At 31.8% G+C, this 70,818-nt stretch overlaps 3 long non-coding RNA genes across 5 annotated transcripts; 2 read left to right on the top strand and 1 right to left on the bottom strand.

Moving 5' to 3' along the window:
* Nucleotides 1-1,448: 1,448 nt before the first annotated feature.
* LOC146918179 (uncharacterized) lies at nt 1,449-3,677 on the top strand. The gene is made up of 3 exons (XR_015014265.1): nt 1,449-2,142; nt 2,642-3,229; nt 3,385-3,677. It is a non-coding gene; the product is annotated as an uncharacterized LOC146918179 (long non-coding RNA).
* A 15,547-nt stretch (nt 3,678-19,224) lies between these two features.
* Nucleotides 19,225-29,848, top strand: LOC146918180 (uncharacterized). The gene is made up of 2 exons (XR_015016047.1): nt 19,225-19,709; nt 28,048-29,848. It is a non-coding gene; the product is annotated as an uncharacterized LOC146918180 (long non-coding RNA).
* Nucleotides 20,953-27,442, bottom strand: LOC146918181 (uncharacterized). 3 transcript variants are annotated; one of them, XR_015016045.1, is made up of 5 exons: nt 26,889-27,442; nt 26,035-26,190; nt 23,553-24,719; nt 22,699-22,854; nt 20,953-21,332 (listed from the first exon to the last, which is right to left on the bottom strand). It is a non-coding gene; the product is annotated as an uncharacterized LOC146918181 (long non-coding RNA). The 3 variants fall into 3 exon arrangements; XR_015016046.1 differs by having other exon boundaries at nt 22,699-22,894; XR_015016044.1 differs by having other exon boundaries at nt 22,699-24,719.
* Nucleotides 29,849-70,818: the final 40,970 nt, after the last annotated feature.

Here is a 70,818-nt window from a genome sequence, read left to right on the forward strand (position 1 = left end):
ATTCTTATTATTTTTTACCTGATATTATGTGAGAAGCTAAAAAAAGCGATAGAGTTTTTGTCAAAAAAAGAAAAGCGATAGAGTTGTTGGATTTTTTTATGATTTTTTTCTTCAGACATGTTTAGGACGTTAAAATATGGACTAACATAAAAAAATTAGAATTTTTCGATTATGGACAAATTAATTATGAATTTTTAAAGCGTTAAAAACTCAAAAAACAAAACAATATAAATCTCGACCTAGAGATTGAATTATGAACCGATTGTTTGCAAAGACATCCATAAAAAACAATACAAATGATATGGAGAGTTTCATAACCTTTAGAATACGTTTCGATTTATATTTATTTTTCAACCAAAACCACTATTGGCCGAATTCTCTAACAACAATATCTTGACGTCAATTTGCCATTGTCATTGTTATCATTGTTTTTGTTTAATCGTATAAAATTGTGAGTCAATATATTAAATATTTCAATCATGTCTTGAATTTTTTTTGTTACAAAAAAAAAAAAAGCTCGCAAGATCATGGTTCAACTTTCAATAGGATGTGTGATGGTCTTTTGCAAAGATTAGTTTTAAATGTCAAATGTGGACTAAATTGATAAAGAATTTACTAAATCGTAAGATCATGGTTCAACTTTCATTGCTATCGTTAAACCTTGAGTTCTCTCTTGAATTTAATGAAATAGTATCTTATACTCCACCGATAATCATCATGTAAGTGGATTTAATGTAAAAACTAAAATAAATTTTAAATGTGTTTTATTAGTTTTTTTTTTGGAAAGAAAATGTGTTTTATTAGTTTTGTTGATTTGATCTTTCTCATAGTGGCCTCTACAATTTTCCATGACACCGTTTTAGAGAGATTTTCAAATGGATATATATTTCATGTGAACATATTACAATTCATAGAAAGAACTCTTTTTGATAATCAAATTAGTGCAACAGAACCTCCAAAAAGCAATTATCTCCTAATCAGCTAGAAACCAATTAAGAATGGGTTTTGCTAACAAGTGCCCTAAGGGCATTGTTTAAGGAACACATAAAAGGAAATTATGTCTTGAAAATACAAGTTGAACACTTGTTAAAGTCATAACCGTACAATTTCCAATGCAAAAATTGCTATTTTTAGATGCTTAAACAATACCCTTAGGGCACTTGTTAGCATTTTCCATTAAGAAGGGTCTTGCTAACAAGTGCCCTAAGGGCATTGTTTAAGGAACACATAAAAGGAAATTATGTCTTGAAAATACAAGTTGAAAGCACCAAAGTATCCACCAACATCAATCAATGTTAGGAAGTTAGTTGACTTGTTCTATTCAATTGTCTCAATCGTAACTCCTATGTGATGTCAAGTTTATTTAATGCCATTTTTTGTAAAGTCACTCTCATTATATTGACTCCATACTCAAAGAGGAAACTTTAGAATGGTCCCATTTTATCTTTTATTATAAAAGCCAGACTTGATGTGCTGGCAGTGTTGCCCTAATCACTCCCATTTTTCCCTCTCAAATCACGTAATTAATGCTAATCTAACTTGCCAACCGCACACTTAATCTCAGCCGTTCCTTTCATGACCTTTCATGTACTTAGATAAACTTGGCTTTTACACTTCCCCATCCCTTATTCTGTTTGACGTGCAGCATTTACTGTTTGATACTTTCAATTCAAACAAAAAGAAAACATTCTCTCAATCGCTTCTCCTAATTCAATTTTTTTGGTTTGCTGAAATCAGAATTGTTGCTCTTTCTCTCTCATTCTCCCTTCTCCTATCTCAGTATCTGATTATATTCTCTCCATTCTCTCAATCGCTGTTGCTCTCCTCTCTCAATTGTTGTTATTCTATTCTTCATCTCCCTCACAGAACAACAATATATTGATCCTCATCGTCTCCGGTTCCGGCCACCTGCCCGTAAACCACTGCAAGATTAAGAGTGAACGGATGTGTTTGTTTCTGTTTCATTTTTTTATCGTGAATTCTATACTATTTGATCGTGTGTTTCTGTTTCATTTGAGTTAAGGTTAAATTACTTAAATGAATTCAATTTCTGGACCAAATTCATGGAAGAACAGTTTGTAGAGGAAACAAACAGCAACTGTCAGACAAGAACACATTCAAAGATTTTCTTCCTTTGGTCTGGTAATCCACATCTCTGTCTCTCTCTCGCATTCTCTCTAATATAAATTTTGATAAAGAAAATCAGAATGTATTTTGATGTTTATAATGATTTGTGTCACTAATACTTTCTATTTAGTGTTTTAACATAACGAAAATCAGAATGTATTTTAATGTTTATATACTATAGTTTATCTATTTTTTTCTTCTGACATGTTTTCTACATGGATTCATATTGATGTAAATATGTACTTATTGCATTAGATGCAGATCTATTTTGTTCTTGCATTCAATATGTGGTTTTAAGGTTCCCTCATTCCATTTTAATTTGAATTTTTATGCAGATCAACAACTTTTATAATCTATGGTTTTGATATCTTGCTTTTTAAAATGACATCTCTGACTTTGATAATTTTCTGTTGTCTATTAATTTCATAAAGTGTGTGTTTGCTGATTGATAAAAATTAATCTGTAAAACAATGTAAGGGGACAAAAGCTAATCCTACATATAACTCTTTAATAGGGTGTCAATTTTCCATCCAAGAGTAATTTCAGAGGGAAAAAATGGCAGCCTCATGTATTGAAAATGCATTCTGGTAAGTTGTTTAAGAGATGGAATGAGATGTGGAAGCATATGTTGAGGCCAATCTCCTAAGCTACAGTTACACAAAGCCATGACACAAAATATATATATTCATCATGAGGTCAAAAAAGAAAATGAGGTGATTGGAGATAGCTGTTGTGCTGTAACATCTTTGCTAAATATAGATTTCCTATCCTGTTCAAGATCTCGATAGCTGCTCGGATGTTTTATGGTTAGTGATTAAGTTTGATTGTAGTATGTTTTTCTTTGCTTACCCTAGAAGAGTGTTTCGGCTTTGGTTTTTTAAGGTGTGTTATGGCTGCAATTTTCGTTGCAGCTTTGGTTCTGTCTTGAGGTGTGTTAAGGTTGTTATTCTATAAATCAAACAAGGTTTTCTGTCAAAACCTTGCTCTTCTTCTTCTTTTCTTCAAAGGTTATAGATCCTAATAATGAATAATAAGTAATCCAAATGCTTCGGAGCTGTAGCTGGTCATCGCAGTTGGGTATTCTCTGTTTGAAAACATCAAGGTATGATGCTTATCACTTATATTATCTGTTTGCTTTGCTTTGATGTGATCAAAGGCAATTAACATATATGTATTTGGTCTCCCCGTTTTGAATTCGATAATATGTACTTAGTTGATAAAAACCACTAATAACAATATCCTTCACTATCTTTTCAGGAAGATATATAATGGTTGATGCAGCAGGATACTTATAAGTGAATTTGAACATCGAAATGTACTCAAAAATGGAAGTTGCGTTGAGCTTGAAAAACTAAGAGACTAATACAAATCTCTTTGTTAATTGTTGTGATTTTGATTTTCCCTTTTCACATGTTCAGTGCCAATGAATATTCAAGATTTTACTATGAAGTATCTTTATATAAAATTACGGTGAAACTGTCTACATTTCATATACAATTTGATATCTCAAATGTAAGCGAGCATTTTATATACGTGTATGATTTTGTTAATGGTATTTATTTTGGTGTATACATTGAATTGGATGTGAGAAGTGGTTGTATAGCATTCACAAAATGATTTTGATATGATGCAATTTTATGCTCATTGCAGAGAATTGTTTGATCTTTGGATGAGAATGTCTCATGATATTTTTGAAGTTGTTATCATATGTTTTGCTTTTAAACATGCCTTATGTCATTCATGTCTCAACAGAGAGAGAAAATACATGATATTATGACAAATAATTTTCTATTAGGCACGTATATGGACTGCATCAGAATTGTAGACCATTTAAAGCACATGGTTGCTGCCATGTTGACACCATATTTTGAGGTAACTTGAGGGCTTATGAAGTTAAATTTTCTAGAAGTTGCCCTTTTCAATTGGGACTCATCAAGCTATATAGGCATATAGTTTGATTAAGCCAAGAACAACAACCTGTTAAAAAAAGCCAAGAACAACAATGAACACATAAAGGTGCACTGCTTCATTGAAATCACTCCTTTTGGTTCTGAACTTAACAAGATTGCTTCAAGTTGTGTTCCAATGCTTATAGTTAATACAACTTTTATTTATCTTTTATGTAAAAATGGATCAGCTTTCATTGCAAACAAGCATTTTCTTTTTTGTATTCATTATAATAATTAGCATTTGTCACGTTGATTGTACCAAGATTGAATCATATTAAGATGGACGAAAAAAGTGAAAAGATATCTTCAAGAAATGGGGTTTCAATTCAAGAAAATTCACAATGATATTAAATTTATATGTTGTAATTCAAATTCATTCGAAGAAGCCAAGATTTCTTCAAGGAAATACTTTAGTGAATTATTTCGAGCTAGCATTTGAAACAGAAGTATTTATATGGCTTAAAATTATGAGTAATGATATTTGGACAATCATTTGAACTGCACAAATTTGAAACTTTTGAAGGCTTTTTTAGCTGTTCATCAAGAATTTTGATCTGATGTTTGTATATGACTATTGTCTATTAAGTTTGATGGAGACTTGATATTTTTTTTTTGGTGCTTCAATTTCCATTTTCAGATTGAATTATGTATGGGGTATTTTGAATTAAGACATTGGTTATCAACCATTATGTGATCATTTTTTATTCATGATACCACTCTAATGATATAAGTGTGTTCGAATGAGATTCTTATGTTATTCATTTTGATTTTAAACTTCTTAAACAAAACAGTTGCATATTCTAATCAACTTTCTATATAATCACATTTCTTTTAAGTTTATTATTATAATGATGTATACGATTGGTTTTGAAAAGAAAAAAAAACAAATTTGAGCTGAATGGACTATAATATATAATATATAGAACATCAATGCAGTAGCTCCATTCATCATTAACTTCCTATATACTACATTGCATACTTAATTATGAGTCAAGATCCTCCCTATTTTGTTCCATTATCAAAGTTTTGATATATAAATGTTCCAGGTGATCATTATCAAGCTTTTTTTTTATCGTTTTACATCCTGTTGATCATCAGTTTAGTGATAGTTGCACCTATATAAACTCTTGCGTGCCTGATATGTGGTTGCAAATTTAGTTCAATTGGGAGGTTCATTGATGTGGAATTCGAATAGGCGTATTTAATAGTATAAGCATACATTTAATGATTAAATTGTGTTTGGCAATGTCACATTCTTATCAAAAACATACACTTGGCAGATGAAAAATGAATCGGTTCCCATCTTATAGGTATCATGCCTATCTCTTATTGGAAAAGTGTGCTCTTTTCTAATTGCATTCTAATAATTGTGCTTTGCTTGATACCTGTATCAACATTAACTAGAGCCAAGCTATTTAAAATCAATTGTGGATTTTTATTGGAAGTATAAGATGCAGGCTTAACTCTTAATTGCAGTTACATAGGTAACTACATCCTTTTTTACAGTCATGAGACAAGCTATTAAATTTTTTCACGTAGTTTAAGCAATGGTCATAATTATAACTATTGGCATGTTTGATAATTGCTTGGTATTAGAAAAAATTGAATAGTATCGATAATGCTTGATATTAAAAATTATCAAGCAAAACGGAACCATAGATAATTGTTTGGTTTGATTTTTTTATGGTCCAAAAGCTACTTTAATACAAAGTTAAAATTAAGTACTTTAAGAAATATGTTAAAGTTGTTTGGCTACTTTAATTTTTTTTAAAGTGAACATGTTTAAATTTTATCATATGACTTCTATTTGGTACCATATGTTTATAATGTTGCGACTTCATCGTTTAACTCTTGCTCGGTAGGACCCGTGCGATAGCACGGGTCAAGAGTCTAGTTATGAATATTGTGAGTCTCTTTTGTAATGGTACACATAGGATTCCCTCAACTATTCTAACTGATCAAGAGCTTAATGTCTTGTACGTTGCATGGAAATGGTTAGATTTAAAGTTCTTATATATTTGAGGAGATTCACTAAAATTATCCTAATTTGATCAACTTAAAAAATAAATTAAAATAAAGTTTGAGAGTAATTGCATGCCACTTTATATCATCACCTCCCTTCCCTAAGACAATATATACTACTATGATTTAAATAATTTCACTTAACAGTTATTCAACATTTAGACTTAAATATTTTCCATAAAAAAAATTAAGCTATTTTAAAAACTTTCACTTTCCTATCTTAAGTTTTTTCTCGTATAATTTTGAGCACTTAAATTACAAACGTTAGACACCATTATTTTACATTTTTCTGGAATGCAATAATTTCTTATAAAAATATAATTGACGAAATAAAAAATGTGATTTTTAAATTATTTCTCAAGGAAAATAATTCATTGCTTCTTTTGTCTTCTTGTAAGAAAATTTAGGGGAATGGACTTTTACCATTCAAAGGTTTGAATCTGCCACAATCCATATTTATGATCAACATAGGATATATCACTTCAGCCAACATCCCTATCATGTTTTATTGCTTCCATTACTCCAATCAAACTAAAACCTTTTAATTTCATGCTGGTTAAGTTCAAGTAAGAAAATGACCAAGTAAATTAATATTTAAAATTTGTTAACTTAGTGTGTGTTTTTTTCAATTGTTGGATTAGTGGTTTACATAATGAATTAATAGGGCACAATGATAATGTTATACATACATTCAAAGGTCTAAACAATATCATAATATGCTGAAAATAACTACGTTCGGTCCAGGTTACCATATATCATACCTACAAACATAGAGTACTCTTACCAACAGTGGGATTACTACCAACTAAAGTCAATAAGCCTTCAAATGAACATCTTACATAAACAAAGTAAATCATAAATCATGTTGTAAATCCACTACCAAAAGATAAACAAGTTATGCTTAAAATAAAAACTTGTCATAGCTCTAATCTAACATGTTCTTTTTGACATAATTTAAAGAAACTAGTTACCGAGGAAACTAGTTCACTTATGCATTAATTATACATCATTATGTTGTTCTACCTTGGTCAAAGGATGTAACGGTTCAGTTTGGATTGGTTTTCACTCAAAAAAAATGTCCGAACCGATGAAACTAATGGCGGAGCCAGGATTTTTATAAAGCCCGGGCGAAATTTTTTTTGCAATACATTTATAGGGGTTTACATAAGAAATTGCAAGCAAATAATAAAAAATTTAAAGAAATTGCCCAATTTATAGGGGTTTATATAAGAAATTGAAGGGGATTTACATAAGAAATTGCAAAAAAATTGGGTCGGAGCCCGGGCGAGTGCCCGGGCTCGCCGGGCCTTAGAACCGCCCCTGGATGAAACCTTCATCGGTTTGGATTGGTTCGGTTTTCACTGTTTTTCAAAAAAGAAACCGAACCAAATTAATCGGTTTGGATTGGTTCGTGTCACGACCCAAAAATTCACAATCGTGACCGGCGCATGAACTAGAACATCCTAGTTCGGCAAGCCTGATGACAATACTTGACAAACTATAATTTAATTAATTTTCAAATTAAGTTTCAATTAAAATGATATCCACTGAATTTAGACAGAGTATCCTCTGTATTTTGAATACTTTCCAAAATATGAATCCTGTCTATATACTTGTATTATCATCAGAATCTCAAAGTGACATAACTAGATGTTTGTACAACTCAAAACAAAACATTTATAAACTACCAATAGCTGCAGATACATCGACCATTCAGTTTATACATAGAGGAGACCTACCAAAAGAATGGCATTGACATATCTTTAACTCTGCTACAAGCTTTCTACGCACTTGACCTTGAATCTAAAAATAATGTAAGAAGACGGGGTAAGTCATAAAGACTTAGTGAGGAGACAACAATCACCACCAACTAGAAGGGAAACACACAAGGGCACGATTATTTTCTTTTCTCAAAATTTAATGACAGTTTACAAATCTAGTAGCCATATAAAATTCTAATAATCCGCAACAGTTTATACGCATGAAAATCCACACTTTGTAAATATTTCCAATCAAATAGGTATACTTCAACGAAAAGTTCAACATCGTAAAAACATGAAGATAACATTACAAGCCTTTGAAAATAAATTGTCGAAAATCAAAATAAAAGCCTTTAAAAATATATTTTGCCGAAAATCTTGATTAAAGCCTTTAAAGAAATTATAGAAAACTCCATTTTAGTGAAAATAAACAAAATGGATGAATCGAGAACTAGCTCCATCTCGTTGATAGCCCTCTCCTCCTAATTGTGGCCTTTCCATAGGGGCGGCTCCATCTAACGGATAGCTATTTTCTCTCGACTCAAAACAAAATCTTTTTAAAGTATAGTCAACTCAATTTAGTAAAAATAATCAAAATGGGTGAATCGAGAACTATCTCCATCTCGTTGATAGCCCTCTCCTCCTAATGGTGGCCTTTCCATAGGGGCGGCTCCATCTAACGGATAGCTCTTTTCTCTCGACTCAAAACAAAGTTTAAAACATTTTCAATTAGGGAGTTTACCTCTCATTGATAGCCCTCTCCTCCTAATGGTGGCCTTTCCATAGGGGCGGCTCCATCTAATGGGGTAATTCTACCTAATTGAAATCACATACTAAGTGCACCTAGGTCGTCGTCATTATAACCGTAATTTTCAAAATACCATTCTTAAAACAAAATGCCAAAACCATATTTCACAATATCGAAACTTATATTCAAAATACGTACAATCAAATCTCAATTGAAAATCTAATGCTTAATAAATCATAAGCAAATCCGAATTCAAACCCAAATCCAAGTCGCGTACATATTAATATCAAATCCTTTCAAAAACGCATATTAGTATAGAAAATTCCCAAAAAAAAACATATATTTCAAAACCCGTATTTCCCATGTCTCAAACACATGTCATAATATATGCAGCCAACTCTCAATTTCAACCATTTGTCCAATAAGTCATAAATAAATCCAAATAGAGACCACAATAATATCATTGACTTTAAACATGTATCAAGACGAGAAAAATATTCGAAGGGTGTGTTCTCCATTTTTTTCTAAAATACTTTGACATATAAAATCATAAAAATATCAATAATAACGATATTGAAAATAAGCGATAATGATCGTTATCAACTCACAGTTAGGACAAATCCACTAAGTGTGCTCTCCAATCATCCCAGGCAGAAGCATGTGAAGCGTCTGGCATCGTATCTGAGCATCAATAATATTTTCTCATAAATTAGAAACTCATTCCAAAACTATAGTAGCACTAAATGACCATGAATTGCAAGTTGAATACGTATATGTATAGTATAGCATTATTGATAACATGTGCCTACAAGGAACGAATAGCAGGAGCAATATGCCTACATTGCTGAAATTATATAGAACCATTCAAATCAAATTAAAGTATGTATCATTTTCATATGTTGAGTTATATATAATCAACCCTTTAAAATTAATTTCTAACTCAATAATCATGTCTAACTATGTATTCATTGAATTGTAAGTTGATAAATATACCTCAACATATGAAAATGATACATACTTTAATTTGATTTGAATGGTTCCATATAATTTCAGCAATGTAGGCATATTGCTCCTGCTATTCATTCCTTGTAGGCACATGTTATCAATAATGCTATAATATACATATACGTATTCAACTTGCAATTCATGGTCATTTAGTGCTACTATAGTTTTGGAATGAGTTTCTAATTTATGAGAAAATATTATTAATGCTCAGATACGATGCCAGACGCTTCACATGCTTCTGCCTGGGATGATTGGAGAGCACACTTAGTGGATTTGTCATAGCTGTGAGTTGATGACGATCATTATCGCTTATTTTCAATATCTTTATTATTGATATTTTTATGATTTTATATGTCAAAGTATTTTTAAAAAAAATGGGGAACACACCCTTCGAATATTTTTCTAGTCTTGATACATGTTTAAAGTCAATGATATTATTGTGGTCTCTATTTGGATTTATTTATGACTTATTGGACAAATGGTTGAAATTGAGAGTTGGTTGCATATATTATGACATGTGTTTGAGACATGGGAAATACGGGTTTTGAAATATATGTTTTTTTTTTGGGAATTTTCGATACTAATATGCGTTTTTGAAAGGATTTGATATTAATATGTACGCGACTTGGATTTGGGTTTGAATTCGGATTTGCTTATGATTTATTAAGCATTAGATTTTCAATTGAGATTTGATTGTACGTATTTTGAATATAAGTTTCGATATTGTGAAATATGGTTTTGGCATTTTGTTTTAAGAGTGGTATTTTGAAAATTACGGTTATAATGACGACGACCTAAGTGCACCTAGTATGTGATTTCAATTAGGTAGAATTACCCCATTAGATGGAGCCGCCCCTATGGAAAGGCCACCATTAGGAGGAGAGGGCTATCAATGAGAGGTAAACTCCCTAATTGAAAATGTTTTAAACTTTGTTTTGAGTCGAGAGAAAAGAGCTATCCGTTAGATGGAGCCGCCCCTATGGAAAGGCCACCATTAGGAGGAGAGGGCTATCAACGAGATGGAGCTAGTTCTCGATTCACCCATTTTGATTATTTTTACTAAATTGAGTTGACTATACTTTAAAAACATTTTGTTTTGAGTCGAGAGAAAAGAGCTATCCGTTAGATGGAGCCGCCCCTATGGAAAGGCCACCATTAGGAGGAGAGGGCTATCAATGAGATGGAGCTAGTTCTTGATTCATCCATTTTGTTTATTTTCACTAAATGGAGTTTTCTATAATTTCTTTAAAGGCTTTAATCAAGATTTTCGGCAAAATATATTTTTAAAGGCTTTTATTTTGATTTTCGACAATTTATTTTCAAAGGCTTGTAATGTTATCTTCATGTTTTACGATGTTGAACTTTTCGTTGAAGTATACCTATTTGATTGGAAATATTTACAAAGTGTGGATTTTCATGTGTATAAACTGTTGCGGATTATTAGAATTTTATATGGCTACTAGATTTGTAAACTGTCATTAAATTTTGAGAAAAGAAAATAATCGTGCCCTTGTGTGTTTCCCTTCTAGTTGGTGGTGATTGTTGTCTCCTCACTAAGTCTTTATGACTTACCCCGTCTTCTTACATTATTTTCAGATTCAAGGTCAAGCGTAGAAAGCTTGTAGCAGAGTTAAAGATATGTCAATGCCATTCTTTTGGTAGGTCTCCTCTATGTATAAACTGAATGGTCGATGTATCTGCAGCTAATGGTAGTTTAGAAATGTTTTGTTTTGAGTTGTACAAACATCTAGTTATGTCACTTTGAGATTCTGATGATAATACAAGTATATAGACAAGATTCATATTTTGGAAAGTATTCAAAATACAGAGGATACTCTGTCTAAATTCAGTGGATATCATTTTAATTGAAACTCAATTTGAAAATTAATTAAATTATAGTTTGTCAAGTGTTGTCATCAGGCTTGCCGAACTAGGATGTTCTAGTTCATGCACTGGTCACGATTGTGAATTTTTAGGTCGTGACAAAGTTGGTATCAGAGCTCGGTTGTAGGTCCTAATAGCTGTAGACATAGAACAAAAATAGATTTTTGCTAGTAAATTGTGAACCGCGGCACCATTTACTTGCAAAAATCTATTTGCATTCTATGGTAGTCTCACTTGTTGTCTACCCCTGTGATTTCTTTTGGTCTCTGATTGGTCTCAATCTGCTTGTTGTCTTGTCCTATATTTGGTCATATTTCTTTCATTTAGTGAGGGTGTCACCCCTTAACAAGATCTCCACTAGAAGGGAAATTGGTTCCTTGCGAATTTAAAGCCGAACCGTAAAACCTTAGTCAAATAGGTTGTCATTCGGGCTGTTCTTATGGTTGACTTAAAAAAAATGATAAAGGACGTAACATATACGTTGACAAACGTGACAGTTCGGTTGATCGGTTTCTTTAAAAATACAATTAAAAAAATTCATATTCTCACAAAATGTTTCATAGAACTTTGTATGATTGTATTTCATATTTTGTTTTTTCATATTCTCTATTTTTAAAACAACTTTTTATAAATAATAAACTTAGTAAGAACTGTAACCAATTGAAGCAAAACTGATCAAAATTAAAATAAGTTTAGAATTGACTAGTTAATCTCTAATATTTTTAAATCTCTAAAACTGATAAAATTATTTCTGAACCAACAAATAAAAAGTTATACGTGCAAATTTGAAAATTTTCTAGGGATGCACTTTTTATTAAGTAGTATATATATTTTATAATTTTATTTCAATTTTTATCGATACACATCACACGCTCAAAATTTTATGGTGTTCTTTTTAGTTTTATTTCATTTTCTAGTTCTAAGATAATCGCAAATCACAATGCTTTCTTTTTTGAATGGCTTTTTCTAATCTTGACTAAACAATGACATATAACGTGTTTAAATCAATGACACCGAAAATGAACATAGAAAACAATGAAATATAATGAGTATAAATCAATGGCATAAACATGATAAAACCAACTAAGAGATGAATGATCTCAGCGGTGACAGGTGGCAATGAACAATGAGTTTTGTGTGGTTGACGACTAGGGTTTCTTTTTTAGTAGAAATGAAAGAGTTTGACTGATGAGATGAAGATGATGATGAGAGAAAGTGAATGGATTAAGAAGTATTTTATGTTGGACTTTAACTTTGAGTCTAACCATAAGTTTGTGTAAGGTAGGATAATATTAGTAAAATAAGGAGTATGGTTATCATCGGATTGGTTCATCGGTTTCACGGATCTCGAAATAAAAAACCATGAACCAAACCAAACTAGATCAGTTTTGATTGGATCGGATCGGTTTCAAACCTAACCAAACAAGGTCGGATATTTTTTCGGTTTGGTTCGGTTTGGACTTTCGGTTTCGTTGGTTTTGTCCGAACCACTTACACCCCTAAACACAAATAATGTTTTTCCCAGGAATGATCTTAGAACACAATTTATACAGAGAACAACATGAACCTGTATGATGATACAAAGTCTAAAGAAATATAAATATTCAAAGAAATACATAAAGTGTGATTCATACTTTCAAATACAAGGATGGACACAATGAATGAAGTATAGAAAATTGTAAATTGTTCAAAATGATGTTAAAACGAGAAAAGATGTATTTGTCTTCTAATGCTTACGGAGAAGGAAGAGGCGTGTGTATATACCATTTTGGAGCTCAGCAGTCCCACATAGAAACTCTGTAACTAATAGACACAAAATGTTACCTATAAAAGAATACGAGTGTATAACATCAACTTATCTTATAAAGTGTATTTGGGGACCCAAGTTTTACATGGTGGTTGTTCCCTAAATATGTTGTTAATATATCACTGGTCATTGTCCGGTGGTGATACCATTTGAGGTTTTAAGTAATTGCATTTTTTAATGCACTTAATTTCTTGTCACTTGAAATCTCATATGGTGTTGTCTTCCGGATAATGACGGCAAATATACTTCTCTTGAAAATGTTATAGATATTATTTTTTATGGGTCTTAAATGATAACTTTATATGAATATATATGATAACTTTATATTCGATGCATTTGAACTAGTATTTCTCTATATACATTTGATTGGTATTTTAATACCACTAGTAGCGTAATAAAAATAAAAAAGTTTAATATACCACTAGTCAGTATTTTTTAATGCACTTCCTTCGATTTTTTTTTTTTAATGCAAGTTTTCTTATCACTTCAAACTCCCATCTGTATAATGACGGAATATACTCCTCAATTTTTATTTATAATTTATGATAGATATTTTCGTCGGTAAGATTCTATCTATTACTTTTGGGAGCTTAGATTATTTATTAAAAACTTGATTCAAGGGTGTAGTACATTTATGTTTACTATTAATCTTTTTTTTATGCAAATACATTTGCTTTTATTAAAAGTTCTAAATTGAGATTTAAAATTTGTACATTTAAAATAATCAATTTATTTTACCACAAAAAATTATCAATTTAATTTTAAAATACTATATCGAAAAGTCAAAAATGATGTTTTTCAATTTAACATCTTTAACCTTTTTTTTTTTTTATCATTACTTAAACTCATCTTTAAACCCCATAGAGGTGTCTAAGTTGTGTAAAAATATATCAAGCAAAGAAAGAAAAAATATATATTTTAGAACACTTGTTTGACGTGTGTGGTATGAATGTCGTCTGAATGTCGAACACCGACACGTGTCGGACATTGAGACACGCTTAATACCACAGAGGTGTTTGTTCTTGAAAAACGCATAGTTATAAAGTGAGAAAACTAACATATTAGATCAGTACTTCATAGACTCAACATATTTGAATTAGTCTATAGTTGTAGATTGTTTTTCCTAGTTGCTGCTAGTGATGGATAATTGAAGATGGTGACAAAGACTATTAGTTAAATAATATATGATTCAAAGTGTAGTAGTTGCGAAAATTATTTGAGAAGTTAGATATATTGTGACCATAAAGCTTTTAATTTGTCACTCAAATTGGAGCAGCTTGTTTGGTTCTTATCAATTGACTCCTTCCTTGAAAATATTGAAATGGTGGACAAATCTGACATGTTTGATTGATTTTGAGTAGATGATGAATGGTTTGTTCAATATTCGCAGTAATTTTTGTTCACGAGGCTCGTTTTTGAGCTTCATTGCCTCACCGTTGTTTGAAATGAGTGAGTGAGTGTTCATTGACTCCCTTCCTTAACTTTTTAGTGACCGTAGTCTAGTGTTGGGCTTTAATTCCAAAGAAGCTTTCATGAAGTTTCTATAAGAATTCATTGTGAATGAATTGATTTTGTAAAATTTATTTAGATTAAAAGTGAGTTGAGTTAAGGTACAATGATGTCAAAGTGACTTTATCTATAAATTTGTGTGTAAAAATCAATTTTAAAATCGAACGTTGCAAATCTCAACATCAAGTAGCATCAATTCTTAAGCCAAAATAAGTTCTACTCAAAATCAAGCAAATTTGTCGTAATCAATTCTACACCTGAACAATTAATTTTGTCCCCTTACAAGTGGACTCAAACATATACTTAATCAAAATGGTACACTCTAAACAAACAAACAAAAATGGTATACCAAAACTGGAAAATGGTCATTAATGTTGAAAGGGGACAAGTTTAGAATCTAACTTTTTGATTTTTAAAAACTAGTTTAAAAATTTCTGAAATGAAACTTATGATCTCCCAATATAAGTATTTTCTTCCTATTTAAAGTGTAATCTTTGATTTACCTTTTGTTTGTTTTCAGTATAATTATGTGGGATTTATTGATTTCAATATCAAAACATGTATGATTTTTCAATGATATACTACATGTATGATTTATATTTCTATTTAGTTTCTAAGCTGACCCATCGAATGAGGCAACAACCCCAACTTCCTACCCCCAACAAAGTTGATTCCATGCAAAAACTGGATTGTTATTTATCAACAAATGCTTCATTCCAACTGTTATTTGCTTGTATGAGATCTTCTGCAACCATCCAATTGATGCCAAGATACCACCATATGGGAAAATATAAATTGATTCCAACTGTTATTAGCATAATAATATGGTTACATGGATGATTGATTTTTCCAGTTTTTACTTCTTTTTTTCAATTATTTCAGTTTGATAGTATTTTTCTATTATTCCCATAATTGAATTGACGGTTTAAAAAAGCTCAAATGATTAACTTTAGTTTAAGTACCAAAGCTTGAAATAATTTACCAAATTAAGCTCTAATGTCATCAAGCAATCGACAATTAACTTCGTTAAATATTTCAGTACCTCTTTAATTTCTTTAAAGTTGACATTGGTGAATAGTTGAATGAGTTCTCATGGCCAATGTAAATCGGCTTTTGCTCATTACTAGTGAAAAGGAGACGAAACAGAAAGATGTAAAATAAAAATTACTCTCAAGCATCATGGACTATTTTCTCAATAAAAAAAGCTACTGATGGAGTTAACATCAAATGCAAGTCATGCTGAACCTGAAAATGTGGATCAAGTTGTGTACCATCTGCACATTGTGTCTTTAAAGAAGATAAATTAACATCAGCAGCAATGGCCTGATGCATTTGTTGTAGCAACAGAGATTGCTGGTTTGACAAAGTCATCATGAATGAGCGAGATAAAGCATTGGATGCTGTATTGTCTCTACCGGGTTTATATTCAATCACAAAATCAAAGCCAGGGAACTTGTGAAGCCACCTTTGTTGCTAAGGTGTTTGAAATATTTTGTCCATAAGTGACTTCAGACTCTTCTCATCAGTCCGGACGATGAAATTTTCGCCCAAGAGGTAATGTCGGAATTTTGACAAACCTACCTTACATAGGACAAAAAAATACAAGTTCTTGCATTTCAACTATATGAGTGGGGACAGTTCCTCTATTCCTGCTAGGTCTTTGATGTTTGTTGAATACATATGTATTTAAGAGGATCACCAATATTAAAAGGATCGTCGGCTTCTATGACATATCCCCAATTTTGTCTCCAACTTATAGGGCCCCAATTGAATTGACACTGAAAAAGAACATACCTCTTGAAGAAAAAAACGAGAGAAAGAAAGTTCCACCCACACCTTATAGCACTCAGTCCCACATCGATAAAAACTTAAACATCAAATACCAAGTTTACCCATAAAATAATATTCCTCTATGTTTCAATTCAGCGTAACTGTTTGGACCCAATTACTTTGTGTTGTCCACTTGATATATTGATATTCGCTATAGTGTTGTTGCAAAATAATGATTTTAATTTAATTTAATTAAATTAATCAATTTTGGGACTTCATTATTCCAAGAATCAATACACCCTAACCAAAGTCTACTTCAATTCTTCTTATATAAGAAACTAGTCATAATAATCAAACACAAATAAAAATAAGGTTCATGTCTTGTGATAATTGTTTATGTGGTTTTAGTAGGCCTTGTATTAATTATAATATTTGCTTTATTACTTAATGTTCCAAAAATTCATTAATTGGGAATCAGAAAAACATGGTTTTCGTTCACATGACTTATGGCTTGACATTGTATTGGGGTCCCGAAACCAATTAACTTCTTTTTGGGTTCTTTCACTCTTTTAGGTTCATCAGAGGAACTGTATATTTCAGTTCCAGTTATTGTTGTGTCAAAGTGGATATCCAACTTAGTTCCACTTCAGATGGTGAGAAGAAACAATAGCTAGAAAGTTGTTATAATTGTAAATATAGAGTTATATTGAGTTTTCTTCACCCCGAACATCCCTAGTCTATTGGTTGTACTTAGGGCTTGGGTAGTTGTGTGTTTTGAGAGAGTTTACAACAAAATCAAACACATTTTATCTAACTAACATTTGTGAAATAGAAAATGTCATTTGCACCTAACTAGGCTGTGTTAAAGGATATAATAATGTGATCTAAAAAATGTCATTCTATCCAAAAATTTCTTTTATCATTAAAATGAACAGCATTTCATTTTGACATATAAGATATGTATAATGTTGATTTTGAATGGTTCAAAATAATTTACTCTAATGGTGCTGACAACTTGTAGTTTTCCATATCATCTTATTTAGTCTCTTCAACTATATGAGTGCTAATAGTTTCACTATTTCTGCTAGGTCTTTGATATCCCTTGAAGTCACTGCTTCGGGATGCTGCGTTCATAACCTTGTCGCCGTTGCATTTTCTTCCTTGTACGCCACCGTCTCTCTATTTGTGCAAGTTACATAAGTTGAAGACTTGGACCATATAATATGATAATGGTAAATACATAATGCATTTAAAATGAGTTTGTTAATTGTGATAGTGTTTCATGTGCATCTAAAAAAGCATCATTGTCGTTGTCACACACATGAGAGGGGCACTGGTGTTGAAATTCCTCTCAGACATCTTAATCTAAGATTTAAAGAATAACACATACAAATTCTCAGTATACGAAGACCTAGAAACAACATGAAACTTTGGATCTATTTTGAGATAAAAAGGCTAATGGGATAATGAAAAGGCTTACAGTTTCGCTACTGAATGAATGGACCTAATATAAGCATCTTCATCCAATTGGACCCACCATTGAGATGATAATACTAAGAAAAGAGAATTGAATTGAATTGAATTGAGAATGAAGAACAAATATCTTGGAGAAAAAAAACGAGTGAGTAGGAGAAAGAAAGTTCCACACACCTTATAGCACTCTTTGAGTCCCACATCGATAAATACTTAAACATAACACACCAAGTTTACCTATAAATAAATATTCGTCATGCTGCATATTAGTGTAACTGGTTGGACCCAATTACTTTGTGTTGTCCATTTTGTTTCATTGATTTCCTACATAATCTTTTTTGATTAAGAACGTGGAGAAATCTAGTTTTTGGAAGCCAACTAGATTTCTTCACGAACTTTTTCAAAAACATTATGTTGTTGCAATCTATACATAGGTAACGTGAAATATTTTTAACTACTATGTTACAACACCTAATTTTTTTTAAAAGTTTAAAAAAATTTAAACCTAAATTTATAGTTAACCCATACTTTGCCAGATTAGTAAAAAAATAGACTTAAAAACCTAGCCTTATCTTTTTTGAAAGTAATGATTTTTTTTTTGAAGAAGCTAAATTAACTCATTCAAATTGGCACTGGAGAGAATCAAAACTAAAACTTTAAGGAAGAGCGCACTCTCAAGTCTCAATTCAGTTTCACAAAGCCAACCCAAGTGGATTAGAAATTGATGAATCTTAGAAACAAAACATGAGATCAATGCTATGCGAATCAGAATAAACGGTGAATTGTCAAAATTTCCTATTCCAAACAATTTAGAAAATTTGTCAAACTTAAATAAATGCTCATAATTCACGGTATTTAGACTTTGTTTTGTAAAAAATAAGTTATTATCTAATAGTGAGATGTTTGGCTTATAAATCGAAGGGAGTAAATGAGAAGCTAGTTGATTGAAATTGAAATATTTGATAAATTTAACTGTTGAAAGTTTAAATGACATAAAAGTACATGTTATTAAACTTTAAATTATCTAATTTTATGTATAAAGTGATAACATTCTTTAAGAGCACTACTACAAATTTCAATTTAGCCAAAAATATATCGATTTGAAGTGACCGTTATCTGATCCGGTGTGAAAACAAAAGTGTATGATTTATTTGAAAAACATACCTGTAATATCTCCAAGATATTTTTTAAGCCAAAGGGCAATTTAGACATTTTGGTGGTCAAATATTTTTTTTATGGGAAAATTATGGAATTTTCCACACACTTCCCTCACAAATATCTCTCCTCACTTTCTCTCCCTCGGTCCTCACTTCCCTCACCCAATCTTCATCATAATTTTTCTAAAAACTCAATAAATGCTACTTGTAATCAAACCAACACCACCCTTGATGTGTTTGGCACCCTAGATAAACTTTGAACCTCACTTTCTCCCCTTTCTCTCCTCTGCCGAGCCATCATCTTCATTAGAAGTTTGGGAGGTTTCATTTTAGCCCAATAAGTGGCTTTATATGTGTATGTCATGAAACTGTTTTGGTTGGTTTGGCGTTTTGAAGCAAGAGGTGGAAGACATAAGCATGATTGAAGTTAGGGTTTGGTTATTGGTTTGAAGCTCAAATTGATGCATAAACTGCTAGAAGAATTCAGAACCAGCTGAGGTGAGTTTCTTCCTTTAGGTTTGAATTTGATTGTACGGAGTTGAAATTGTTGTTTAAGGCGATGAATTTAGTGTTATGCTTTAAATGGAAATTGTTAACTATGAATTTGGGAAATTAATGATCACTATGTTGAGGTGTTCTTAATATTGTTGTTATTGGGCTGAAGTGGAAATCAAAGTTAATGGTAGTGGGATTATGTTAAAAATTGAGAGAAAGGGAAATTTAACCATTTAATTTCGTATAGACCTGCTGTCAGAAAAATTGTCGTAAATGCATGTACAAGCATCGTTTTTGAGTGGGAATTGAACCATTGGAAAATAGACAAATTTTAACACGAAATTGGCTTTGGAAGAACTTAATTTCGATACTCTATGTCTGAGAAAACTGAGTTAGAAGTTTGAGTTGCTGAATTAAAATCTGCACCATTGCTGTAGTAATGTTTCTGTCGTATCTCTGTATTCATACATCATTTTGGAATGAGACTCTTACCATTAGAAAGAAGACAGAAATTAACTTGAAATAGGCTTTTGAATGACTTAATTCAATTATGTTATGATGGAGAAAACTACGTTGCAAGTTTCAGTTGTTGAATCAAAAATCTGCACTAATGTGGTTAGAACATCCAAGCTGCAAATTTTCGGTACGATGCTCGGATTGAACTGTTAATGAATATAGACTCAAAAGAAACTAAAGTGTAAGTTCCTTTAGTTAGAAAACCCACCTTTGGGTATTAAATTATACCATTAGATTGCTTATGTGTGATTTTGAATTACTAGAATACGTTGGCATAATTATAGCACAACTATTATGCATGAATGATACATTTGAAACAGAGTAAATATGAGACAATAGAATGATTATTTCTTGATTAGGCATCCTTATTAGTGTATTCTAAAATATCTTTTATGTTAATAAATATGTTGATGTTAGTATAAATGTTGAAGGGAAATTAACAACGCAATTGATATATGCTCACAGTGAATTATAAAAAAATCGCAGAGAAATGGAAATGAAGAAAAATTGAAATTGAAATGAGTAACATATAGATAAAGAAAGAAAAAGAAAAGAAAATATGAAAAATCCGTTTGCTACAACGAGAGATAATGTAGCCTATGAGGTACGACTCATAGTAACGATTGAAATATATAATTAATGATATGAAATTTTAAGTCAAGAATTATTCGAATAATATTTGAAAGAGAACAAAAAAATAAAATTATGGAACTAAGGAAAAATTCTAAGGACCCTCCAACATGAATACTAACATAGCATACACATATTAACATGAAAATTATGTTTAGAATGAGTTAGCTACGAAGAAATATTTCAGGGGCACTTTACCAATAGTTGGAAATGAGGAATAGCGTACTAAATTTATGTTAATTCCTCGATAAGATAGAATTTATGAAACACCCCTACTAGAAAATTACCTAGGATATCTAGCATGAGTGTTAAATTCGGCATCGGGTACATTAAAATTACAACAAATAAAAACTCTCTGAAAAATTCATAGAATTTATCACCTGTTAACTCAGAAATAGTACAACTGACGTGTACTTTATAGGGTCCAGCTACTTCTGCTTCTTTGTCAAGAACCATCCTGCCGTATAATAACTCGTATATCTGAAATAAATAAAAGGGATTGGGGTGAGACAAGATGTCTCAGTGAGTTCCATCTATCCTAGGCCGTAGGCAATCTCGGGGAACCTAGGATCGCCATCTGTTTCTAAACTCAACCCATTTTGGATTTATACTATTTTATTTGGCATAATTGAGCGATTAGGGAATAACTAAAATCGCTGTCTCAAATACTACTTTGATTATATAACACGCATAATCATAATCATAACCTTAATCAAAAATATAATCACCATAATCATAACCATAATCATAACCACAATAATCATAATAATCATAAACATGTCTCCAATATATCGTATTTTGGTATAGCTTATACTTTGACATACTTATCTGGGTATGTCTCTAGTTCTTTTCTCATAATAACTAGTTTCGGCTAAACTAAGCTGGAGTTCCATAACTAAAATTCCTCATTTCCAACGATTGGTAAGAAGGCCCATGAACTATTACTTCGTAGCCAATTTATTCTAAACATAATTTTCGCGTGAATATGTGTTTGCTATGTTAGTATTCATGTTGGAGGGTCCTTAGAATTTTTCCTTGGTTCCAGATTTTTTTTTTTTTTTTTTTTCAAATATTATTTGAATAGTTCTTGACTTAAAATTTTATATCATTAATTATACATTTCATTCGTTACTATGAGCCGTACCTCATAGGCTACATTATCTCTCGTTGTAGCAAACGGAATACTATGACCCGTACGTCATAGGCTACATTATCTCTCGTTGTAGCAAACGGTATACTATGACCCGTACGTCATAGGCTACATTATCTCTCGTTGTAGCAAACGGTATACTATGACCCGTACGTCATAGGCTACATTATCTCTCGTTGTAGCAAACGGTATACTATGACCCGTACGTCATAGGCTACATTATATCTCGTTGTAGCAAACGGTATTTCCATATATTCTCTTTTTTTTTCTTTTTCTATGAGCATGTTACTCATTTCAATTTTTCTCCTCATTTCCATTTCTCTGCGATTTTCAATAATTCACTGTGAGCATGTTACTCACAGGCTGCATTTCAAATTTTCTTTCAAATCATTTCTATAAGTATATATATGCATCAATTGCGTTGTTAATTTCCCTCCAACATTTATACTAACATCAACATACTTATTAACATATATGATATTTTAAAATAAACAAGTAAGGGAGTCTAATCAAGAAATAATCATTCTAACTATCTTATATTTATTCTACTTCAATGTACCATTCATATGACATAATAGAAATGTTTGCACAAAAGGCAAGTAATTCATAAAATAGTTTAATTATTCATATTATCTTAATGATCTAGCATAATCATAATCAATCTCCAAAGGTGAGATCTAAGCTAAAGGAACTCACCTTGACATTAGTCCCGATATTGCAAGCAGCTTATCCACAATTTGCAGCTTTTGCTAACTCCAAAACTCCATAATCCATTTTCCAAAATAGCTTATGTCTTGGCTTATATGTTTTGCTCTTTCCAAAACAACTCAACTCATTTGTGACGTACTCTTACTTCATCAACCAATATACAAAAAAATTACCATTTCAGTCCCTGCCCCAGAAGTTTGCCGTTTGGCCATTTAAGCACTTCCAAAACAGCTTAATTACTATTTAAGCACTTTTATCCACACTAACACAGCTTATAATTTTACTGTTACTTATATACCAGTTTAATATACCTCTCCTAAACTGGTCATCACAGCACAATACTTGAAACAACTCAAATTTCAATTTAAGCTCTTATCCAAACAGCTTATCTACCAACTTGTGATTTCTATCAAATTAATTTCAACCCAACCTTTAACACAGCAGTTCCAACATAAATAAGCAGCCCTATGAATCACTTATACAGTAGCTTAAACCACAACTTAGTTATTTAAGGCATTTTGCTCAAAACTGCTTATCTAACAGCTTATGCCCTCTAAAATAATTCAATTTCTGCTCAAATTTTCCAGAATTAAAGAAAACATGTATACACAGCTCCTAACCCATCCCTACAGAAATTCTAACACGTTCATTCCAAAAAACCAATTATGAAAGCTTTTGAAACAACTTATGCAACTTAACCACAATTTAAGCTATTAATCACTTGTACATACATTTCAGTTTCAATTCCATTTCTATATCAATATCCCAAACATGCCCATGATTAATTTTATACACATAAATGATCATAATATCCCAAAGTGATTTTATTTTGAGAAACTTACCATAAATAATCTCTTTTGGAAACTTTAATCCCTTTTAATGCTTCAGCTTACAACTTCTACTTCTTGGCAGCTCATGATTTGTTTTCCAAGCTTCAAATCAAAAGCCCAAACCCTAGCTTCAATTTATCTTGCTTCTACTCACCAAACAAACCATGACTAAAGCTTCAACACACCATACCTTAACCCACAAGCTTGATTTTTCTAAAAAAAATGAAATAGGAAATGGTGGGAGGGAAAAGAAAGGACACGTGAGGGAGAAGGAAGAGAAAAGAGGGAATTGCTGATTTTTTTGTGTGAGAAGAGTGTAGAAATATGTGGATCTTTCCACTTAAATGATCTTAAATGGAAAAATTACAATTCTGCCCTTGCTTAAAAAATATCTTATGGTGGGATATTACATTCTACCTCCCTTAAGAAAATTTCGTCCACGAAATTTTAGGGATTTACTTGCTGATAAACATAAATAATTCCTTTTGCTAATCGTGCAACCTTAAATTCGCACTCTGAATTATTTCTTCATACCTTACATCATACTCCTTATACTACATCTTCTGTTAAGGTTTCATTCATTTCTACATTTCTTACTTTTCTTGTATCCACATACGAAGTAACGTTCGATACTCCGTCTTACCCATAACAATTTCTATCCCTTTCTAAAAAAAATTCCATCTTCATAAATCACCAACCACCTTATGGCGTTGAATACTTCCTTAACAAAATTCATTGTAAACTTGACATCGTGACTTTTCTTCTTCACCTACTTCATTCCTCCCAGGTTCTATTTAGCTCTCAGACATTTGTTCTAACTGTCATATACTAGTCTGAGTTGATCAGGCTCAGCCAGACACGACATTTGGAATAAATATCTGAAACCCAATAGTCACACTACATCTTATTGAATTCTAATGACCCAAGGCACGATCTGAATCGACCTGCTCTGATACCAAATTGAAACACCCCTACTAGAAAATTACCTAGGATATCTAGCATGAGTGTTAAATTCGGCATCGGGTACATTAAAATTACAACAAATAAAAACTCTCTGAAAAATTCATAGAATTTATCACCTGTTAACTCAGAAATAGTACAACTGACGTGTACTTTATAGGGTCCAGCTACTTCTGCTTCTTTGTCAAGAACCATCCTGCCGTATAATAACTCGTATATCTGAAATAAATAAAAGGGATTGGGGTGAGACAAGATGTCTCAGTGAGTTCCATCTATCCTAGGCCGTAGGCAATCTCGGGGAACCTAGGATCGCCATCTGTTTCTAAACTCAACCCATTTTGGATTTATACTATTTTATTTGGCATAATTGAGCGATTAGGGAATAACTAAAATCGCTGTCTCAAATACTACTTTGATTATATAACACGCATAATCATAATCATAACCTTAATCAAAAATATAATCACCATAATCATAACCATAATCATAACCACAATAATCATAATAATCATAAACATGTCTCCAATATATTGTATTTTGGTATAGCTTATACTTTGACATACTTATCTGGGTATGTCTCTAGTTCTTTTCTCATAATAACTAGTTTCGGCTAAACTAAGCTGGAGTTCCATAACTAAAATTCCTCATTTCCAACGATTGGTAAGAAGGCCCATGAACTATTACTTCGTAGCCAATTTATTCTAAACATAATTTTCGCGTGAATATGTGTTTGCTATGTTAGTATTCATGTTGGAGGGTCCTTAGAATTTTTCCTTGGTTCCAGATTTTTTTTTTTTTTTTTTTTTTCAAATATTATTTGAATAGTTCTTGACTTAAAATTTTATATCATTAATTATACATTTCATTCGTTACTATGAGCCGTACCTCATAGGCTACATTATCTCTCGTTGTAGCAAACGGAATACTATGACCCGTACGTCATAGGCTACATTATCTCTCGTTGTAGCAAACGGTATACTATGACCCGTACGTCATAGGCTACATTATCTCTCGTTGTAGCAAACGGTATACTATGACCCGTACGTCATAGGCTACATTATATCTCGTTGTAGCAAACGGTATTTCCATATATTCTCTTTTTTTTTCTTTTTCTATGAGCATGTTACTCATTTCAATTTTTCTCCTCATTTCCATTTCTCTGCGATTTTCAATAATTCACTGTGAGCATGTTACTCACAGGCTGCATTTCAAATTTTCTTTCAAATCATTTCTATAAGTATATATATGCATCAATTGCGTTGTTAATTTCCCTCCAACATTTATACTAACATCAACATACTTATTAACATATATGATATTTTAAAATAAACAAGTAAGGGAGTCTAATCAAGAAATAATCATTCTAACTATCTTATATTTATTCTACTTCAATGTACCATTCATATGACATAATAGAAATGTTTGCACAAAAGGCAAGTAATTCATAAAATAGTTTAATTATTCATATTATCTTAATGATCTAGCATAATCATAATCAATCTCCAAAGGTGAGATCTAAGCTAAAGGAACTCACCTTGACATTAGTCCCGATATTGCAAGCAGCTTATCCACAATTTGCAGCTTTTGCTAACTCCAAAACTCCATAATCCATTTTCCAAAATAGCTTATGTCTTGGCTTATATGTTTTGCTCTTTCCAAAACAACTCAACTCATTTGTGACGTACTCTTACTTCATCAACCAATATACAAAAAAATTACCATTTCAGTCCCTGCCCCAGAAGTTTGCCGTTTGGCCATTTAAGCACTTCCAAAACAGCTTAACTACTATTTAAGCACTTTTATCCACACTAACACAGCTTATAATTTTACTGTTACTTATATACCAGTTTAATATACCTCTCCTAAACTGGTCATCACAGCACAATACTTGAAACAACTCAAATTTCAATTTAAGCTCTTATCCAAACAGCTTATCTACCAACTTGTGATTTCTATCAAATTAATTTCAACCCAACCTTTAACACAGCAGTTCCAACATAAATAAGCAGCCCTATGAATCACTTATACAGTAGCTTAAACCACAACTTAGTTATTTAAGGCATTTTGCTCAAAACTGCTTATCTAACAGCTTATGCCCTCTAAAATAATTCAATTTCTGCTCAAATTTTCCAGAATTAAAGAAAACATGTATACACAGCTCCTAACCCATCCCTACAGAAATTCTAACACGTTCATTCCAAAAAACCAATTATGAAAGCTTTTGAAACAACTTATGCAACTTAACCACAATTTAAGCTATTAATCACTTGTACATACATTTCAGTTTCAATTCCATTTCTATATCAATATCCCAAACATGCCCATGATTAATTTTATACACATAAATGATCATAATATCCCAAAGTGATTTTATTTTGAGAAACTTACCATAAATAATCTCTTTTGGAAACTTTAATCCCTTTTAATGCTTCAGCTTACAACTTCTACTTCTTGGCAGCTCATGATTTGTTTTCCAAGCTTCAAATCAAAAGCCCAAACCCTAGCTTCAATTTATCTTGCTTCTACTCACCAAACAAACCATGACTAAAGCTTCAACACACCATACCTTAACCCACAAGCTTGATTTTTCTAAAAAAAATGAAATAGGAAATGGTGGGAGGGAAAAGAAAGGACACGTGAGGGAGAAGGAAGAGAAAAGAGGGAATTGCTGATTTTTTTGTGTGAGAAGAGTGTAGAAATATGTGGATCTTTCCACTTAAATGATCTTAAATGGAAAAATTACAATTCTGCCCTTGCTTAAAAAATATCTTATGGTGGGATATTACAATTTATATGCATAAGACCATGTAAAATTCTTATTAAGGTTTAAGTCTAAAGATTTGATGTGATCAAATAGCGTGGATATGATTTGTGACTAAAGATGTTTAAATAGTGAGAAGGATTAGAGATTAAGGGATGATAATCAAAATTAGGACTTAGACTTTGAAATGTTATACTATGAGTCGATTGATTTATTTTATTGCCTTGAATGATTGTCTTAGTGTTGCTGATGATGTTCTAGATCAAGTAAGAACTTTTGGAATTATTATGGTGTTGATGCCTTTAGTTAATTTTTTCCTTTGAAGTTTTTTTTATGATTTCAAATCGAATTTTGAATCAATATCATTGAGGTTGAAATAGGATCGGAGAATATAGTTAGTATTGATGTGAATTGTAATTGTAATTAAGTATCTTAACTTTTGGATTCTATAAGTTGAGTTGTAACTAAGGTTGATTGTAACCTTAAGGTGATTATTAAGTGAATGATGGCCGACTCTTTTATTTATGTATAACCTAGTGTCAATTGATGTATCTGCAACTATTTGGATGTATAGGATGTTTTAATTTGAGTTGTATAAGTAGTATGAAAAATAAAATGTTATTTGGAGGTTCTGGTTGATAGAACAGGTTTTTAAAACAGGATTTACATCTTGGAAATGTTGAAATTACAGGAGAAACTCTGTCGAAATTTCCGTGAATATTTTTTAAATGAAATTCAAATTGGAATTTTTATTTATTTATTATAGTTGTCAAGTTTGATTAATAGGCTTGCCGGGCTAGAATGATCTAGTTCGTGCGCCGGTCACGATGATTGTTTTTGGGTCGTGACAAAGTTGGTATCAGAGCAGGTCGATTCAGATCGTGCCTTGGGTCAATGGAATTCAATAAGATGTAGTGTGACTATTGGGTTCCAAATATTTATTCCAAATGTCATGTCTGGCTGAGTCTGATCAACTCAGACTAGTATATGACAGTTAGAACAAATGTATGAAAGATGAATGAAACCTTAACAGAAGACGCAATATAAGGAGTATGATGTAAGGTGTGAAGAAATAAATCAGAGTGGCGCAGCGGAAGCATGGTGGCTGGTACCTATGCAGTTTAAAATTAGTCAGTTAGAAAGAATCAGTTCGTAATGGACGTATGTTGGAATCTAAAGTTGAAATTATGGAGAAATTGTTTATGCTTATTAGCAAATAAATTTCTAAAATTTCGAGGACGAAATTTTTTTTTTTTAAGGGGGGTAGAATGTAATATCTCCAAGATATTTTTTAAGCCAAAGGGCAATTTAGACATTTTGGTGGTCAAATATTTTTTTTATGGGAAAATTATGGAATTTTCCACACACTTCCCTCACAAATATCTCTCCTCACTTTCTCTCCCTCGGTCCTCACTTCCCTCACCCAATCTTCATCATAATTTTTCTAAAAACTCAATAAATGCTACTTGTAATCAAACCAACACCACCCTTGATGTGTTTGGCACCCTAGATAAACTTTGAACCTCACTTTCTCCCCTTTCTCTCCTCTGCCGAGCCATCATCTTCATTAGAAGTTTGGGAGGTTTCATTTTAGCCCAATAAGTGGCTTTATATGTGTATGTCATGAAACTGTTTTGGTTGGTTTGGCGTTTTGAAGCAAGAGGTGGAAGACATAAGCATGATTGAAGTTAGGGTTTGGTTATTGGTTTGAAGCTCAAATTGATGCATAAACTGCTAGAAGAATTCAGAACCAGCTGAGGTGAGTTTCTTCCTTTAGGTTTGAATTTGATTGTACGGAGTTGAAATTGTTGTTTAAGGCGATGAATTTAGTGTTATGCTTTAAATGGAAATTGTTAACTATGAATTTGGGAAATTAATGATCACTATGTTGAGGTGTTCTTAATATTGTTGTTATTGGGCTGAAGTGGAAATCAAAGTTAATGGTAGTGGGATTATGTTAAAAATTGAGAGAAAGGGAAATTTAACCATTTAATTTCGTATAGACCTGCTGTCAGAAAAATTGTCGTAAATGCATGTACAAGCATCGTTTTTGAGGGAATTGAACCATTGGAAAATAGACAAATTTTAACACGAAATTGGCTTTGGAAGAACTTAATTTCGATACTCTATGTCTGAGAAAACTGAGTTAGAAGTTTGAGTTGCTGAATTAAAATCTGCACCATTGCTGTAGTAATGTTTCTGTCGTATCTCTGTATTCATACATCATTTTGGAATGAGACTCTTACCATTAGAAAGAAGACAGAAATTAACTTGAAATAGGCTTTTGAATGACTTAATTCAATTATGTTATGATGGAGAAAACTACGTTGCAAGTTTCAGTTGTTGAATCAAAAATCTGCACTAATGTGGTTAGAACATCCAAGCTGCAAATTTTCGGTACGATGCTCGGATTGAACTGTTAATGAATATAGACTCAAAAGAAACTAAAGTGTAAGTTCCTTTAGTTAGAAAACCCACCTTTGGGTATTAAATTATACCATTAGATTGCTTATGTGTGATTTTGAATTACTAGAATACGTTGGCATAATTATAGCACAACTATTATGCATGAATGATACATTTGAAACAGAGTAAATATGAGACAATAGAATGATTATTTCTTGATTAGGCATCCTTATTAGTGTATTCTAAAATATCTTTTATGTTAATAAATATGTTGATGTTAGTATAAATGTTGAAGGGAAATTAACAACGCAATTGATATATGCTCACAGTGAATTATAAAAAAATCGCAGAGAAATGGAAATGAAGAAAAATTGAAATTGAAATGAGTAACATATAGATAAAGAAAGAAAAAGAAAAGAAAATATGAAAAATCCGTTTGCTACAACGAGAGATAATGTAGCCTATGAGGTACGACTCATAGTAACGATTGAAATATATAATTAATGATATGAAATTTTAAGTTAAGAATTATTCGAATAATATTTGAAAGAGAACAAAAAAATAAAATTATGGAACTAAGGAAAAATTCTAAGGACCCTCCAACATGAATACTAACATAGCATACACATATTAACATGAAAATTATGTTTAGAATGAGTTAGCTACGAAGAAATATTTCAGGGGCACTTTACCAATAGTTGGAAATGAGGAATAGCGTACTAAATTTATGTTAATTCCTCGATAAGATAGAATTTATATGCATAAGACCATGTAAAATTCTTATTAAGGTTTAAGTCTAAAGATTTGATGTGATCAAATAGCGTGGATATGATTTGTGACTAAAGATGTTTAAATAGTGAGAAGGATTAGAGATTAAGGGATGATAATCAAAATTAGGACTTAGACTTTGAAATGTTATACTATGAGTCGATTGATTTATTTTATTGCCTTGAATGATTGTCTTAGTGTTGCTGATGATGTTCTAGATCAAGTAAGAACTTTTGGAATTATTATGGTGTTGATGCCTTTAGTTAATTTTTTCCTTTGAAGTTTTTTTTATGATTTCAAATCGAATTTTGAATCAATATCATTGAGGTTGAAATAGGATCGGAGAATATAGTTAGTATTGATGTGAATTGTAATTGTAATTAAGTATCTTAACTTTTGGATTCTATAAGTTGAGTTGTAACTAAGGTTGATTGTAACCTTAAGGTGATTATTAAGTGAATGATGGCCGACTCTTTTATTTATGTATAACCTAGTGTCAATTGATGTATCTGCAACTATTTGGATGTATAGGATGTTTTAATTTGAGTTGTATAAGTAGTATGAAAAATAAAATGTTATTTGGAGGTTCTGGTTGATAGAACAGGTTTTTAAAACAGGATTTACATCTTGGAAATGTTGAAATTACAGGAGAAACTCTGTCGAAATTTCCGTGAATATTTTTTAAATGAAATTCAAATTGGAATTTTTATTTATTTATTATAGTTGTCAAGTTTGATTAATAGGCTTGCCGGGCTAGAATGATCTAGTTCGTGCGCCGGTCACGATGATTGTTTTTGGGTCGTGACAATACCATTTTTCCTCCGTTTCAAAATGAGTGTCGTTTTAGCCAAAAAAATTGTTTCAAAATAAATGTCATTTTCAGTTTCCAATGCACCGTTAATTACTTTTCCCAATAGTACCCCTTAATTATTACCATGCACACTACTTCCAAAGTACCACATTCTACTTTAATTTATAATGATGGGAAATGCACCAATAGTTAACAAGGTTATTTTAGTAAAAGTGTCGTGTCTATGGACAACATTATTGCATTTCTTAATATGTGTGTAACAACCTAAAACAATGTAACATCACAGACTGCTTTAAGCATTGTCGACTGACCCTACAAACCAACACGAGTCTTTTCAGCGTGTTTTGTCCTCACTCGCACGCTTACCGGGAAATTTTCCGTTAGGTCACCCATCCAAAGACTACTCCAAGTCAAGCATGCTTAACTGTGGAGTTCTTATGGAATGGACTACCAAAAAGAAGATGCATCTTGTTGATATAGGTAGTACCAAACAATTCTTATAAGTCTTCCGTCAACCATGTAGTCTCATACCTACACGGCCTCAGGATCCCTCTCATTCCGATGTAATTCGGTTCCTCTAGAAACTGTCGGGAGCCGCTCATTGTCGTGCCTTGTGCACCGGCGATCACTCCCCTGCTCTCGTCAGCAGTGGGTGTTTCAAACAACACTCATTTTGAAACGAAGGGAGTATATGTATAATCGAAACTTCCTACTACTATGGTATTGAGTGGTAAAGAATATTTTGGGTACAGGATTTAAACACACAAAAATATGTATATTTATTTTAACGTAAAAATTTATTAATAATCATGTCTTTACACAAGACAAATAACTGAATAAAAACTTACAGATAGAAATTTCAAAACAAAGACATTGTATATAAACGGAACACCCAAAAGAAAACTCATAAAAGCACCGATACATACTACCTAACTGAGGCTATAATATAATACCAATAAGAAAAAACTAACCATAAAAGCTAAAGACAACACCCAAATCAAATCCAAACCCCCTAAACTTTCTCGCGAATGACCACAGAAACGAAATCCAATGGCAGAAGCGTCTGCTGCTCACCATTTAATTATTTTGAAAATGTGTAACTATCACGACCCAAAAGCACTAATCGTGACCGGCACACGAACTAGATCATTCTAGCCCGGCAAGCCTATTGATGAAACTCGACAAATTATAATTAAAAAAATTTCCAATTTGAATTTCACTTAAAAAAATAATTCACTGAAATTTTGAAAGAGTTTCCTCTGTATTTTCAACATTTCCAAGATTTGAATCTTCTTTTAAAAACCTCTTTCAGTCGCCAAAATCTCGAAATATTTTTTTTTTCATACTTGTACAACTCAAAATAAAACATCCTAGACTTTCATATAGCTGCAGATACATCAATTGATACCAAAATATAAACATATAAAAGAGAAACCAATCAAACAGGCCTACCAAAAGTGACACTGCGAAAACTTTGAATCTGCTAGCAGCTTTCTACTTAGCTGCTTGAAAATCTGGAAAAAATAGAAAATGAAAGAGTAAGTCTGAGGGACTGAGTGAGAGACAACAACCACCACTAACTAGAAGGGAAACACACAAGGGCACGATAATTTACTTTTCTCAAATCTAATTTTAATTTATAAAGCTAGTAAACGTATAAAAATATAATAAACACACAATCAAGCATACCATGAAGATTCAGAAAACTTTGTAAATTTATCAAACCAAATAAGACTATATTAAAATTCCAATGTCGTAAAGAGGTGAAACCAAATCTACCACTCTAAAGGAAATAAAAAATTGAGTATAATGAAAAGCAATCGAAATAATGATATCCAAACAGAATATAAAAATCGGATTTAATGAAATGGAATAAAAATAATCAACTTCAAATAAGTATAAAAATCCAATTTAGTGAAAATAATCAAAATGTATGAATCGAGAACTAGCTCCATCTCGTTGATAGCTCTTTGGTGCCCTTTCTCTTAGTGGTAGCTTCATCTAATGGATAACTCTCTTTTCTCTCGGCTCAAAACAAAATGTAAAACATTTTTAATTAAGGAGTTTACGTCTCATTGATAGCCCTTCTCCTCCTAATGATGAACTTTCCATAGGGGCGACTCCATCTAATGGGTAACTCTCCCTAATCGTAATCACATAGTAGGTGCACCTAGGTCGTCGTCATTATAACTGTAATTTTCAAAACGCCATTCTTAAAACACATGTCTAAAACCATATTTCGCATCATAACTAAACTTATGTCAAAATATGTATCATCAAAACTCAATGGAAAATCTACTACTTATAAATCATAAGTAAATCCAAAATCAAATCTAAATCGCGTACATATTAATATCAAATTTTTCCAAAAATGCATATATCAAACCATGCTTTACAACGTATGAAAAAACTAGCGCCAAGATACATGCAATCAAATTTCAATTCTTAAATCCACTACTTTATAAGTCATAGGTCAATCCAAAACCTAGATCCATATGGATTGTATTTTTTTTTTGTGATGGTCAGGGTTCGAACCCCGGACCTTGCATATTTTATGCATTGTCCATATCAACTAAGCTAAGCTCACGAGGACCCAAATGGACTGTATAATAGTATCAAAGTAATTTTTAAAACAAAAACATATTTCTTAAAAAAAAACATCAAAACTTATGCCAAATCAAAACCTTTGCTCAATAAATCATAGACAAGTTTAAATAGTGACCATATTAATATTCATGACCTTAAACATAAATTTCAATGACAAGAAAAATGTTCAAATGCTGTGTTTCCCATTTTGATAAATACTTTAACTTATAAAAATCACCAATTTCAATGACAAGAAAAATGTTCAAATGTTGTGTTTCCCATTTTGATAAATACTTTAACTTATAAAAATCACCAAAATATCAATAATAACGATAATTAAAATAAATGATAATGACCGTCATCAATTCACAACTATGACTAGTCAACTCCGTTCCTAGCAACCCTTTCAAAATGACCACCGGAGCAATTCTCACCGAATCTCAAGAAACACCAAAGAGAACACTAGTCATGAGTGAGTATTCTTCTCCTTTCTTAGAATATTAACCCCAACCAAAACTCCTATCGAAAAGCACTTATAGAATATGGTGATGATTTTAATTAAATGTGTAATTCTTGTCGTGAGGGTTTTATTTTAGGCTTAATTGCACTTACAACCCCCTATCTTTCCAAAAGTTGCGGTTACAGCCCCTTAACTAATTTAAATACAAAACAGCCCCCTAAGTATTGAATCTTTGACAGTTTTGGCCCCCAAGGCTGACGTGGCACCCTAAGTAAGGTGACACATGTCATTTTTGGCAGTTTTTTTTTTGCATTGGGGGGCCAAAACTGCCAAATAATCAATACTTAGGGGGCTGTTTTATATTTAAATTAGTTAGGGGGCTGTAACCGCAACTTTTGCAAAGATAGGGGGTCAAAAGTGCAATTAAGCCTTTATTTTAAGAAGGAATTTGGTGCCTTGAAATGAGAGAGTGGATACACGAGTGAAGAGTAAGGAAGGTACAGACTACAGAGGAATGAAATGGTGGTACAGTGAAATGCCAAAAAGGAAAAGAATAGAAGCGGGTTATATGTCGTGGGTCTCTGTGTTTTATTTTTTATATTTCATAATTTTTTTTTGGGTGTAATGTTATATAAATTTATTTATTTGCTTTTAGTGAAACAATGCGTTTCAGTAAATCAAAATCAGAATTTGCTTAAAAAGTTAATCAAATCCAAACACGCTTTATCTAATTAACATTTATGCAATAGGAAATCTCATTTGCACCTAAATAGGATGTGTTAAGGGATATAATAATTTTATCTAAGAAATAAGGAAATCATTTGCATATATGAGACAGTTCCATTATATTAAAGTTATTCCTTTCTCATTACAATTAACAGTATTACAGTTTTACACCTAAGATTATGTATAATGTAGATATTGAATGGTTCAAAATAACATACTACTCTGATGCTGTGCTGACTACTTGTAGTTTTCCATTTTCTATTTTGGCTCTTCGACTATATGAGTGGTGATAGTTTCTCTATTCCTGCTAAGTCTTTGATCTTTGTTGAATCGAATACATAATTTAAGAGGATCATCTATATTAAAAGGATTATCGGCTTTTGCGACATAGTCCTGATGTTGTCACCACCTTGCACGCACAACACATAGGCCGTTGATATCCCTTTAGGTCGCTGTTTCTGGCTGCTACTGCGTTTGTAACCCTGTTTTCGTTGCATTCTCTTCCTCATACGCCACCGTCTCTCTATTTGTGCAAGTTACAGAAGTTAAAGACGAATTACACCATATAATATGAACATGACAAATACATACTGTATCTAAAACAGCATCCTCATTCTCACAGACATGAGAGGTGAAGTGGTATTGAATTTCGTCGCAGACATCTTGTTCTAAGGTCTAAAGAATAACATATACAAATTTTGGGTCTATTTTGATATAAAAAGCCATGACGTAAGCTAATAGGATATCGAAAAGGTTATGTTATAGTTTCTCTACTGAATGAGCAAGCAGGAGTAATAAGTAACACCCACTTTGAGGAGTCAAGATCCTCTCCATTTATTAGCCTCTCCACTTTGAGTCCCACACACCAATAAAATGTTAAACATCACATACCAAGTTTACCTATAAACAAATATTCGTCTATGATGCAAATTAGTGTATCTGTTTGTACCCAATTATATTGTGTTGTCCACCTGGTGTATTGATATATATTTGCTACAATATTTATTGAAAAATAAAATTGATCCTTATTAATTAATTTTTCATTGAAGATTGTGGTTAGAATGAATACATCAAACGTCCCCGTGAGCTTAGCTCAGTTGGTAGGGACAAATGCATAATATATGTAGGGGTCGGGGTTCGAACCCCGGACACCCCACTTCTCCACATTAAAAATGTGTGTGCTCCAGCCATTAGGCTACCTGACCAAAAAAAAAGAATGAATACATCAAACAAAAAAAAAAAAATGAATACATCAAACAATAATTAGTCTAAAATTAGAGTCTAAAAATATTTTATAATTGATTGTTTGGTATCTAGGCACGATATCCCAAATTTTTATGCTCCATGGATGCGAGATAGAGCTTCTATTTCAAGTGAATGCCAACCATTACCGGCTATTCAGCTCGTGAACAACACACATGGAACCATCACTCGTGCAATTGTGCTTTAATTATGATACGTACGGCTCAAAGTATTTTTGATGATGCCCCTAATTCCATCGGTGGAGAGGACACACTCATTTGGAAAAGGTAGAAAGCCGGGGCATTATACGGTAAAAAGTGCATATCGTTTATGTTTGGAAGAAATTGCGGATAATTCATATTTGCATAGACCAGGTCATTGGGCAGATATATGGAAATCAAAAGTGCTTCCCAAGGTGAAAAACTTGATTTGGCGGATGTGTCGAGGTTTTCTCCCAGCACGGGCAAGAAAGAAAGATAGAAGAATCAATTGTCTGACTGAGTGCATGGTGTGTATCGGCAATTATGAAGATGTTACACACATTTTATTCGATTGTACCTTGTAGTAAATGTTTGGGAGACTGGAGACTTATGGCATGTTCAGGGCCGTCTTAAACAATTTAGAGACCCCGTTATAATTTAAAATATTGGCCCCAAAAGGAAGCACATAAAAGATTGACGGTTTAAAAAAAAATTGGGTACAAAAAACAAAGGGTTTGGATTCGGCTATATAGGAAAATATATATACAAAACAAGAAAAAAAGACTAAATTTAATAAAAAGGAGCCTGCTGGGCCTTGAACCCAGGTCAGGGAAGCCAAAAAACAAGGAGGAAGCCACTAGACCGTGACACTTTTTCTGTCATATACCCGACATTCAACATATATAAGTCATTTTTTATGGACTTGTATTTTAAAAAAAAAAATTTTGGGCCCCAAAATAATCAGGGCCCGGTGTCATAGCCCAGCCTCGACAGGCTATGGGTCGTCCCTGGGCATGTTATAGAGGAGGAGCTAGGGCAAAATTAGTGTTGTAACTATCATTCCCTCTTTGTTTTCATATCAATATATTGCCATATCATTAAATTGGATGCTCACAATCGTAGATTGGTCAATCATTTTGAATTGGGGGATCGAAGTTGCGCAATTGAAAATAAAGAGAAAAAATGTGGTTTTGTCAAAAGAGGGGGACCAAAATTGTATTTAAGTCTCTAATATATATATATATATATATATATATATATATATATATATATATATATATATATATATATATATATAATGAGATGTGAAATTTTAACAAAATATTAGCCATGACAAACAATAAAGTTTTAGGCAAGGTTTTACAACTCGAGAGTTTACCTCAACTCATTTTGCCTAGGTAAACTCGACTGGAGAACTCGTACGAGTTTACCTAAAATTAAAATTATATAAAATTTTAATTTTATATGCATGACATATATAAGCTAATATAATATTGTAAATAGATCAATAATGCAAAATATGACTTGATTACAGAGACAAATTATACCAAACTACCATAATAAAATTTTATGCTCAACTTATGATCAAAATACAAAAATTAACGCACATAATCATAAGTTTCATAAGTCTTTAAGTTTAAGTCATCCATAAAACCATCCAAAAAAGCAAGTTTCACAAATTCCTAAAGTTGTTAATAAAACTATCTAAAATATGAACTAGTTAATTTCTTCAAAAGGTCAACAAACATCACCACCGCAACCCTAATCGGCGTCGCAATACTGACGTTGAAATCTAAATTTCCACCGTCGGAATCGCAACCCTAACTGGTATGTGCTCCCTTGTTCATGGTTTGAGAACTCACAGAAGAAAGAAAAAGAAACGTTTCATTTCGGGAACAATGTGTTACCGTAAAGGTAACTATTCAGTAAACGTTTCAGTCTTTGGGCTTGTAGAAAAGGAATTGGGTTTTGAAATAATTGGACCAAAACAAGGGCCAATTTTTATTTAGATGTAAACTCGTAAAACTCGATCGAGTTTACACGAGTTTACCGAGTATTAACTTGGTCAAACTCGTCAAACCTTTCGATTTTACCAGAAACCAAGTTTACTTCGAGTTAACACGATTGTGGTACCTAAAAACGTAAACTCGGAGAGTTAACACTCGATTTGCGGAACATTGGTTTTAGTTATGGAATGCACATTTAACACTTGACAACCTTTAAAATATGCTGAAAAAATCAGTGATCCAAAATATTTAAATAAGTTTGTCACTCATAAGGTAAACCATGATAATCCAAAATGTAATTCATTTATTGATCATCTCTCATGTCTGCATAAGGTAAAACATGTAGTTCATTTATCGATTTTGTAACTATTTAAAGAACTTATCATCAACTGTAACAACAGTGTATGTCATCGATTTTTCATATAACTCAATGTCATCTATTATTGATCATCTCAATAATATCGTTATTAACAAAATAGTTACAATACCTTTATACATAGTACAAACTGTTGAAGTTGGTTTTGAAGTTGTTCGTAGTTCGTTGTTAGTCCCACATCGCTTAGGTTCCTGGGCTGTCGATTGTATAAATATGCTTGAGTTCTCTCCTCCTTTGAACTAGCTTTTGGGATGAGATCCAAGCATATTTAACACATACCATATTTAACACATACCACATTCATTTATATTATTTATATATATAATATTATTTATATATATATATATATTTATATTATTATATTATTTATATATATAATATTATTTATATATATATATATATTTATATTATTTATATATATATATTTATAATAATATTATTTATATATATATATTTATATTTATATCGTTACGTACGTACAAATACCTATAGTATAGTTCGTTACGTACGTACATATACCTATGTACATATACCTCATACATATACCTATAGTAGTAAATTGTTTGTAGTAACCTAATACATATACCTATAGCATACCTATAGCAGTAAATTGTGCCTATAGTAGTAAATTGTTTGTAGTAACCTAATACATATACCTATAGCAGTACTGTATCATTAAGAAGGAAATTATATGACAATGACAAGGATATTATAATCATGGCAGAGGTACACTATCTCTTTTAGTTATGAGGAAATCATAGTAGTAAATTGTATTATAGTATAGTTCGTTACGTACGTACATATACCTATGTACATATACCTAATACATATACCTATAGTAGTAAATTGTTTATACATATACCTAATACCTATAGTAGTAAATTGTTTGTAGTAACCTAATACATATACCTATAGTAGTAAATTGTTTATACATATACCTAATACCTATAGTAGTAAATTGTTTGTAGTAAATATATCAGTTAAAATGTACTGTATCATTAAGAAGGAAATTATAGAAGGAAATTGACAAGGATATTATAATCATGGCAGAGGTACACTATCTCTTTTAGTTATGAGGAAATCATGGTAGTAAATTGTATTATACGTTTGTAACAATGACAAGGGTAACAATGAAAAGGATATTATAATCATGGCAAAAGTGTAATTTTCTTTTTATAAACTTAGATGCATTTCTTTAAATACTTATTAGAATGTTGTTGATAAATTCCAGCGAGTAAAATTTTCAATATGGTAAACAATAACATCTATGAATATCATGCGGATGAAACTCTTCATTAGAATGATAACTCACGATCGAGTTCTTCAGAGGTGAAGGAGATTGATGTAGGAGGGAATGATGCACGAATTGAAGATGGAGTTGCGCGTAAGAAAGGTTTGACAGAAATACTGCAGGTTTGACATCCAGTGTCAGAATGACTATTAAAATGGAATTGGATCACGAGTGTAACATATTGCTTTGCTATGATGTATGGGCTTTTTAAGCTATCTGAGTTCATCAAGTGTGCAAGACCATAGACTAAAATTTTATAAGTCTTAAAACAAAGTATTGGTTCTGAAAGAACAAAAGAGAGCAATGGATTTAGAAAGGAAGCTTATATTGCAAGTCTAAGGCCGGAAATTAGATTTTATTATTTCAGCTCAATTTTAATAATTTATGTTTTATTTTTTGTTTTGGATTTTCGGCTCATTAGGGTTTCGTTAGTATTTACATACTTAAGTTGTAGGCAGAGAGACAGTGTTTTCATTCAATAAAATTTCAGAGAGTTTTCTCAAATTCTAGTGGATTTTGGAAGCCTATTTTCACATACTTGTCACTTGCAAACTTGTTTTTTTTTTTTTTTATCTAGGTTTGGCGTTAGCTTACTTTCGCTTCCGACTGCGCCAGGTGTTGTCCGGAATAATAACAAACTTTAAGACAATTATAGATTAAAAGAGAACATACATAGTTAAATTAATAAGTATATAAGGGATATAGTTTGACTTTATAACCTTAAGTGATTCTATGGCTGCTGCCACCGATGACAATTGAAGAGGGTGAGAGAGACTATTAGTTCAGCAAAATAATTTGAGAAGTTAGGGATTGTGATCGTAAAGCATTTGTCACTCAAATGCAGCTGTTTGGTTCTTACCAATTGAATGCTTCCATTAAAATATTGAAATGGGGGACTTGAACAATTTACAAGCAATTGCTTTAAGAAATATCATCAAAGCCATATTCATTAGTTAAAGAAATGGTATTGTCAGTATCTCACATCACATGCATTATAATTGAGCAAACATCTTGAGTAATAAATTTCAACTTAACATAGAACAAAACCAGTCTAGCAAAACAATTTTGCATACACAAACAAAGAAGCTATATAAGAGCCTTGAATAACAAGTCATAATTATATCATTCGGTTTGCTTTAGAATTGATACTATTAGAAACGCAAATAACGGAAGGAAAAGGAATTATTGAAAGGGTGAATCACCAAGTTTCATATATAGCCCTTCATAAAAGATCCTCCAATTTTTAAAAATATCTTCCCGTTGAATGAGGGGGTGATCCATCAGAGCTAGTCTTCCAATCAAAAGTGTATAAAAATGTATTTTCTCATTATTTCTTGGTTTTTCCTTGGATAACTTGTAAAACAAGTAACCAAAAGTGCTTAATATGAATCATGAAATTAACACTTTCTAGCACTTATCAGTGTGTAGTTCAAGTGATACAAAACTATATCCAGTCTACATGAATGTCTCACTTTAGACTTAAAATCAAATTTACAACTAACAATTTAATGAAGATTGTTCACTAATAACTCTGAAATATTTATTTGATAATTGCAGTCAGTCATTTATCTCAAAATTATTTGATTGATGATCAAAGTTTCTCATTGATACAGATAGCTACTTGTAATCGACCAATTTTTTGTTTGTTTTTGAAAATCTTTAAAGACCAATTGAAGAACTCCTTCGGTCAAAGGGGAGATAACAACATGCACAAATCTTCAATCTATTATCACAAATGAGGAGATGTTGATGAGAAGAGTGGTGATCAATATCATCTAAATGGAACAAATGCAATATTGTAGCTCCAAATTATATCATTCGGGTTGCTTTGGAATTGAAACTGTATAGTGTAGCTCATAATAATATCTTAAAGATAAGAGGTACACCTCCTAATCATTATCCTGAAACGTTATTGTTACTTGCATCAAATCATTATATCATAAACTAATTAGGATAGGTTTATTGCTATTTTAAAATTGTTAAGAATGGGTGCAGGACACCAAACAACGTTGTATCCAAAATAAGACGAAGTTGCGGTGTACTTCATATACATGAAGTGTCATTCAATCTTTTAAATTAACCATGGAAAATTGTTCAAAATTTGATTAAAATGGATTGAAATTATAATGAAAAATGAAAAGGCACATGTATAAGAAATCAAACCTCAGATCAGTTGTAGTAACTTCACTCAAACAAAGCCCATAAGAGAATAATGAAAACACTAGTGTACACCGTTCTTGAGTTAAGCTATCCCACATCGAATTGTGTAAATAATTGACAGAAAATTTTAGCTATAAATGTAATACTAGTGTTACCCAATCTTATCGATTTGTGATTGTTCCCTTCAAATCTTAATAGTATTGGGTATATCACTAGACATTATGCCCGTGAAGTTGGTGGGAGTTATAAGTGAGTTGTAATTAGTTTCTCAGTCACTTGCAACTTCCACCTGCATTCCTGGCATAATGGAAGGATATACTCCTTTCCTTTAAAAAATTAATTTTTTATATTAACTTAATTAAAAATCTAATATTTTTTGGAGCTTATATTGTATCTTTTTTTTTTTTTTGGTAGAAGCTTATATTGTTTGTTAAAAAAATTGATTGAATGGTTATAGTAGATTTGTTTTTTAAGTTATGGGAAACGTTAACCAATGTCTATGGGTATACTTTAAGAAATTTAAATGGTACTTTTTCATGGATATATGTACATTCAATGCATTAGAAATTGTAGCATTTGACTTTTTTAAGTGATAATTTCTTAATTTATTCTAAATTGAGAATTAAATATTTTTACATTTAAATTAATCAATTTAATTTACTTCAAACAAAATTTAAACAAAATATGACAATTATTAATCTTATTCATCAATCTACTATATTGAAAAATTAAAAATGATGTTTTCGTATTCAATATCTTTAACCCTTTTGTTGATCATCACTATTTCGACACATCTTTAAACCTCATTAAAGTTTATGTACGAAAGTTGCTCGGATGTCGAACAACCACGCCTGTCAGACATTAAGACACGTTTAGTTTTCGAGGTGTTCGTGCTTCAAAGGCGCATAGTTATAAAATGAGAAAACTAACATGTCTAATATGCTTAAACTCGATAGATTTGGACTCAACGTATTTGAACCAGTCCATTGGTGTATATTGTTTTGCCTATGATAAAAATCAAGTGATTCTTTAGTGGTTGCTAGTGATGAAAAATTGAAGATGGTGAGGGAGATTATTAGTTCAGCAAAATCAGCTTCAAAGTGCAGTAGTTGCGAAAACTATTTGAGAAGTTAGATTTTGTAACATGTTTTGGTGATTTTGAGTAGATGCTGAATGGTTCCTTCAAGATCGTTTTAAGAGAGTGAGTGAGTGTTTCCTTCCTTAATTTGGAGTAGTGTTGGACTTCAATTTCGAAGAAGCTTTCATGAAGTTTCTTAGAGACATATATTGGTTTAGGTTCAGTATGTAAGTATGTTTTCAGTAGAATATTCTGTGTAATTTTATTAATCTCTACATTTTGATTTCAATAATTCTATCAAAAAAACATGTAGGTTCAAGGATATGCAACATATATGATTTATATTTAAATTTAGTTTCTAGGCTGATCCATGAAAAGAGGCAACAACCCCAACTTCGTTGATTCCATACAAAAACTGGATTGTTATTTATCAACAAATGTTCAATATGCAGCTAATTAAAGCTAAAGGGCCAAACCAATATCCACTTGATTCCATTTGTAATTTGCTTTTATGAGATCTTCTGCAACCATCCAATTGATGCAAAGATACCACCAGATAAAGAAAAAACATAAGCTGAACTAGGGAGAAGGAGAAGGTGCGTGTAGTATAGAAGTCCTACTGCAGGTAGACCACTCCTTTCAATATGAAGTTGGGCACCCAACATTCTAGTAGCACATCATAAGATATTGTTATCTTTATGATCTTGGGAATTTTAAGTTGATTTAAATTGATGCATTTTTTTTAATGCCTTTGATTTTATAATCCTTTAAATTTCCCAAGTGTCGTATGGATAATAATAACATGGATGATTGATTTTCTAGCCCTATAACCAAATTTGGTATAATGTATATTTATACTTTTTTTCAATTATTCTCTTTAATTTAATTGACCAATTTAATCCTCACATAATCATCTTTAGTTTAAGTACCAAAGCTCGAAATAATTTACCAAATTAAGCTCTCATGTCATCAAGCAATTTGGCCAATAAACATGAATCTTGATGAACTATGCCATCATGAATTTTGAATTGATAATTGATACCCCTAAAATTCAATTTGTGCAAAGAATCTAATTGGTCAAATTAAGTCATAAAAGGTTAGTATACTTCATCTATCACTTCTTTCTAACCTTTTCAAAAAGATAGAGAGAATAAGAAGAAATGTCAATTCTCAAAAAACTCCACAAACTTCCAACCATGGATGTTGTTGTTTCATCTTTTGACCACATTGAAGAAATAAAGCTCTTGTCAAATAATAAATTAATGAAAATCAAACGCTACAATGCCGATAATTGGCTCTGTTCTAAGTTGGAGTTGAAAGGAACCATGAAACCCTTCCTTATCATGTTTCAAATTTCTAAGGAGTGTAAAAGTATTCATCAAGTTATATAGATCTCAATATTCTCAAAGGAGTGTATCTTCTTCCCTCTTGCAAATTGAGGACCATGTCCAATGAAAATAGTGATGATCATGGAGAAAAACTCATCTTCATAAATAACCATGCATGAGTTCCACCAAACTCTTTCTTACTAGTCCTACTCTGTACTCCACCTTATATATAACCATCATGAACCCTCAACTTGTTCTCATTTTCATCTTTTCCTGAACTCAAGACTTCATTCATCTTAGCCACAACATCAGCCGGCGAATAATAACTCAGCGGCCAAAGCAGCGGACTTCATTCATCTTCACTCATAGTTGGAACAAAGATATAATTAATGTGATGATTTTGTATAATTTTAAATTCGAACAAATAAGATGCTGCATGTGTGAGTGAGTGTTCACTCACTGATTCCTTCCTTAATTATGGAGTGAGTATTGTATAGTGTTGCGCTTTAATTCCGAAGAAGCTTTCATCAAGTTTCTTAAAGACAGTGATTTGTGTTTTGATGCTTAGTTGATTAAAGACTGTGATTAAACTTTGGTATCGAGGTACTTACTAGAGAGAACATGTGAGACACTTATGCCTATATATAAGTGAAATAAATGTGTGTGAGAGAGATAGACCTTCCTGAAACTTGTTGGATTTGGAATTGGATTAGTATTTCCTTTAGAAGTTGGAGCTTCTTTTCCTCTTGTAATCTTCTGCATGAGTTTAGACATGAAACTTTGGTTTGGTTTTTCTCTTCAGGCATGTAGTATAACACAACAAGTCCCACATCGGATATGTGTTAAAACAGGCATGAAGGTTTACCTATAAATTAAGAGTGTATATCACTTATTAAATCAAAATTGGGGACCCAATTTCATTGTGTTGTTGTCCCTGAGATTTGATTGATTTATAACATGTCATTGGTGTGGATGATGTTGGGGATTACAAGAGATTGCCTTTTTAAATAAATGTCTTGTATTGTTATGCCTAACTCAGTCTCACAATAATGATTGTATATAATTAAAACTAACTTAAATTTTTTGTATATAATTAAAACAGCTTAAAATTTTCAAAATAGTATCTTTTGTACTTTAAGTGTTGATAAAAAATTTATTTTCAAAATTCTCCTTCCTTTCAGAAATATATATTTTTTAATTCTTAGAAATATTACGCTCCTTAGTCTATTAATTCTTGCCATAATTCTGTTAAAAATTTTGTACAAAACTTAAAACTTTTTATAATGTTGTGATCATATAATGACTGTATATAATGTTTGCAAAAAAATTATTTAAAAGTTTTAGGACACTTAATTAGATTTGAATTTTTTATTTTTTATTTTTACAAATATTTGAATTTGAATTTAAAAGTCACTAGATATACACTGATAAACAATTGAAGAGGGTGAGGGAGATTATTAGTTCAGCAAAATCAGCCTGCCACTGATAAACAATTGAAGAGGGTGAGGGAGATTATCAGTTCAGAAATATCTGATTTGAAACATACCCTAGTGCAGTAGGAAGAGAATCAAACTTATCAACCTTTGCCTTATCTTTTTTGAAAGTAATTGTATTTTTTTTTGTCTTTCAAGAAGTTAAATTAGCCACTTAAACTTGTATGGAAGAGAATCAAAACTGAGACTTTAAGAAAAAGAATACACTCCCAAATCTCAAATTAATTCCACCAAACCAATTCAAATGGGTTAGAAAGTGATGAATTTTAGAAACAAAACATGAGATCAATTCTCTGCAAATCAGAATAAAAGGTTAATTGTCAAAATTTCCTATTCCAAACAATTTAGAGACGATAAAATATCACCCACAGGCCACAAGGCATAATCCAACACACTGCAAGGCCAAATATTAGTCGCATATTAAAAAATATACCCACCCTTGTTAAAAATCAATAGTGCAAACACAATTTAGCATAAATGACCAATTTGAGAAAATAAAATGATTAAGAATCAATCAAGAAAATTTATTAATAACCATATCCCTACACAAGACGAATAAGAACGGAGAGATAGAAATTTCAAAACAAAGACATTGTATATAAACGGAACACAAAAAAAAAAAAAAAAAACTCATAAAAGCACCGATACATACTACCTACTCGAGACTATCACCTAACACCAATACGGAAAACTAACCACAAAAGCCAAAGACAACACCTAAATCAAATCCAAAAACTAACCACCAATAACGAAACTTATGTCAAAATTTGTATTATCAAAACTCAATGGAAAATCTACTACTTATAATCATAAGTAAATCCAACATCAAATCCAAATCGTGTACATATTAGTATCAAATCCTTCCAAAAACGCATATATGAAACCATGCTTTACAACGTATGAAAAACTAGTGCCAAGATACATGCAATCAAATTTCAATTCTTAAATTTACTACTTTATAAATCATAGGTAAATTCAAAACCCAAATCCAAATGGACTGTATAATAATATCAAAATAATGTTCAAAACAAAAATATATTTCTTAAAAAAAACATTTTTGTCAACATATCAAAACTTATGTCATAGTGTATGCAACCAAATATCAACTTCAAAACCTTTGCTCAATAAATCATAGACAAGTTCAAATAGAGACCATATTAATATTCATGACCTTAAACATAATTTTCAACGACAAGAAAAATGTTCAAATGGTGTGTTTCCCATTTTCATAAATACTTTAACTTATAAAATCACCAAAATATCAATAATAACGATAATTAAAATAAATGATAATGGTTGTCATCAACTCACAACTATGAGGAGTCAACTCCGTTCCTAGCAACGTCTTTCGGAATGACCATCATAGCAATTCTCACCGAATCTCAAGAAACATCGAAGCGAACACTTGCCATGAGTGGGTATTCTTTTCCTCTTAGAACATTAACCCCAACCCCAAACTCCTATCGAAAAGCACTTATAGAATATGGTGATGATTTTAATTAAATATGTAATTCTTGTCGTGAGTGTTTAATTTAGGAAGGAATTTGGTGCCTTGAAATGAGAAAGAGAGTGAAGAGTAAGGAAGGTACAGAGGAATGAAATGCCAAAAAGGAAAAGAGTATGTCGTGGGTCTCTCTGGTTTTTTTATTTTTTTTATTTTTTTTTATTTTTCATCATTTTTTTTTGGGTGTACAAATTTATAATTTATTTATTTGCTTTTAGTGAAACGATGCGTTTCAGTAACATTTAATTATTTTCTCTTTTTCATTTATGTGACAACACAAGAGTTTGTAATTTTTTTTGTTTTGCTTGTGTATCATAAAATACACGGAATGTGGTCAAAATAAGGAAAAACTTACAACATAACCTAAGCTCCTCAAAATTAGATCCAAGAAATGTGTTGAAAATAGTTTTCATATGACTCAATGTCATCTATTATTGATCATCTCAATAATATTGTTATTAACAAGTGTAGACTCAACATATTTGAATGGGTCTATAGTTGTTGATTGTTTTTCCTATAATAAAGATCAAGTGAATCTTTGGTTGCTGCTGCCACTGATGAACAATTGAAGAGGGTGAGGGGGACTATAAGTTCATCAAAATCTGATTTGAAACAAACCCTAGTGCAGTAGTTGCAAAAATTATTTGAGAAGTTAGAGATTGTGATTGAAAAGCTTTTGTCACTCAAATTGGAGAAGTTGTTTGGTTCTTATCGATTGAATGCTTCCATGAAAATATTGAAATGGTGGACTTGGACAAATTTACATGCAATTGCTATAAGAAGTATCATTCTATGCCATTAGCATTAGTTAAAGAAATGGTAGTGTCAGTATCTAACGTGCATTATAACTAATAAGTCTATTGCATATAGGACAAATATTCATGCAATTAAAACTAATAATTGAGTAATATTCCTGCTGCCTGTGTATATCAAGTCATAACTACATAATTTGGTTTGCTTTAGAATTGGTACTATATGTTGTAGCTCATAATATCACACAAACCATCTTAAAGATAAGAGGTATTTGTCCTTGTATCAAAATAATTTCAATGTGATTTGATCATTTGGAGAAAGGGGAATAATGTAAGCTTCGGCTTTTCACCTTCATCTGCTTATCTACAATTTTAACAATGGGAGATAGTGCTTAGAATCTAAGTCATATATAGAGAAGAAAAAACACCAAACTGACACAGGTTCTATGAAGGAGTATAGTATTCCTGGGAATACGATTTATGATTATGCTAGAACCACTAATACTATGAATGAAAGCTAACAAATCTACCGCAAACTAAATACTTACTTGAACATACTTTTCATGCCTCATACATTCATCGATCTAGTACATATATAGCACCAAGGTTGTGTGCTCAGGATAGAAGGAATCTAAGACTGAGACTGGTAAAACAGAAACACAAATAACGGAAGGAAAAGGAATTATTGAATGGGGATTTGGGTGGGATTCCATTAGAGATATCCTTCTAAAGGCTAAATCAGAAGTGAATTAACTTCTGCAGAATTTGGCAGGTGCAGGGCTGTTGTATCTGGGTCACCGTGATATGGTTTCAAATGATACTTCACCTATCCGTCTGTCCGGCTTATAGAGACCATAGAAATACTTGGCAAGCTTCTGAATCGGATGCCAAAATTCAATACGGGCGCAGCAAGACAAAAACAGAAGTAAAAATTCAATTTCAATGATGTTATCCGGTTAATCCTTTTGACTCTCTAATTCATGAAAAAAAGTCTAATTGAAATTGTTTAACTATCCATTAACTTTAAAAATCCAAACAAAAATGTCAATAAAATTAAAAAGAATGAAAAATATTTAACCATTCATTATCTATATGGACATAGGCTATAATTTGGAAAAAAGCTTCATATCATGGACCAACCTTTAAGTAAGCCTGACTGGTCGTTTTTGTTCTTTTAAGGTTTATGAGGCCCTAACATGTCTTCAAATTTTATTTACAGTTTATGCAACATTTTTATTGTAATTATAAGCCTTCAGTTTAGATCCTTACTGCGAAAAAGCAATACAATAGTGATTCACATTGCTGCGAAAAAGTCTGACATGAATCATCACATGCAAGGGGTATGTAAAGGAAAAGTTTCTAGAAGAAAAATGTTGCTCTTCTCTTAAAGCCACACCAAACGAAGCTTGCAGAAGAGATATGTAAATAACATTAGAAGATAACAGGTCTTCATCTTCACATTAAAAACATTTTGTATATGTAAATTAAGTTTAAAATTTAAACTCATGCAAACATGTTCATATATAATCCTCTCTTTCTCTGAAATTCCATTGAATTATTAGTACATATTTTATCCGTATCCAATTGTCACACACATACATTTAATTAAACTCAATACTTCTACAGCTTCATCTGTCCTCTCCACACTCTAAAATTTATGGATTGGTACACACTTCTACTCTTAGAATTACCGCAAAAGATATGAATTTCTACCAACAAAGGCCTACAACAGAGGACCGAGACACACTTGACTATTTGAACCAAAATTTTCTGATTTATATATGAATATTTTGACAATTCATATGAATTGCTTTAAATTTGCATCGGGGACACATAGTTGATAGTAGAATATATGAGTATCTAGTTTTTAGTGTGATGGCATTGTTAATCACTTTACGAATTGCCCACACAACTCACTCCATCACCCAAATGGTCAAAGTGTATGAAATAAATGTGTGTGAGAAAGATAATCCTTTCTGCAGCTTGTTGGATTTGGAATTCCTTTAGATATTGAAGCTTCTCTTCTCTTGTAACCTTCACATGAGATGAGACTTTGGTTTTTCTCTTCAGGCATAACAAGTCCCACATCGAGTATATGTTAAAACAGGCATGAAAGTTTACCTATAAAATAAGAGTGTATATCACTTACTAACTCATGGTTGGGGACCCAATCTCATACGGTTGTTATATAACGGTCATTGTTGGTGTTGATGTCATGGATTACAAGTGATTGCATTTTGTAAATGTTTTTATTGTTATGTGTGACGTCGGCACCAATAATGACTGTATATAATTAAACCAATTTAAAATTTCAAACCTTCATTGTTGAGAAGAAATTACTCTAGAGGTTCTAATTTTTTTGGCTAAATTAAATATTTGTTCCCTTCTTGACCAAAAAAAAAAAATATTTGTTCCCATAAATTATTTATGAATTTTATTTTGGTTTTTAATCAATAATAGTTTTGTTTTGGTCTCTTATATATGTTTTCTTTGATCAATTTAGTCTTATTTTGTAACAAAATTGTAGGTGGTCTTGTAAATTTATTTAATTTTAAACTTTGATCGTTTTAAAACATCATGCAAGACCATTAAATCTAACAATAAAACACTAATACATAATTGGGTTAATTAAGTAAATGGTCCCTGTAAATATTCATAATTTTGTTTTTAGTCCTTACAAAATAAAATTACACTTTTTAGTCCCTATAAATTTTCCATCAGCATTTTTAGTCCCTATAAAAATTTTCTATCAGCATTTTTAATCCCCGTCAAAAATTTCCATTAACATTTTTGGTCCTTAAAATGCTTAAGGAAAATGTCACAGGGACTAAAAAGTGTGATTTTATTTTGTAGGGACTAAAAACAAAACTGTGAATATTTATAGGGACTAAAAACTTAATTATCTTCATTTGCGATTGAGGTTGTCATTGTTTTCTTGTTTGCTATCTATTTTATTAATTCATTGTCTTTTAATTAAGTGAGGTTGTTATCGGTTTTTAATCAAGTCAGGCAATCGGGAAAGGATTTGTACAGCCTACCGGTATAGATTCTGGAAACGCAAATGTGAGTGTTTCAAAAATTTGCTTCAATTAGGAAAAGTTTTATAATGATTTTCGAAAGAAAAAAATTACAAGTCGGAAATGTTTAGAGTAGTTATACAAGAAATACATATATGAGATGCTATGTGGGGGGTAAACTTATTGAATTGGAAAATGTTGAAAGTGAGGGGTGAGAAATTAATGTGTAAAATGTTAAATGATAAGAAGGGTAAAATTGGAATTTTTTAAGATTTGTAGGGGTGAAAGTACGTGTGTAAGGGTATAGGGTAAAATTTCCAGAAAATGAGTAATAATAAGTGCTTACTTCCATTGCTTTGGATTATATTGTATTCCCTCGGGTCTTATTTATAAGAAACATTTAACTTTTTTGATTCATTGCATTATTGATGTATTTGGTTTATATTATAGACAAAATACATCAATTACTCAATGAATCTAAGGAAGTTTTACCTTGTACCCCTACATCTATACCCTCACCCCTGCATTTTACTTGAATTGCCTACATTAATTACCCTTCAATATAAAGTTCAAACACCAAATTATTTTATTTTTCTCCAAAATTTGCCTGTTCACCCTACGTGAAAACCTACTGAAAAACACTTTCTAAGTTTTCAGGGTAGGACATCAATTCATCGCTCCTCTCCAAAATCTCATCTTCTTGTCAAGAATCTCTTCCTCTAGCTCAACGTCGTCTTGTCCATAATCATCAATTTTTTGGGATAGCTAGTTTTCCGGAATTAAATTTTTCCCTTTTAATTTGTCTTTGAGTTTGTATAACAGATCTTGATTATCGGATTCGATTCTGGATTAATTTCGGATGAGATGACGATAGTGAGTTTTCCAAAATCATTTATGAGGTTCAATTTGTATGTGTTTCACATTGAACATGTATCTGGATTTGATTATTAATTATGCAGTCGAAACTTTCCCGTTGGGATACCGTGAATTGGAAATTGTACCGTGAATTTGATTTTGTTAGTAATGATCAGTTAGTAATCAATTAAACTTTTCATCGAGTTGAACTAATAAATGTTATTGACCCATGTTTTTCATCGACCTTCTTCACCATCCATATTCAATTGGTACTATTAACAATGGTTACGGTAATGATTATGGTGACCTAATTTTATTTGATTTAATAGTTGATTCACATTGGTTGTTATAGGAAGAGTGGTTATGATGATGAGCAATTGATAAAGGAACCCCAACGAAAGAACCATTGTTTTCTTTTTTTTTTCGGTAAACCAGGAGAAAGGACAGGCATCAAGGAGAAGCAACGACATCCCAACTAGGTTGGCACCCCGATGAACTCCCATCCTATACCGCCAATCTCAAATTTTATTAAAAAAGGGGGAAAAATACATGAGGGGGGACTAGGCCAAAACCCTTGGAAAAAAACAAAAAGGAACCCATTGTTTTCTTTCAAAAACCTTTTCAACAATTTAATAGTCTATTCACATTCATTTTTGTATGATTATTCATATTGTTGTTGTATGAACAAGGTTTTTCAGAAAACATGAATCTGCACTGCTATCTGGAGGGTGAACTCATGATGGACAGAAATTTAGAAAGTGAGGGTGAAAAAAAAAATGAAAATGTTCAATAAAAAAAGGGTAATATTGGAATTTTTGTTAATTTGTAAGGGTGAAAGTACAGACGTAGGGGTATAGGGTAAAATTTCCTGAATCTAAAAGTAAAATTTTTCTTATAAATAGGACTGAAGAGAGTATAAAATTTTACCTAGAACAATTTATCTGGTTTCGTTTCACTTGTATCTTGAGAGTCTAAAATTCCAATAGTTATGTATATAGATTTTTTTTGTTTATTCTCATAAAATCAAATGCAAATTACATTCAATTTTCTATCTCTTTCATTTTTACATAACCAATATCCAATGAAAATTGTTTTTACATCTTCCTATAAAACTTTTTCTAAAGTAAACACAAAAAACTATACTCCAAATTCTTATGTTTTAGTTTTCTTAATAAGTGTGATTTTTTTTATTTGCTTATAATTTGGGACGGATGGAGTATAATATTGCACATGTTAAAGTAACTAAAAATAGCAACTACTTATTGAAAAACAACAATTAATTATTAAAAAATTATATGTATAATAGAAAATACACAAGTTACAATACAAACATACTCATTTAATGGAAAATACACATGATAGAAAACCCATTGAGTTTATGCATCGACTGGTAAGCTTTTTTCAATTTCTAAGCTTTTTTCGGCTTAATCCTTCTTTCGTGCATTATGATTTTTGCATCAAGTGGTTGATTTAAACTCTATATAGGAACATTTGCACATATCATAGCTACATGTACAACAACTACATAATATGTTTTAAAACAATGGGATAGTAATCAAAATTCAAACAAAGGATTGTGTTAAATTGAAAATTTAAATCATTATTCACAAGTTCGTGTCTTGGTAAAAGCATGTAAATTGTAATAAAATAGTAGTTTATAGTTTATTATTGTGTACATGTCATAGTCTTGATCTCAGTTATACGACAAAGTTAACCTTAAATCATGTTCTAAATGCACCATCAAAAGATAAACGAGTTTTGCTTAAAATAAAACTAGCCATAAATATTCTATTTTTTGACAAGAACCATAAATATTCTATTAACACGTTCAATTTAGAATAATTTAAAGAAACTAGTTATTGAGGAAATTAGTTCCCTCGTGCATTATGCATTATTATGTTGTTCTACCTTTTGATCAAACAAGTAGTGTTTTCCTCAGGAATGATACTGGAGCAAACATTTTCAAAATGAAGAAGAATAAAAAATTGTAAACTGTTCAAAATTTGATAAAATGGATTCAAATTGTAATCATAAATGGAAAGCCACGTATCTAAGAAATCAAAGCTTAGAAGAGAAGAGTGAAAATACAAGAAGCTAGCAAACGGTTTTAGAAAAAGAGAATATGGAGAAGGAAGGGGCGTGTGTGTATACCATCAGTCCCGCATCGAAACTCTGTAGCTAATAGGTTGAAAGAGTTAGCTACTAGTATACCGACCCGTGCGCCGCACGGGTCTTATAAGCTTTATGATTCTATTATGCATCTTATGATAACTAAATTGAGCGTGGACATAATGTAAGTCATTTGAAAACATAGTAATCGAAATAGTACTTATTACACAATTAAGTGTTTAGTTTAAAACAACATACATCATATCTATTAATGTCACACGTTTCGAAACACTTCTTCGTATACGACGTTAGACGTCTCATCGATATTTTTACCATCTTCATCCGTTATCAATATCTTCAACCCTTCTCTAGACGTAACTCTAGACACAACCACATACAATTGTCCATGTGAAAAGATAGGCGTTGTGAGGCAGACACCAACATGTCCTAGTGATTGCCCCTAGCTCTTGTACTTTGTCACCAATTTTACTTCCTGATATTATCTTCCCCTCTAGCACAAATTTTCCCATTTTAGTGATAATCAATCTTGTACCATTATGCAACCCATATTGTGTATCTAAATTCCTTAGGAGCATGACACACACCAATTTTTAGCTTTAATCTTGTATCCAGCCTTGTGACCCCACATATTCTAATATGGAAAGTATAATAGAGGGGCATTAATAGTTACGTGTGCAACATAACACCATTCCCATGTAATTTTCAATGAAAAATCATTAAATCAACATGCCAGTTATGTAATTCTGCTCAAATAACGTGAAATAAAAAATTCCACCCACATATATTCCACCACCAATTTTCCAAAACATACATTAAACCATGAACATTGTCATCATATACAGAAATTATTGTTAAACATACTCCTCCGGTCACATTTATAAGCAAAAAACCACTTTTTAGGTTCATTGAATACATAATGTATTTGGTCTATATTATTGACCAAATACATTAAGTATTGAATGAATCTAAAAAGTGTTTTTTTGCTTATAAATGTGACCAGAGGGAGTATATGATTGGCAGAGTAGTTCTTTATGGAGAATTCAATTTTAAAATATTTTTTATCGTAAAATATTTTCCCATCATTCAAATTCACATTTATATCTATTTGCTTACCCTTTTATATGAAAACGCATACAATAGTTATGGATGAAATATCACTGCTACATTCACAATCTTCAGGATTTTATGCATTCCTACTATACAATAGGGATAAGTCATGACAATTTAATTGCTCAAAAAAAAAAAGTCATGACAATTTAAGTTGCTAAATAATATAAGCGTTTTTTAACAAAAAAGTTTTTGGTTGAACGACAATATATACTTAGTATGAAGATAATCTGATATGGGTCGAGTGTTACTTAGTTTTTTTTTTAAACTGCCATGAATATACCAATATAGAACCCTGCAATACACGTTGTAACCTTCAAATTTAATTAGTTCACTTGTGATAAATACTTCCAACAATTCGTTTGCAATGGTTTCGTATGGAACTTGCACTGTATTCCGTATGTGAACATTTATATTTAAGAAACATTCCCACATTTGTGCAACTCTACTCAAATAAATGCAAACACAGTGATATAAAGAGCTGAATTTCTTTCATTTAAAATTGCATAAACTGCATTGCAAATAAAGGAAGTCTGGAAAATTGGCATAAACAAAACAAATGCCCCATTACATGATGTGAGCATCAGGCCATGAAATATTAAACTTAAACTGTCAAACTGAAAGTACTTAACAAAAGATAACAGAAAATGGGGACAAAATAAGAACTAAGACACTTGCAAATCCATAATCAACTACAATTCAAGCCATGGAAATACTGCCTAATTGACAATGGCTGAAACATAAATAGTCTCATTGCTTCCAGCCACCGGTGCACCAATTCTCAGCCGAACACCTTCGTAAAGATTGCAAGCCTCCACAAAATGCTTCCATTGTCCTCCTATCTTGCAGTGGTCGTACGGAGTAGTACCAAATATATGATGCAAGCCCAGGTATTTCCACAGTCATCCACAACATCGACAGTGGTTCTTGCTTGGTCCAGAATCTCAGCACAGCTCCCTCTATTACAGTAATCACAACGAAATAAAACATGTTAGGCCAACAGTATTGAAACATTAAGTAAAATTGAAAATAAAAAATCTCTACATATATACCAAAAACCCTGAAGTAACATCATATTCTGTCAATCTGTCAATCTTTTCACAAAACCCTAAACAAAACCATACACTTCATTTCATAAGGGATTTTAGCAATAACGGATGGGTGCCATAACTCATAAAAGTTTGAACGAAAAAAAAAACAAAGGCAGGATCTTAGGTCAACACGTTCCAATACAAAGATAAACGATAAAGATAACAGCGATCTTGAACACCAAAACCTGCTTTATTCCTTACCTCCACCGAGCAGTGAGAGTTGACTATGATGGCAACAACAACTGAAACGACAAAGATAACAACGACGGTGACAACATCAACGGCGATGGTCGACAAATACAGTAACTTTGACGTGGGGAGAAACCGATGATAGTTATACAGTTGCGGTTGACAGCAAGGACTCAATGTTGGGTCAGCCATGGCAGGGACTTAAAACACAACCAGGAGTATCGAATGGAACTCTTTGAAAAAACTCAACATTACGGCCAGCCATTGTACAGTTTGAGCAAGATGACTAATGATAGAATCTTGCATCTATATTTATACAGGAGGAATAGGTTAGATGAATGAGTTAATCTGCGTGGGAAATAGAGGAGCAACTTTTGTGGTTTTCTAAATTGAAGTCCAATGGCCCTTATTTAATTTTGTTCGGTTATCAAGCAGGAATGATACTGGAGCAAACATTTTCAAAATGAAGAAGAATAAAAAATTGTAAACTGTTCAAAATTTGATAAAATGGATTCAAATTGTAATCATAAATGGAAAGCCACGTATCTAAGAAATCAAAGCTTAGAAGAGAAGAGTGAAAATACTAGAAGCTAGCAAACGGTTTTAGAAAAAGAGAATATGGAGAAGGAAGGGGCGTGTGTGTATACCATCAGTCCCGCATCGAAACTCTGTAGCTAATAGGCAGAAAGAGTTAGCTATAAAACAATACGAGTGTGCCACCAACTTATCTTAAAAAAGCTTATTTGGGGACCCAAGTTTTACATGGTGGTTGCTCCCTATATATGTTGTTAATATATTGCTAGTCATTGTCCGGTGGTGGTACCATTGGAGGTTTTAAGTGATTGCATTTTTTAATGCACTTATTTTCTTGTCACTTGGAACTTCTATTGGCACCTCTATCCGTATAATGACGGGACTTGTTCTGTTTATAAGATATATTTGGGTTAATAAGAGTTGGTGTATATGATTTAAAATGTGGATCAGATACAACAACTTTTATTGACTTAACTAAAAATTGAATACTTTTGGGAGCTTATATTGTCTATTAAAAAATCGTTTTTCTATGATGTGTAATGCACATGTTAGAAGTTTCAAAATAATAATTTTGTAATAGAACTCGTGTATTTTATATTAAGTACATAATTTTTCAATAAATAATTGTTGTTTTTTAATAAAAAGTTGTTACTTTTAATTCTTTTAACATGCACATGTTAGATAAACCTATTGAAAAATTGATTGACGTGTTTTAATACATATTTATTTTTATGAAAAGTTATAAATTGAGAATTATAATATGTGCACATCTAGTAGATCAATTTAATTCACTACATAAAAGTTTTTATACAAAATAAACTATTATTCACCTTATTCATCCAATTACTATTGAAAGTTAATAATAATATTATCAAATTTAATGTCTGACCTAGTGTTACACATATATCTATCTAAGTGAGCCAATGATTTTCTTGTATAGTGTAGCATTCACATGTTCATCATTTGTGTCCGTAGGAGTTATTGCAGGGTTGCAATTGCTCATTCTGAATTTCTTTAGAGAGTCTTCTACATATTTCTTGTGATTCAAGAAAAGTCCAGGGTTAGATTCCTTCAACCTTGTGTTCAGCTTCTAGTCTTCTCTTGCTGCAAAACCTGCAACATTATTTTTCCATAATTTCAACGGTTGAGATTTGGTGTCAACGAATCCGTTGATACCTGGTGTCAACGGATCCTGACTCTAATAAAAATATTTTATAGGGGGGTAAACCAAAAAAAATATTTTACAGGGGTTAAACCTGGAAATGACCTATATTACAGGGGGGTAAAGCATCAATAACCCATAATAATAATAATAAGGCAAAATTACACTAATAGTCCCTTAACTTAATTTTAGGTAACGTTTTAGTCCTTTATCTTATTTATTTCCCATTTCAATCCTTAATCTTTTTAAATGTTAACACTATTAACACTCTCATTTGCTCTTCCATCTTTGAGGAACAAGAGTATTTATATATACTTAATAGCGTTAATTATGTTTCTAGTCCCTATAAAATAGCGACCTTGTAAGTTTAGTCCCTACTTAATTTTAATAGCATTTTTAGTCCCTATAAAAAAAAATTTACTTATAATTTTAGTCCCTGCTAAAACAAAGTTTGATTAATTATCCTTAAACTCTTAAATTTTTGAACGATTTTTTTGAGACAAGATTAGAACACTATGAAAGGTTCGTTTACTAAAATTTAGAATTTTCTGACATGAAATGAATTAAATATGAATTTTTTAAAACGACAAAAGTTAAAGATAAAAAGTAATAAAATATGGATGTAGAAATCAAATTTTGCGATAATTTTTTGCGGACGAACTTTTAGTAATGTTCTAAACATGTCTGCAAAAAATTGTTCAAAAATTTAAGAGTTTAAGCATAAATTAAAAAAATTTGAATTGAGTAGGACTAATACTCAGTGCAGAAAAACAAAATTAGGGACTAAAAATGCTATTAAAATTAAGTAGGGACTAAACTTACAAGGTCGCTATTTTATAGAGACTAGAAACATAATTAACCCTACTTAATACATATACCTTCATCCCTTGTGATTAGTGATAATCCTTAATATATAGTTATTTATATATAAATAATTCTTGTGACAAAAACAACTGTACGATCTACTTTAAAATTATGTAAGATAAATAGTGGACTACCTAGAGAACCAAACCTTGCATGTCATTGTCGATATGATTGAAAATCTAACTTCGGTGCACTATGCCTGTGGCGTAACAATGGGAACCTTCCTAGAAGAAACAAGATCTAAACATAAAATTGTTGTTAACTTTGACTCTGAAATGAAATGTGCTTTGAAATTTGATGAACCTATGACAAGCAAGTTGGAAGAGCACATAGGTTCATCAATGAAATGTGCTTCTTGTTAATGTCAGACAATGAAATTGAAAATCTATTCTTAAGTTAATTTTCTTGTTAAATTTGATGAACCTATGTGACCTTCCTCTATTCTTAGTAACCTTATCGCTAATGTCGGACAATGAAATGTGTTTTATGATCTATCAATGGTGGCACTGAGCGCCGTGCAGCCATGACAAGACAGTTGGAACTTTGAAGTTTATGTAGAAGAGTCCATTGTTTTAGACTCTAAATCGCGAACTAATAACTTTCTAATCTACGTCTTTATATGAAAAATGTTGTAATAAAATGATGTTGCTTAACTTGAATACACTTGATAAGATATACTGGAGTATTTGAAATTTAGCGTAGAACATATCCAATAGCCTTTACCAAAAAAAGATCGAAAATGTCACTATGGCGAACACGTTGAGAATGGATCTACATTTGTTAATGATGACACCAAATTCATTGATGGACTCACACTACCTTTGTACACTATTAACTACATGTTGACATTCCATTTCAATTAACATTGGTTCCTCTGATATGTCAGTCAACCATTCTAATGCTTGCCATAGTGCTATACATTCAGCATCATGAGTAAGAGGCTTTCCATAATGCCATAATTTTTTTGCTCCCAAACTGCATGCGCCCTTGTGCATCTGAGAAAACAATCCTAGTCATCCTCCACAAAACGTCGCAGTACTGACCACATGATAGTGATGAATCTATGAGACTCCATAGTGAATCTATAGGCCGACCGAACTGTATATTTTCCATCCTTGCCGAATTTCTACACCAGTGCATCTTCAATATTAATCAGCATGATAGGCATTCTTGTCAACCTATATATGTCATGCTGGTTCATCACATTGCAGTTTCCGAATCAAGTCCATCCACGACACTCCTCTGTTATGGTATATACCAATCTATGGCGGGCTATGAACGTACGGGTCATATATGTCAATAATGTTTTTTTAAATAAAATACACGTTACCATGTTTTCAATGCTAGCTACAAAGTTACATTGAAATGATTCTGATGCAAGCATTAGTACCTCTTATCTTTAAGATGATGTATGTGATATTATGAACTGCAAGATGCTTAATCAATTCTAAAACGAACCGAATGATATAATTATGAATTATTGCATTTGTTTCATTCACATGCAATTACAAGAAGGACATATGATATTGACCACCACTTTACTCAGCAACATCCCCTCATTGGTCATAATATATTGAAAATTTGTATCATTTTCTTTCTTGGTAAATTCTTTCTTAAAATAATTTTAGTCTTAATCTAAATCAGAACGTTCAAACAGGAATTGTATTGTTTCCTATTGTTTATCATAGTCTATATCAGAATGTCGTCATGTATTATGTTTGTGTTACCACCAACTGATGTGTGCTCAAAAGAAACTTAATTTAATTGTATTGTTATGTATGTTGTTTGATTTGTTTGTGTATATAATATGCATCTTTGTATCTTATTATTATTGTGCTTGCAGTTTGGAGAAACTCTAGCACTTACATTGGCCGAACTGATGAAAGGAATTGGGAAAGAAAGCAAAAGTAATACTAACATTGCCAAAACAAAAGTCCCACATCGAGTGTTTGTACAAGAGAGATAGGAAGATTTACATATAAATCAAGAGTCCACAATTTTAGATAGGAAGATATACACAGTGTGTTTTTCCATAATTTTAGTGATATATCACTAGCCATTGTTCGGTGATGGTATATTTGTAAATTGCCATTGTTCGGTGATGGTATATTTGTAAATTATAAGTTAAGTTGATGCATTTTTAATGCTTGTAATTTAGAGTGTACCACCATTTTAATAATGGTAATATATTAAACCATAATTTAAAATTATTAAAACCAAAACCTTTCCTTTAAACATCTTTATTAGGCTGAACTAAAGTAAGTGAAATAAGTTACTTTTTTTGTGGTGCCAAGTTGTACTTGGGAAATTTATAGTTGATCTAAGTAGTCTTTAATTTAATTGTGATTGTATATAAAAGAACTCAAATTTAACCCCACACGTTTATATTTTTGTTTATTTGTAATTAGGTTTGATTCCGAATTAATATTAATTTAAATTTTTTAATTAAAATTAAAAAAAATATTAGTTATTAAAAATATGATACGAAATACACAACAATAATACATAAAAGGTTGAATTATTATTTTGAACCTTTGGATACATCAAGGGGACATGCAAAAGTAAGAGCTTCCCAACAGTTCGAATGAAAAATCGATGATCAGTTATGAATATGATGAATCTCCAATGTTCTCTCTCAATGGAGGACAGATAATTGAAACCAAGAAAAAGGGTCTAACACCTCTTTTTCATTATAAACTCACAAAATACAAAACATGACTACCTTTTAAATCTATCTATTTTGTTTGAAAAGGTTCACTTCCATCTATTTTAAGGTTTACATTCAAATTTTTAATGCAATAAGTATTGATATTGTGAAAGAAACTCAATTTTGGGTTTGAACTCATTGACGAAAATAGTAAGCAATCGGTTAAAAAGTAGAAAAGAAAATGAAAAGCAAAAGTGTATTTAGAAAGTGGATCAATTTCAACATATCAAGAGAAATAGGAGATCCTAAAGAAATGGAGTCTAACTAGGATGAACAATGAATCATGTTTCTATTATGAATGGTGCTGGAATCCAAAGGATTGTATTAGGAGAGCTTAGTTTTGGTGGTGTTTTGTTTTTATGGCCTGTTTTGCTGGTTTTTTCCATCTTGTTGTTCCTGGTGCTGAGCTGTTGCGGTTTGTGCATGGCTTCTTTGCCCTTTTCTGTTGTTTTGGCTGTTGGCTTTGTTGTTTTCTGTTCTGTTTCTAAGCTCTTTTTATGCACTTCTGGTGCAGGGGGCTGTTATCAATATATTGCTATTTCAAAAAAAAAAAAATTTATAAACAAAAGTTCCTTCCGCGTGTAGTAGAGAGAAGGCATGACCTTCAAAAAGGTAGTAATATAAGCTAACTAAGATTAGGTTTATTGCTATATCAAGAACTAATTAGGATATGCTTGTTTCTAGGCTTAATTAATGATTTGGTCCCTTAAGTTATTTGTTGGTTACATTTTGGTCCCATAAGTTATTAACGTTACAATTTGGTCCCTTAAGTTATTTGTTGGTTACATTTTGGTCCCATAAGTTATTAACGTTACAATTTGGTCCCTTAACTTATTTTTTGGTTTCGTTTTGGTCCCTTAACTTATTTGTTGGTTTCGTTTTGGTCCCAAACTACTCCCTTAACTCTAATAACTTATGGGACCAAAACGAAACCAACAAATAAGTTAAGGGACCAAATTGTAACGTTAATAACTTATGGGACCAAAATGTAACCAACAAATAACTTAAGGGACCAAATTGTAACGTTAATAACTTATGGGACCAAAATGTAACCAACAAATAACTTAAGGGACCAAATCATTAATTAAACCTTGTTTCTATATTAATGTTTGCTTCTTGCAATGGCAAAACGAAATAATGCACTAAAATAGCCACATTCGAGCACATCGTTGCAAGAATATTGCAGGTTTAGACTTGACAACAAGTGCTTCAATATTTCGGTTATGCACCTTTACCACCAAGCTTCACGCAAAAATCACCTGCTTCAGAGGCAGCGCTCCCACTACATTGCACAACAAAACCATCTCAGGCCCTCCACAACAAAACCAGAATCAAGCCCTCTTTCACTCCGGTGCAGTCCACGCAACTGAGTGACTACACAAGGACCACAAACCAACACTAATCTCAGTGTTTACTCCGCAGAAGCAAAATACACAAGATATGCTGACTTATCACAACACAACCACTCCGAAAATTTCAAGACATTGCATTGCCTTCCTCCCGTTTCAGAAGTAATGATTTTAACTATCCCTGACTACAATGCCAGCCTGAGTCAGATATGAGATATTTACACAAAACCTCCCCTGGTCTTCTGATTCGACGCCAACTCCTAAACAAACTAGAGGGTTAGTCCACCACTGCGATATTGAATATCTAAAACAGAAAAGCATTCTAACCTATTTCAAAATAGTATTAGTCGAATTTTTTTATCCAAATACTCCATAGACCCAATTATGTGTCTTTTCTAGCTTGGACAATTCCGAAGAAAGAATTCTACATATTTAGGAGTCAAAATTAATTCAGGAGTCAAAATTAATTCTACTCAAAACCAAACAAACATTTTAAGACAATTCAACACATTCAAAATTTAGAAGTGAACTCAAATATACACTTAATAAAAATTGTACACTCTTAGAGAAAAATTGTATATAGCAACTATTTCTGCAGTATACATACAATTGGGACAAGCTCCTTCAACATTTTTACACGTTAGATGGAGTGACAAGCTCCTTAAATCATTTCAAGTATTCTTTTTTTAAATCTCCAACTGAAAATAAGTGATAGTTATTGCAAAAAATAACTTATCAATTTGAACATGACAACATACATTAACTTCCATCAAAAGTTAAGTTCATAAAGGATTCTCACCAGGGCAATTTGAAGGAGGACTACATAATTGGTCAAATATACATTGGTATAGGCTGAAGTTCATACAATATTATAATCAACTTAACTAACAACTTGACAAAAGACACTTAAAATTTCCATCCAATTCTGGTTTGACAACCGATTTATTGGCTAGTAAGAAGTAGCCAATGTTGCTATATATATTGTCAACTTGACAAAATGACACGAAAAATTGAGTAGTAAATTGGAAACAAACCAAAACTAAAGCTGCCACTTTAGCATGATGTGTTTGTGTAACGTTTAGATGATGAAGTTTATTCTGTTGTAACCTTCCTTTAGATGTTTGATTTTCTGTTAAGCTATACCAAACGAAGTCCCACATTGAATATGTGTAAAAAACAGACACGGAGATTTGCTTATAAAATAACAGTGTATATCAGTTTGAAACATATAATTGGGGACCCATGTTAAATACAGGTGTTGTCCCATAAAGTTAAGTTGTTTTATAACAGTTCATTGTCTGGATGTCGGTTTTTGAGGTCAAAAGTCATTGCATTTTTAAATGAATGTCGTTTAGTCTTGCTCTCTTGCAATCTCATTGAACATCATTTCGTACAATGACTGTATATAATTAAACCAAACGTTAAAAATTAAATTTGAAAATGAATAGTAGGAGAACAATATCGTATTGAACAATGACTATATAACATTTTCCTATGTTTAATAAGTTCTGTTTTCGGATCCGTTAAAACTAAAATTGACTCCTTGGTAAGATCCAGATGGTTGAAGGGCTTATTAGGATGATTTTGATTGCAATATGGTATCTTATTAATTTCTTTTATGATTTTTTAATAGACCTGTACCATCTAGATTTTGAAAAATATCTTACCGTCTACTCCCTCCGTCCCAAATTATAAGCAAAAAAACGAAAATCACACTTATTAAGAAAACTAAAGCATAAGAATTTGTAGCACAGTTTTCTTTGGAATAAGTTTCATGGGAAGATGTAAAAACAATTTTCATTGACTATTGGTTATGGAAAAAATGGAAGAGAGAGAAAATTAAATGTAATTTGTATTTAATTTCATGAGAATAAGAAAAAGTTTTTATTGGAAAAGATGATTTTTTTTAAAAAATAAGATTAAATATAATAAAAGTTTGTCTTTTTTGCTTATATTTTGGGACAAAGAAAATGAGTTTTTTTTGCTTATATTTCGAGACGGAGGGAGTATAGTCTAATATTTAATCAAACTTCATATTTTATTAATTCCATATTAAATTAATTCCATTTGTGTGTTTATTAAACTTCATATTAAATTAATGGGTCTTGCTAACCAATGCCCTTAGGGCAATGGTTAAGGAATCAAAAAAGGAAATAATTGTAAAATTTCATGTAGAAAAAGTTGCTTTTTACTATTTCAATAAGTTGAATGCACAATTTTCAAGATAAAGTTACTACTTTAAGTTTCTTATCAAGTGCTCTTAGGGCACTTGTTAGCATTTCCCTAAATTAATTCTATGTGTGTGTGAGTTTCATAATTATTTATCATTGCGTCTATCTACGAGTTGAAAAAACAGCATATTTAATTAATTTCATGTGAAGAAGTTCATTTTTTTTGGGTGAATGGACTGCATAATTAACGAAATCCATGTCTAAGTTGCATTGAACATTTTGATACAATAAAGTGTGGTTTTATTTCTCTAGCTAAAATAAAAACTATTGTTATATTTGTATAAAAAAATAAAAAATACGTATGATGCCCAAATAAAATTTTGCGGTGGCGGTGCACATAAAATTCTCAGGGGTATGGTGGCCTTCTCAGAGATAGCAACGACTTTTTTTTGAACAGTTATGCTCAAAAGATTCATTTCTTTGAGGGTGGCATTTAGCCTGGAAAAAAATATGGTGCAGGTAGTCCATGGTAAAATCTTTAATCTAATGGTTGAAAAAAACTTTCTCGTGGTGAAAAACAACTTTTCTTTCCCATGCTAAACCCCACCTTCTTTGAGGCACTCTATGTTGAAATGTGGGACATGTATATTGGTATAGATATGACATGTAGACATGGGATTACACACCTTCAAGTGGAAAGTGATTCAAAGATTTTAGTCGACATGGTTACAAGGGAATACAATATTAACAGAAATATTTTTATGCATATTCTGCCCATTCATGACCTCAAGAACATGAATTGAAAAGTTGGATCAATCATATATACTTGAAAAGTTAATCTTCATAAGTGGAAAAACCATCTACAACTATAGAGTCCTTCAAATCTGTTGAGTCTAAGGTTAAGTACCATATTGACATGTTGGTTTTTCCATTTTATAACTTCTTTTCTAATGACATATGTTAGTAACTAATTATTTTTAATTTTGTAACTATTTGTAAATTTCACCTGTTAGCCTGTCTACAAGCACAAGTTTATACATAATTTTGTAACTATTTATACATAATTAGTTTGGGTACAAGATTTTTTGTTTGTGGTGGTCGGGGTTCGAACCGCAAACCTTGCATATTTTAATGCATTGTCCATACCAACTGAGCTAAGCTCACGAGGAGTTTGGGTACAAGATTTAAACACACTCATAAAAATAAACACCATTTAGTTATTAAAAAATTACATAATCACTTTTTTTCTCTTTCTATCTTTTTTCATTTTTAGAAATGTGTTGAAATCTAAATTTCTACGCCACACAAGAGTTTATAAATATTGTACATAAATTTGTCAACTTGTGTATCATAAACCGTCACCGTTATTGAAAAATGATAAGCAATTAGTTATAGTTTTATAAACAGGCTGCTATATGATCTGTAGTGTAACCATAAAAATTGGGGAATACGGAATATGCAACATTAGTTCCCATAAATGTGTTCAGTATAATAAATTGTTATCAAAATTAAAATCAAAATCAGAGTAGCAATTAAAAAAGTTAAGAAAATCCAAACACACTATATCTATCTATATGTATTACAAAGCTACCGCAAACTATGAATGAAAGCTAACAAATCTACCGCGAACTAAATACTTACTTGAACATACTTTTCATGCATCATACATACATCGATCTAGTACATATATAGCACCAAGGTTGTGTGCTCAGGATAGAAGGAATCTAAGACTGAGGCTGGTAAAACAGAAACACAAATAACGGAAGGAAAATGAAGTATTGAATGGGGATTTGGGTGGGATTCCATTAGAGATATCCTTCTAAAGGCTAAATCAGAAGTGAATTAACTTCTGCAGAATTTGGCAGGTGCAGGGCTGTTTTATCTGTGTCACCGTGATATGGTTTCAAATGATACTTCACCTATCCGTCTGTTCGGCATATAGAGACCATAGAAACACTTGGCAAGCTTCTGAATCGGATGCCAAAATTCAATACGGGCGCAGCAAGACAAAAACAGAAGTAAAAATTCAATTTCAATGATGTTATCCGGTTAATCCTTTTGACTCTCTAATTCATGAAAAAAAGTCTAATTGAAATTGTTTAACTATCCATTAACTTTAAAAATCCAAACAAAAATGTCAATAAAATTAAAAAGAATGAAAAATATTTAACCATTCATTATCTATATGGACATAGGCTAAAATTTCGAAAAATGCTTCATATCATGGACCAACCTTTAAGTAAGCCTGACTGGTCGTTTTTGTTCTTTTAAGGTTTATGAGGCCCTAACATGTCTTCAAATTTAATTTGCAGTTTATGCAACATTTTTATTGTATTATAAGCCTTCAGTTTAGATCCTTACTGCGAAAAAGCAATACAATAGTGATTCACATTGCTGAGATATAATATACCTCAGTGAAACGATACCTCGGAAAAATTAAAAGCTCAATCAGCACGAACAGGCATGGGTAAACATGAATCATGTTACCAACAATGGAGAAGCAGATGAAATCTCAGCAAGATCACTGTGAATGCAGAATGAATTAAGAAAATACTCGTTTTGCTTTCAAAATAAATATTACTGACATGAATTATAAGCAAAGAGCTCAGATAAATACCATAAACAAAGTTTGACATGAATCATCACATGCAAGGGGTATGTAAAGGAAAAGTTTCTAGAAGAAAAATGTTGCTCTTCTCTTAAAGCCACACCAAACGAAGCTTGCAGCAGAGATATGTAAATAACATTAGAAGATATATAACAGGTCTTCATCTTCACATTAAAAACATTTTGTATATGTAAATTAAGTTCAAAATTTAAACTCAAGCAAACATGCTCATATAATCCTCTCTTTCTCTGAAATTTCATTGAATTATTAGTACATATTTTATCCGTATCCAATTGTCACACACATACATTTAATTAAACTCTACACTTCTACAGCTTCATCTGTCCTCTCCACACTCTAAAATTTATGGATTGGTACACACTTCTACTCTCAGAATTACCCAAAAGATATGAATTTCTACTAGCAAAGGCTTACAACAGAGGACCGAGGTAGACACTTAAATTTTAAAAATAATGATGGAAACTTGAATGAATCATCTTACTAGAGAGAACATGTGAGCCAAAATTTTCTGATTTATATATGAATATTTTGACAATTCATAGGAATTGCTTTAAATTTGAATCGGGGACGCATAGTTGATAGTAGAATATATGAGTATCTAGTTTTTAGTGTGATGGCATTGTTAATTACTTTACGAAATGCCCACACAACTCACTCCATCACCCAAATGGTCAAAGTGTATGAAATAAATGTGTGTGAGAGAGAAAATTCCTTTAGATATTGAAGCTTCTTCTTCTCTTGTAACCTTCTCATGATACTTTGGTTTTTCTCTTCAGGCATAATAACAAGTCCCACATCGAGTATATGTTAAAACATGCAAGAAGGTTTACCTATAAAATAAGAGTGTATATCACTTATTAACTCATAGTTTGGGACTCAATCTCATACCGGTTGTTATTCCCATGATTTGACTGTTTTATAACAGTCATTGTTGGGGTTGATGTTATTCATTACAAGCGATTCCATTTTCATGTAAATGCTTGTATTGTTATGAGTGATATCGGCACCAATAATGACTGTATATAATTAAACCAATTTAAAATTTCAAACCATCTTTGTTGAGAAAGAGAAAAAATTACTCTAAAGGTTCTAATTTTTTTGGCTAAATTAAATATTTGTTCCCTTAAATTATTTATGAATTTTATTTTGGTTTTTAATCAATAAAAGTTCCGTTTTGGTATAGATCAATAAAAGCATGAGCAACTCCTACTTTGTGATAGGGACGAACCAGACCAACACAAGTAAAGAAATTGTAAATTCATATAAACTCAAATCTAGAAATTGTATCTACAACAAAATAAAGCTTCACATGCCTCAACTGAAAATCAAATCTAGAAACATAACCGAAATTGAGTTACTTAATCACCCAAGAGAAGTTTAACATAGTTTTAGATACCTCAGGTTGCGAAACCGAGAACAGCGGCAACAAGCCATCGAGAATGAGTGAGTTAGCGACAACAAGCCATCGAGAATGAATGAGTGAGATCGAGAACCACAACTTCTCAAAATGAGAACATTGGTTAAGGATTGGGCAATGAATTAGGGATTCAACGAGTGAAAGATATGGTGAAGAATCGATATTCGGAGATCAAAAATTTGTGATGAATCAATGATTGATGAAGAATGGTGAAGAATCGATTTTGTGAATTGGGATGAATATTCCTCCTTTTTCAGGATTACCGCAAAAGATATGAATTACAGCAAAGGACCGAGGCAATTACTAGAGAGAACATGTGAGACACTTATGCCCACATATAAGTGAAATAAATGTGTGTGAGAGATAGACCTTCTGTGTGAGAGATAAACCTACCTAAGCACCCCTAAGCACACCACTACAAATTGCAATCCTACCTTCTCCAGTCACTCACTGATCCATCAGAGTTTAGGACCACTTCACCTACTGTATATGATCATATCTCGCATCACTATCATGATTTTTCAAAATCTTATGATTGTCCTCCAACCTAGCATTGATGGCCTGATGCTGTGAGCTATCTTAAAAGTCCTAGTTGACAGATCAGTAGTTGGATGGCAGATTATTGTTGAACGCATGAGCGTTTGTACTCCACCATATGCGATCAAGCAAGACACCAAAGAAAAGGCTCCACCCGAAGCCAGACACTTCCTCATGTTTGCTACCATGAACTGACTTCCATTCATTCTTCACATCACTACACTTAAGAGCTACATCCTGCCACATAAGAGACAAGGGGATGTTTCTGAGAAAAGGGTGGCCAATATCATGCGATATTAGTAATTGCATATCGACAAATAATCCTTCAAAAATATTATTAATTTATTGACAAATAAATTTTATACTACTTCGCTTAAGCTTCATATCTAAGTGGACAAAATGCAGTATTGTAGCTCATAATCTTATCAAACTTGCTTAAAAATCTGAAAATGTGATTTGGAAGGAGTGGAAGTTGTAGATCTTACATGATTTGGATCATCTTGAGGAAGGGCAGAGGTTGAACCTCATACATGATATATCACCTTATTGAATCATGTCGTATCATATCGAGAACCGTAGTAGGTAAATAATGCTCTCGAAATTAATACTCTTCTGAGCATAATCTACAGGAATGAAGTCTAATAATATTTTTTTTAACCAAGAGAATGTAATCATACTTCAATACTTTTATCAGGTCATGCATGCCGTTGGCCCCGTGGCTTTTGAACTCGTCTTGCCGTTGGATGCTTGGATTCACCTGATCTTTCATATCGCGAAGCTCAAGTTGTATGATGGAACTCCCGCCTACTCAGATTCCTCCACTCCTTACT

Source organism: Medicago sativa, chromosome 6, assembly GCF_051527215.1.
Source record: "Medicago sativa cultivar Bolivia chromosome 6, Bolivia_mono, whole genome shotgun sequence".
Lineage (NCBI taxonomy): Eukaryota > Viridiplantae > Streptophyta > Magnoliopsida > Fabales > Fabaceae > Medicago > Medicago sativa.